This window comes from Centruroides sculpturatus, unplaced genomic scaffold (assembly GCF_000671375.1).
Source record: "Centruroides sculpturatus isolate CEXI.00-Female unplaced genomic scaffold, Cexi_2.0 scaffold1075, whole genome shotgun sequence".
Classification (NCBI taxonomy): Eukaryota; Metazoa; Arthropoda; class Arachnida; order Scorpiones; family Buthidae; genus Centruroides; species Centruroides sculpturatus.
In genome coordinates, this window is record NW_019385215.1 from 234,636 (window position 1) to 306,724 (window position 72,089).

The 72,089-nt window shown below is 28.8% G+C and overlaps 2 protein-coding genes and 1 pseudogene across 2 annotated transcripts; 2 read left to right on the forward strand and 1 right to left on the reverse strand.

Annotated features, from left to right (window-relative positions):
* The first annotated feature begins 8,628 nt into the window (after nt 1-8,628).
* Nucleotides 8,629-47,278, forward strand: LOC111636267 (zinc finger protein 271-like). Its single transcript, XM_023381473.1, has 3 exons — nt 8,629-8,913; nt 37,725-37,923; nt 42,521-47,278. The coding sequence occupies exons 1-3, from the start codon at nt 8,731-8,733 to the stop codon at nt 44,608-44,610; spliced, it is 2,472 nt and encodes an 823-aa protein (XP_023237241.1). The 5' UTR covers nt 8,629-8,730; the 3' UTR covers nt 44,611-47,278.
* Nucleotides 47,279-50,361: 3,083 nt separating this feature from the next.
* On the forward strand, nt 50,362-52,148 carry LOC111636268. Its single transcript, XM_023381474.1, has 4 exons — nt 50,362-51,303; nt 51,366-51,434; nt 51,507-51,596; nt 51,662-52,148. Exons 1-4 carry the CDS (start codon nt 50,380-50,382, stop codon nt 51,782-51,784), a joined length of 1,206 nt encoding a protein of 401 aa, XP_023237242.1. The 5' UTR covers nt 50,362-50,379; the 3' UTR covers nt 51,785-52,148.
* Nucleotides 52,149-70,919: 18,771 nt separating this feature from the next.
* The window catches only part of LOC111636264, a 2,421-nt pseudogene continuing 1,251 nt past the window's right edge, over nt 70,920-72,089 (reverse strand).

Below are 72,089 nucleotides of genomic sequence, written 5' to 3' on the forward strand. Positions count from 1 at the left end.
AATACATAGTTATATTTATTTTGTAATAATTTAAGTCGTATCATCGTTGAAACATTTCATTAAGTGAAATAACTTGAGCTATTGTGAAATTATAATAAATTTGCAAATTATTTTAAATATATTAATTATGTTTTAACTAAAATTACAATAAAATCAATTTAATCAATGCCTTATTTTTAATACAAAAAAATATATTAAAGAAAAACATTATTTTTTTTTACATGAAACGCGTATTAGCATAAATACGCCATTTTGTATTAAACACAAAACTTTATTTTCAAACTGCCTTATCCAATCACGTCATCCGTGTCTGGTGTGTTAAAGATGTCAATTTCTAGTGTTTTACTTTATTATTTTCAAATACACTATTCAGTTATTGTACGAAACGGCATCGTTTATTATATTCCATTGTTTTAAACACAATAAAAGCCCGTGTTTATGTATTATTCGTATTTAAACACGGCACTAAGTGTTTAGTATCGATCGGATTCAACTTCGAATTTAACTCACCAGATGGCGAGCGAAAAAAAAAAAAAGAAAGAAACAAGAGAGAGAGAAGTTAACAACACATGTTAGCGTTTCGCCGTTTAGTTAACAGCGCTGACATTTTATCTGTTTCTGGCCTTGACTTGTAACCGATCACGCTATCTTTTGCTGTATGTATTACAAGCGCTTTTCTTGTGTACTATTTTTAACAGCTTACAAGTTACAAAATAATTTCTGCTGTTTCGATTACCAGCCGTAAACAAACTCCACACTCACTAAACAAACTCTACACTCACCATATTCCCGATTTCCATCTTAATGAATGGGTGTGTCGAGGTCACGTGACGGCCGGTTTCGTGCACCATTTTCATTCTCGTTCAGTAATGATTGCATCGTTTTAAGTTGATGAATCCCAGATACGTCATATATAATAAAAACGCATTATTATAGGAACCATCTAAGTTCGCGTGCGGTGTAGCTTAGCAACAACAAATTCACCTTTCGATTGAGCAGATGCCCTTCAGCAGCCAATAGCTAACATCTTCATCACTCCCTTTTTTTTTTTCTTTCTTTTTTTTTCCTCCCTTTCTCTCTCTACATTTTCGCGTGTTGTGGAATTTTAACGTCATACCTCTCTTTGTATGGCTAAGTAGAGAGATTTGTTGTGAATGGTGAGCAAAAAAAAAAAAAAAGGAGTGCCCATTCTAGAATGAATGCGTGGCAAATTTTTCTATGAAAATGTTTCCTTTGTTTACACACCAGCAAGGGAAGTGCAATGAACAGCTGGTGATAATCTCAAATTACTGCAGGTGTCCTTAGATCCCTGTAGATGTACAGGCGCATACATATACAGTGTGCGTACGTGTATACAGTATATATAGGCTACTGTACTCTTTCGAAATACTTTGTGTGTGTGTTTTTTTTTAATGTTAAGGTGCAAGTACGTGTGTTATCAATGCTTAACGTATATAAATATATATTAGGGAATTATTTTTCTTTTACTGTTTTAATTAACTGTTAAGTACAGTTTCGAATTACGCTATATATCCGCATAACTTTGTAGATAAATCTAGAAGCGTACACGTATAAAGTTATACGGATATATTTACTCTTAACAACACTTTAAATACTTTTGAAATGCGATGCAATACTTACGCTAATTAATGCAATAAATAAAGTCTTAAAAAATCTTCCAGGATGGCGTTTAGTACATGCTTATATGTGAAGGGCGGTCCGTAAGTCGGTTAACCAATTAACAAGTGGAGTTTTCTTTGTAAGAATCACTAAATAATGCGGTAATCTAACTTTTGAGCCGTCGTGTTAATATTTATGTTAAAAATAATAATTAATTGGAAAATTTTAATAGATAAACCATTTGTATTTTTATATTATTTAACCTTATATGTTTTCAAGGATAGATAATATCAATTTGTATAATATAACACTAGTGTTTTATCACATGGAATACAATACTCTCCTCTTACTATATGCAATACTGTAAAATTTAAACATGAGGAAACACAAGGATGGTGTAATTTCCAACAAAATAATGAAATTAAACACTTTAAACGTGTTTAAAATATACAGTCAAAACTCCAACAAAGACCACCTCCAAACGGCAGCCATTTTTTAAAAAACTTCTTTGATAAAAATTGCTATTGTTCAGAGGTTTGATTGTTTTCTATTGTTATTAATCGCACAAAATCGTATTTAAAAAGTTATTTTACGCCATAAATAACGCTATAATTTTAATATATAACGCGTAAAGTAGTGTCTATTAATTAACAATACAACACCGAACCAAAACTTGTGTGTTTTATAAAACAATACGTCACAGAAACGTTAAAACACACGAAAATAATTGAAATAAGATTTACCACGTAAAGTGTTAACCAGTTTTATTATTAAACACACGAAAACACAGTGTTTTGCAATATAAATGGCGAAACGACGCAATTGTATTGTCGTTAACAATGCAAAGTGTATCGAGTGTTTGTTAATTTATCAAAAAAACACTAAAAATTGTGTCGAAAATACCAAAGCATTGTAGTGGTTTATTTATACGTTAAAAATAACAACAAGAAAAGAACAGATTCATTATATTTTTATCGATTTTTCGAGTTATATTACAAAACTTCTTTGATGACGTTTACATTAACAGCTGACACGGTTCGTGATGAGTCGACCGGTCGTAAAAAGAGGACAAGCTTTTCTTGTTGACCTTGATAGACGTTCTCATTTAAAAATTCAATAAACAAAAAAAAAAAATAAAAAAAACTGGTAGAGGAATCCCAATGGAGGAAAAATTTTTCGCCCAGTAGAATGCAGGAACATAACTTAATAGCAGATGACGTATTCGAGTTACCAGATGAAAGCAATTGTTAATCTATAACGTGATACTCCCCAGCCAAGGATAACTTGTCGTGACGTCATAGGATTTAGGAAATAGCGTGGGCGAATGTTGCCCAGGCATCTGATGGGGAAGGGCACGTGACCAGCTGACGAGTAAACTTGAATTTTCTGACACGATACGAGAATTTTAATGCATTTTACTGTTGCGTAAGGTGAATTTCTCGTATTTTTTTCCCGTTAGTACTCACTGCATTAGCTGGCATCTGGATCTCGACAAATGCAGCCGACACGAATAGTGAAAGAAGGGGAATTGATGCGGCTTAAAAATAAGAAAAAAAAAAAAAAAGTCGATGAACGAGCAGCTGGATGTTCCGGTGACCACTCCCCCCCCCTTATCACAAAGATGGCGGCTGTAAATGTGGTATATAGATCCGTAGTTAAATAAAACATTTTATAAATATAAATTTTAAAATACTTTCGCTTTAAATATATAAAAATTCTGTAATTCTAACACTACAAAACACTACTGAGTATATTTACACTTCAGTATAAAATAAAAATTATTTAAGTGCTTCATTATAAAAAACACTGCCTATATTTGCTTATAAACATATAAATTTGATAAAATTCTATTCAGAAATGATATTAGAATAGAGAGATGTGCGCGTGTGTGTATGTGTGTGTGTGTGGAAAGAAGTTGGATCGATCCTTGGACAATTTTCAACACCTTTTAATGCGCTTCGCTACTGCAAGTAATATTTGTCAAAGTATTGCTAGTTTAAGCTAAAAAATATCTTGATAATGAACTGCAAAATCATCTAAAAAATATCTTACAACACTAACTCGAATTATTTTTTTTATTATTATTTTTTTCCCAGTATATAAAGTACAGCACAAATATCGAGTGTATTTATGACCTTGCCTGAAGATAGTATTGAAAGTGCGTGTATATTTTTTTGATTTTACGTGATTTTAAATAAAATAAGTAATATAAAGTATATTTTTTCGAACAGGAAATATATATTACTGTACAATTTGTATATATATTATGCATATAAACTACGCTACTGGCTTATATGCTGAATTAAGCTGAATATGGAGAATTTCTTGCTATAAAACTTTATTAAAACACTTTAAAATTAACGTTACAAAATAAATAATATCATTAGCATAAAGTTTCGTAACAATGCCCATGATTTATTAGTAGAAAAGACAGTTAAATGTGGCATTTTATGTCCATTAGACTGGTATAATCAACCGTAGACGTCACTCGGTGACTGGATAATAGTAATTATTATAAAGAAAAAAAAATATATATATATAATGTCTATTACTATTTTATAAATAATTTTCTTCGTTTTAACTGTAATTATGTAACCGTTGACTTGTTTGTAATATTTCTATTTCACAATCTCGTGTTAATTTAATTTCTGATGTTGCAATATCTACTACAACTGCAAGTTGTTGATGACGAAGATTGTTTATTGTTCTTGATTGATAATAATTGTCGAATGGGTTTAAATTAGAAAATTCAAAAATAAAAAAATCAAATGCTCTAAAGGATTCCCTTGAAGCTATGACGTGATGCATATATTTTTGTATGAGAGAGAGAGAGAGGTGTACGGGGTGAGTGATGCAGTGGACTGGTTCATTCTGGAAAATATTAAATGTGACACAGTTCAAGGCTATCGAATCGCTCTCAATGTACGTTAATTTGTGATTAAATGTGATTCAACGATACTATAGGGTTGCAGTAAAGTATGTTTTATGTTAGATCCCATAGAGCATTTAACAAAATCTAATCAGCAGATGGATTAGGCTCCCCCTCTTCTCTATACATTTGTGGTGAGCTGCTTGTAGATATTGATTGCCCTAACCACAAAAGATATTTTACTAGCCTATACATGTTGGGCCTTAGAAATGACAGAAGAGTTTCGCCATTAATGTAATCAATTATAAATGTAAAATTTATAACGAATTATCGATTATTGTCGATCAAATTTTATAATGATATTCTAATATTCTTTATGGATAAAAAAAAAAAAAAAGTTTTACGGCTATTCGCATGATCAATGACATTCCAGTTACCCGCTGGTTAATGATTGGACTCACTTACTTTACTTCCATTTTCAGATTGATCGATGGAAGCTACCGGTACTGTAATATTATAGATTATGACTTATAACTTTTTACTAAGAATACATTTACGATGATAAACCTACGCGTTTTACTAAGAGCCATATCAAACTTCTATTTTAAACGAATACATATTATGCTTTCAGGCTAAAAAAAGACTGGTTTTTTTCCATAAAGGACTCTATAAATAATTATATAACGCGAAGAGAGAAGTTTATAATTTCAAATATTTATGTTAAACTTTGCGAAGAACTAAGGAAATTTGATTATCCCGCAATCCATATGGTCTCATTGGCGAATGCAAGATGATGTGTGAAACAATCAATACCACATTCCTGTAGCTAAACTCAATCAAACTGTCCAACACTCAACTGGGAGTATCCTTGCTGACTCGATACTGTCGATCCGCCCAGTCACGTTATTCGCTTAATTTATTATTGAAAACTTATTTTTTTAAGTGTACAGAATATCTTTTTAATGATCGCCAGGCAACTGTATTGAAATTAAGTAAGCTACCTTGCTGAACGGAACGGAAAAACGTCAAACAAGTAGACTGTACTTCAAACAATAGCAAAGTTTGCTAATAATATAGTGGCAGAAAATATCATTGTATTAACTTAATACTAAACTGAGTAACCGAATACGTGATAAATAGATTTAAATCGATTATTTGGAACGGTAGATACAAAACGCCAGCGGTTTCTCTAAGCTAAAGTCATGAGGGAAAGTAGGGGGTATGATCAATACTTGTCCACACCTTTCTGGCGACTTTCTAGTACACCTTTGTGTAGTTTCGTGGACAATATTTCCACGAAATTTAAGGATTTTTTTTCGAAAATTTTATACGTAAAATTTCGTAGTGTTAATTACTAATTATAATTTCAATTAAATATTAAAATTATGCTTTATACATTATCTTGAGAGAGATAAATCAAACTTGAATACTTTGTTGTTAAATACGTGTGGAAAGATCAATACAATTCTCATATGGCTTTCCTTTACTTGTTGTTAGTACTCGGTGTTCTGCTGCTTTGGTAATAAATTTATGAACATTGTATAAAATATAATACAATAAAACTCTAGATAAACCTTTTACTGATACTATACAATAAATTTATGCGCTATTAATCACACTCTATAAATCGAGTCGATAGCAGTTTAGATTTTAAAAGTCGGTATTATCGTTTATTTTTACTGTCTTTGATAAAAACGAACGTCTTAAAAAACACGTAAATGAATTTTTTTATTAAGAAATATAGTCCTGTTTTTATTCTCGTGAACATAATCTGAACTGTGTCAAAGGATACTGCAACATGTTGACTACAAAAGTAACGATTGGTTTGTAAGAGATTACTCAATAAATTATTTATGGGGACCATTCTATAAGACTTGGGTTATTGTTATTGCTGTTAACTTTCTTACACGAATATATTGATCACAAATCAAAAATGGAAGATACGATTTTGATTTTAGAGAAGCAATAACAAGAGTACTCCAATGTGTCTGCTCACAACCAAGGCCTGATTTACACGAGTTAAACAAACTGCATTTTAGGGTCTCGTGTTATGAGTCTGTAATTTTTGCATGTATCATTACTTGGTGCAGAGTAAAGGCCTGTTATTTGTTTTATCTTAGGACCAGAAGCTTAAGTCAGTTCTGCTCTTAGTAATGATGCTGTAGAGAATATTTTCATTGTATTATTTGGCTTCTTTATCTAAATTAATTTTGAAAATAAAATGAGTAATTGCTACACGATATCATATAGTGACCACGATATAAATTTTATCAAACGTGCTGAAACATATACCTTAAGAATTTAGAAACTCTTCATGCTTCATATATATTCAAAATATTAAATTTTAAATTACTGAATATACAGTCAAACCTCTAAACAACGGACACTGACGAAGCACACAAAAGATGGCCTTTGTTTGGAATGATTTCATATGAGATTTTGTTAAAAAGAAATAAAAATTCCTGAATAAAGATGGCCGCTGTATAAAAGCGGCCATTAATGGTTACTCGGTTGGAACCAATTTCATTATTAAAATGTTTGCTTATTCTTCTGGGCATGTTAATAGTTATGTAAAATTCTGCATATATTATTTCAAAAAATGATTTAAAATTCGAAGCATCAGAACAATTGCGAGTCTCGAAATTCAAAGATTCAGTACTTTGTTCTTAGATTTTCAAGTTCGTTATTACTTATAAAAAGTAATTATTCATAGTTTTATAGTTTAATAGTTTTCAAATCTAGGTGAATCATTAAAATTTACTGTATATAACTGTTTGATTTATAAAACAATTTTCATGAACAAGACGTTATCGCACGATAACCTGCACCTGGAAGCCATTATTGTTGACAATATTTCTCTTTTTTCTATCAAAGAAATTTTATTATAATTGCTAGAAAACGATTTCATTAACTTCAATCTATCTGGCATATAAGAAATTACTGAAATATTTACTAAAATTTCAATAGAATGATTGTTGCAACCATAGATCTATTCAAAATTAAACTAAAGAATGTTTTGGCGCTCTTGATTTTGATTTTATTCGAAAAATATCATAGAAAATTTCAAAATAATAATGTTTTTTAACGGTGGATTTGCTCCTCCATTGAACTAGGCATTCCCTCTTCCCTGGAATCGAGTTAAAAATTCAGAACAAATTAACGAATTATAATCATAAAAGCGATTGAGATATGTAACTTTACACCCTCGACTATGGAAGCTTTGTCTTTTGTATTATACAATACCTGTATTCTGTAATCTATTTGTAGAAAAATCTGAAAACTTAAATAATTAAATAAAAATTTATTGATGTAATTATTTGTCTCCGAGCTTTCCTCTTTTCTGTGGCCGCCTATACTTACACAATATATATTTAGTTTGTCTTCGTGTCCATCTTCACCATCTTCTCTTTAATTCCAAAATCATTGACTAAAACATCGATGGATCTTCACAAATTCATGACGAATATCTACTCTTTAAATTGCTGTATCGCAGAATATTTGCAACATTCTTTTCTGATAAGATACACAGTTGTGCGAATATTGATATTCACAATATACTATGATAACCTACTGTGTGATATTTTTGATAGCGGTCTTCATTAAAAACAGAATAATCTCTACGCAGTACTCTGTTATACTATAAATTTCGGTAATAAATGCTAGAAAATGGGGAGAAAAATTTGATTTTTTGCGAATTTCCAACTTCTTAGAAGAATTTATCGTATTTTATTCCCTCGATGGCGGCTTAGTATCGTATCGGATAACATTTGAAATTTAATAATTTGATGTATCATTTACCGAAAGCTTAGCCAATTCGATTTCAAACACAAATTAATTCTCATTAATAAACACAAGCTAGCTTAACCTTATACATATGACCCAAAAAAATGCATTCAAATATGTCGCATTCCCGTTTCAAATACCTAAACTCATTCATTTTCTATATTTAATTCTTTCATCTTATCTATACATATACTTTTATAAATAAAAATAAAATAATTCGATTGCGATACATAAACCAAAGAAAAAAAAAAAAAAACAAAAATATCGATTGAAAATTTTCCTTCCGAAGCTTCCCAACATAGCGCCATTGTTGCTATACGCCACCTTCTATTATTACGACACATCCAACAGGTGGCGCAGATAATTTTTCGGAAACAGAAATGGCAACACTGTCGTTCAATTAGTCAAGGAAACAGCGGATTTGTTTTGTTTATGATGCAAAACTACGAAATTTTAAAATGTTGAGAAGTTTACTTATGGGAAATGTTTCTACGCTTGATTTCGAAGATGAGAAGCTGTTTAACATTAAAAAAGAACCGGATTGGGAAGATATGAAGATTAAACAGGAGTTAGATTTCGAGATTGACAACATCAATGAACATGGAGAATTCAATATTGTTAAAGACGAACAAGATTTACAGGTGAGACCATTGTGACGTAATTTAAAATATTTTAAACCGTTTAAAAGCACGTTGCAGCCATTTTTACCGCGAAAAGTACTCGAAAATTTCCTTGTATCAACATCAATGGCGTATTTACTTAAAGAAATTAGAATATGGCACAGTTAACATTTCTCGTAATAATTCACTCATTTAAACTTAAATTCTTCTTCACATAACAATCTAATTTATCACATTTAAAAAATAAAAATAAAAATTCAAACTATATATAAAAAAAAAAAAAATCCTACATTCAAATCAATAATGTTAATTATCTGATTTATTGTTGATTCTAATGTTTCAGCGGTGCAGAAAATGTAGGGCTTATCACACAGGGATTTGACAGGGAAACGGTGCGCTTAAGAGCATTGGCTTACCTGCCCTAATTTAAGCATACCGAATCTTGTTATTCCGAGCGCCTCGTAGGTAAAAATATCATCGATGAGATCAGGAGTATAATTAACTAATTCTTTTGTCGTGAGATAAAAATTAAATATGAGATTCTTTTCGTTACCTGTACTTTGTTGTTGTGCGTAATTAGCTGTTTGATTAAAAATATATTTTTAATTAATTAATTAATTAATTTTTTTATATAGAAAATATTAGTGTATTTCCTATAATGTAACAGTGAAAACATCAGTGTTTTAATAGGGTTTTTTTTTTAAATTATTTTTTTCAAATTTGTAACAAAGAAAAGGTCTCAGAATGCTGCATTGAATCAAAATGCTTAGTTTTCAAGGTCATCCTTTATAGGCTTTAATTCAAAGTTATTTATTTGATACTTTTATTTTACTCAAATTCAAATCATAATTAAATTTTAATTATAAGAATTTATAACTAAATGATAAAGAAATTTTTCATTTTACGACATTTAAAATATATTTGCGTAGACCTTTGTGCTTATCGAATTTTCCCATTACTTTTATCGTGTGCTTCATTGTGCGATAATAGTACAAATATTTTTGTTAAATAAGATAATTTTATTAATTGTGCTTTATATTGCAATTTATTTTTGATTTGTAGTTCAGAGTGTAAAATTTATTAATGTAAATATATTAAAAATAGATATTAAATACTAAAATTTCATGAGAAAAATATTTAGCATTTATAAGTAGATCAATTAAAACAAATAACCAGTTTTTAAGTGATAAATTCCATTAACAGTATACAGTAAAGCGGAATACATTAGAATAATAATCGTGTAAATATTATGACACTCTATTCTATTTATTATAATATTATGATATAAATATTATTAGTAAGGATAATAGTGCTAAAACTCATTGGGACTAGGTAAGTTTTATGAGTTTTGCATAATTGATGACACAAAATTAAAAGTCAAATATTTAATGAGTGCTTTTGCTTGTTTGACTCAAACTTTGTCATATTGCTTATAAAAGAACAACAGAATTTGCTGAAGTAGAACATATTTGAATTTAAAATTTAAGAATATTGGATTTATACGTAGATGTATTTTTAACGGTTAATAATATAAAGATCTGTGTTAAACATGCAAAAAGTATAAATATATATAAGCTATATTATAAATATTATTAAAAGTAAAATTCATTACTCTTTAAAATATATAGGTTAGGAAATCTTGATGTAATCGGGAAGAATATTTCAGTATATGAATAATCTGGAATAACTTTAGAAAGAAAAATATTAATCGTTACCCATATAATATTTATGGCAAAAAATATTAGCTGATAAAAAATATTTTTAATGAAATTTTATAAAAATTTATATTACACGGCGATTAGCATTTATAGAAATTGCCGATGAGAATGAAATTTAGGCATATTTCAAATTAGTATTAGATTTTGTATTCAGAAATTAATTATTATTGTTAAACAAGTAGAAAATTTTTATATTATTTTTAATTAAATTATCTCATTCTTATACAATTTTATTATTATTATTCAATATATGCTATTGCACATGAATGAAAAATGCTATAATAAAGTTGAGAAAACATAAAATTTTATGAGATTTTTCAACTTGTATTTAATGTGGATTCATTACATTTTAATGATAAATAAATTATTGTAATTATCAATGAGAAAAAAAGCCATTATCATAAGTAAACATTTATTTCATGCGTTCTAATTTGCGAAAAGAAGCTATAAATTGATATATTATATAAACTACTGCATAAATTTCAAACTATTTAGAAATCTGTGATAAGAAATTGTCAAGAGAATTTATTTTTTAAAGATATTTAAAGTAACTGATTAGAATGAAAATTGCTTTTTTTTTTCTTGTTTTTTTCCTTTGTTATTTTTGTTTTAGTGTGTTGACTTCTTGGTTTTAAAAAATTCTATTCCCTTCAGGACAAACCCATAAGGAAAATTTCAGTAATGTGATGCCTATTAAAAGAATTTCAGAAGTTTATGTATGCCTAATATGGCTTGCGAATGCTTTTACTTATCTGTATAGCTACAAGGGAGTTTATTTTCTTAATGGGCGTGAAACTTCTAGCTTGTCATATTATTATGCTTAGTTATAATATATTTTGATGACTACACCTTCCATAATACCTTTCTCATTCTACCTTTTGTTTGTGCGAAAATATTTCTAATCGTATTTGAATAAGTAATTACTCAGTTGTTTCTTAATTTAATTTTTAGATGTAATTGTTATTTAATCACAGTTAATAATTAGTAATTATTTTTGATTATTAGCTGAAACTTAAATCTAGATTGTTGACTAGAAATCTATACATTGCAAATTTATTCATTACATTAACTAAGAAGTAAATTCTAAAGAAATGCTTTACCAAAGATTATTTATTAGCAGCTTTTTGAATTTTATTTTTATGACAAATTTATAATAATCAAACAGAGAAATACGATGCACAAAGGATTTTCGTAACGATTGGTTATTAATCATCATCACATTGCGTAAGAATGTAACAATTGATGGTAAAAATTTCTGCTAATCATCTGTTTCAAAATACATTTTCGTGTAACAACTCTGTAGATGAAAAGTATAATAAGGCTAATATACGTTCTGATCAGGATGCAGCTATTCAAATAGAAAAATGTTGCAAACCTTGCCGATGAATAAATATACTGATTGTATAGGGAGGATGTTAACTATGAAACTGTTCACTTTATTTTTACTAGCATGAGAATTAAAAGTACTTGAACATTTTAGTTTATGTATAAATTTAAAATTCTGTGATTAAATTATTATTATTTTGACAATAAACACTTGTCACAACTTAAAAAAAATATATATATGTATGTATGTATGTATGTATGTATATAGAACAAATTAATATGAAATTACAAAACAACAATGTTTTGACCTTTAAATTAACATTATTTATTTATTATATTAAATATTTTAATAATTTCTCAATGAAATTAAGTAATTTTTCTTAACAAACTTGTAATTTCTGTATATCCTAATGAATTTTTGAAACCTCAATTATGAAGTTAATAATAAATTTGTTTATCAATGGCTACTTCTTGTAAATAATTTCAGATTTATTAAAATATAGTTAATACTATAGTAATAATATTCATATGTTATAATAAATATATTTTAATTGGAAATGGTGTTTCTCTTCCCTCAGTATAACAAGTCCTAGTTCACAAGAACATTCAAAGTGGACACAAGTATAGGTTTATATGAAAAATTTTATAAATATTAATAAAAAAACTGTTAATTGGATTAAATAACTTTCTAGAATTATCAAAAATAGATTAAATATTGTAATAATCTGTTCACAATTAAGGAAGAATATGTGCATGAATGCTAACTGCATGTAAAATTGTTTAAATTTTAAACTTTAGTTTAAGAAATACTGTTAATTTGATGATGATGATGATAAGAAGCATAATTCATCATCCTCAGTTAAATAATTTACATTGATATAAATGTTTTTCTTTCAAGATATAAATCATTATTAAATATGAAAGTTGTCATATGTCTTATTAATTAGCTTCCATGAATAGTTTCTTAATGTTTTAATACATTATAAGCATGAAGAACTGTTTCATAAATTTCTAAACATTTGCATTTTCTAGTTTAAAAATATTTTCATATCTTCATTAATTATTATATAATATAAAGAAATTGATGAAGATTCAAGGAGGTTGTTATTTTTTCATCCTTATTTATGGCCTTGAGAATCTATTTATAATAAATTTGCATATTCTGTTTGTGACTTGGCTACTTGCTCATTTTAAGATGTATCGCTGTTTCTCATTATATTGGATTCAGTTCCAGATAAACAGTATAATCTGTTTGGTCAGACCTAATGTAAAGCCATAAAATGTTGATGATTAAGTATTGTAATAAAGTTCAACAGAGGAAAAAAAAATAAAGTGCTTTAAGTAATTTTTTTCCTACGGTTATAAAACAATTCTTACATATTTTATCGATACACATTTGCACATTAGAAAAATATACGGAATATCAAAACATTTGTATCAAATATTTTCAAGATTTATTCCAAAAATGGGTACGTAATAATGATTTCTCTATTTCAATTTTGTTTTTAACTATTAAGAATAATAATTAAATTAATTAAATCATTTAAAGGGTGATGATGTATGTAACACTATGCATCTATCAGATAGTTTTAGAATGGTTTTGAATGCTGAATATTTTAAGAAATTCATAATTGTTTTAAAATATAATGTTATAATGTATGATAAATAAATTAACTACTTTAATTGTAATCCTTTAATTAGATTAGTCATGATGTAAAGTTTTTTGTCTTGAAACAAATCTAAATGTTAGCAATTAAATAATAAAAATGATTCTAATCAAACAGATATTTTAATTTGTTCGTAAGATAAAAAAGTATCTTGAATCATTTAATTAATCTCGATTGCAGTAATTTTGTTGTTAAAAATTGGCATTAAATTTTTTTTATTTATGTATGTTTAATCTGTAACAAATTTTCTTATATACATTTATGTTTTGGTTCTATATCTTTTATCAAATGTACCAGTGATGAAGTGTTAAATTGGATTGTTATTGGTCTCGTATGTGGTTGACTCAGATGAGTAATATACTTCAGCTAGTGATGTACTGCGTGGTGGAATTATAGGCAATTACTTGATTGAATTGCTGCAATGCAACATTGAATCTTTTCGAGTTTTGTTTTTTGATAAGTTAAGATAATTTTAAGAAAAATAAAATCAACATTTTAAAATTTTTTAAATGATTTTTTACGAGTATTGGGATGCTGTAATAAAATCTCTATATAATTAATTAATATTTTTGTAAACCTAAACAAAATATCTCAGCCAAAAATATAACATTAATACTCGTTTTGTGATAAACTGTCATACGTCAAGTGCCACTATAATAGAAGATAAGTGCAAGGATAGTGTATTGATTTTTAATTAGCCTTGTAATGAAAATGAGTAAATCTGGGTTGCTAGGCAGGTTGTAACTATTTTTTTTCTTATCCAAAACATAAAAATATTGTCTAGATTTTTCACCTAGGTTATACAGCTTATAACAGAGGTACAATTGAATTTAAGAGGATATCCTACTTAAATTTTTACCTCTGTTGATTACTAAAAAATACAATATATATATATACAATTATTAGTTATTAAATACATTATATTGCTTGATTTGTTCTAAATGTGTTGAGTTTGATTTAAATGAAATAAACTTTTCTAAAATAAATTTTAGAAAATTTATAAATTATTAGTAGAACTAGAGAATCAATTGTATAAATTGGCAAAGTTCTATTTGTTTTTAGAAACAATTTATTGAAATTATTGGTATGTATATAAGTAATGAATAGTCTACAAGAAAGATAACTTATTGTTCTAGAATACAAAGTAAAAATGATTTCAGTTATTATATTTATCAAAATTTCTTTCGATAATTAGTTATGATTATAATGAAAAACAAATGACAAATTATCGCTAAGTAATTTACTTATAATTTGAGCCAAAACCCAGAACATTATCTAGCAATTAAAATCATTAGAAATGAAGTCATATTTGTTGTTTAAAAAATATCTGGAAATACTCATCTATAAGTCAATACTTAATTATATGCTCTGATACCAGTTTCTGTTGTTATAATATAAAACAAATTAATTTTAAGCATGACTTAAATCTAATGATTAAGTCATGCTTATATTAATATTACTAATCTCGACTACGTGAGTTAATTTATTTAGATATGTCGTTATCGAGATAAGTCTTTATGGGATTATTTTAAGAATTTTCGGAATATTTGTTTAAGAAATTTTACAGTTATTACAATTATATAAACATTATAATATCTACTTTTATTTATTTTTTTTTTACTCTTTGTTTTATTCATGAAAGTATTATAGTGTTTTAATGTTTTATACATAGTTAATATGATGCATTATATTAGATTGCTGAATTATATATTGGTACTAAAATAGTCCTTTACGTTTTAAATTTATCTTCTTCTTTAGAATACTTTGATCAGGAGTTATTGACTCACCTGATGAGATATATTTCATTCAAACATCTGTAACTTAAAGTGAATGTTGCTGGACTTTGGAGTTTGTTGTATGATAGACTGAAAAGAGTAAATGAGTAATTGGACTACAATTTGCAATGTATGAAATAAATTACAGTTTGATATACAATGTGACAAATAACTTCCAAAGTAATGCATGTAACTGACAAGTTAATTTATCTTGATTAAATCAACATTAATAAATTCAATCATACGCATACCATAAAAGATTTTTTGAGAGATTTAATTGACAATATATAAACTTTGTTTATACATTATCATGAAAATAAATTTGTTTTTTAAATTATGGTAAGAAAAATGGCTTCTTTTTTTTTCTTTTTTACATTTCTGTGTGCTGCATTTGTTATCTATATTTATGACAACTACATTTGCCTTTAATTGAAGAGATTGGATTATTTAGTTTCATAATTTTATAACTATTCATAAATAAATGTTCTTACGTAAATTGTAAGTAAAGATGAAGTTAATAAATAGAACTCCAACTTATTTTCCTTTGTGAAATTATATTTTTATATAAATGAGAACATTTCTATTTTAAAAATTACTATTTTTAACAAGAAAAGATGATTTTACAAGTGTCATTTTTATCCATTTGTAAGAATTTCAATTATTTTATTGTATTTTTTTTTTATCAAGAAAATGCAACTTGACTAAATGGAATTGAAAAAGAAATGAAAAGGGATGGAAATTAATGATTGATTATTTTTTACAAAATAATTAATCATTAATTTTTAATTGTAGATCATCTAATAAGTAAAATGAAAATTACAAGTAGTCGTTTAAATCATATTTCTAAAAAGCCATGAAATGAGCATTTTGCATTTCAATTAAATATATAAATTTGATTTAATGAATCAAAATTAATTATTATTAATGATATATATTTATTAAGTTAGACAAGTATGTAAATCAGCCTAACATTCTTGTAGAACAAATCTGTAAATATTTAATCAGCTAATTATCCAAATATATTGTGAAAACTTTCAGTTTTAGATATCTCATGTACTATAAAGATGCTTAAATAAAGTCTAAATTAAGAATTTAGTATTATTATTAAATCTTAACTTCCCAATCAATCGATATAAAGGAAGAAATCATCACTCATATTCAACAATATTACTTTAAATATTACCTTGGTGTTAAACATATATTCTACTATATTAATGTGAATTCTGTTTATCATATAATATGTACTGTACATTTACTGTGTTCATTGTTAACGTTAATAACTTTATTCAAATTATTTTCCAGAAAAAAAATGTGTCCTTCAAAATTATTTGACACCCAAGCGTTATTCAAGGACATAATGAACACAGCATCTTCATGTGATATATGTATTATTTCCCCCCCTTTAAGTAAGCATTCTAATTATTAAATTGACCAAAGATTTTTGAACTAAACCAGTATAATAAACATAAAAAGTTATTCTAATTTATTACAGTAATTTTTCTATAAAAAGCTGTTTGATAAAATTCTTCATATCTACATTAAAAACTCTGTAAAAAGTAATGCGTTGATTTTACATGCGCACAAATATATTTACCATAGACGTACACGTGATTCAATTTTATATTCATTTAGTAATTTATAAATAGATTTCTATAATCTATTTGTGCATTTTTCACAATCTGCACTTTAAATTATGTATTTTTATCTCATTTTGGCAATAATTCAAGTTAATTATGGCCACAGGTGAGGTAAGGATGACTATAAAGAAGCTAATGTATACAAGTTCATAATCTAGTTTTTTTCTTTGACATTTTGTTAAATTTCTTATATAAATTCCTCAATTAATACATAATTAGCAATTAGTAGGTAAGATTAAAAAACAAAATTGCTTACTCTAATGTAATTACTTAAGTGTAACAGTTACTGTAAGATGACTTTGTTTAAAAATATTGAACTTAAAAATTTTTATTAAATAAACAAATAATACTTTGATGATATAAAATGCTACTCATATTTGATAAATAAATCAATATAATTTTTTAATTTTGACAATACTCATTTGCAATAATTGATGTGTAGTAGTAGAAGTAAAAAGTTTAGCATTAGCAATACAATATAATTAGACGAAGGCTCGACATTGTAATTTCTATTTTTGGCAGTTATTTGATGTGTTTTCGCAAATTATTTTGTAATTAATGTTTACAAAATATATAATTTTATACTGTTTACACGTTTTCTAGTTCATGTTCTTAATAAATAAAAAGTTATCTGTTGCATATAAACAATGTTTATTTTAAAATATTTAGATTGATCGGAAACAAGTGTGCAGTTCATTCTGCAACTACATTTTCCCGTATAATTTTACAACCAAATTCTACATTGTTTTGAAAGGACATTCATGGAGTTTAGCCAATCAGCATATCATTGCCAAGGTTGAAAGCTTTGAAAGTGAGAAAGGAATTCAAACTAGTAGAAATGAATGATGATTTTTTCTTTTCTTTTTTTTTTTTTAATGTTGCTTTCAAGTTAAACAAGTGCTCTTTAAGTTTTTTAAATGTTTACTTGGTTATTGCTGCTATATTTAATAGAACTTATATTTTGTTATTTCAAATTGTATGTTCTTAAATACTTTCAAGAAGTATCAAATTTACATTTTAACAGCTGTTTTCATGAGCATATTTGTAAGGATATAATATTTAAGTACGAGTTTTACATATTTATATTCTAAAATGAAACTAGTTTGCTAATAGTTTCATGTTATTGCTTGCCCTGAACAGTCATTTCTTTATTCTTTTAATAAAATGCTGCATTAATAGCAATTAAATTATATTTTCCTACTAATTAAACTGTTTAAAACTTTAATTTTAATAATTTAAATTTACTATCTTACAAAAAATGAAAAAAGAAACTATAAATAAGAATACAGCATTGAATTAACTGCTGTTTTTAATGATGCAACTCTTCAAAGTTGATTATAGAAGTATTATCTGATGTGAAATTCTCTTAAGAGTGATGAGTTAAGGCAAAAAATGAAAACATTTTATTCAAAGAAAAATAGAGCATGAATTGTAGCCGGAGAATTTCTGACAATAACAAATCGACTTCATCTTTTTAGGTTAGCTTCATCTATTTGCCTTTAACATAAGAATGTCGTCACTGGATATTCCGTCCTTTTTTTTCACATGATAAGAGGCTATGTCATCTGTAAAAAATCGATATATAATTAAGCGTACTGTTTACATGTGAACTTAAAATATAACAAACAAGCAGCTGAAAAAGGGGGGAAAAAACTGATAATGATGTAAGATATGAGATAATGGTTAGTAGGACAGATAACAGGACAGAAGTGATTTATTGCTATAAAAGCAAATATATGCTGAATTATATACAAAATCCTTTTCAACAACTTGATTGCTTGCGAGTTGTGCTTAATAATAAGAAGTAATTATCATTAATATACAAAAAATAATTCTGCGGTTTTTGCAACTTTTTTGTAACCTGGTTAAAGCAAAATGAAAGTTCACAAACTTCATTTCGTTTAACTGGTATAATGCAATAAGCTATTATCGTTTTCATTTGAGATCATGAACTTTTTTTTTAAATATAATAAGCAACTACTAAGTGATATTTAAATATATTTAACCAGCTAATTAATAAATAAATTGCTGTATTGAATGATTAATTATGTTAAGAAAACTGTAAATAATTAACTTGTGATGCAATTAAATCAAATAAAATAAATGTCAGAATGTTCTACTTTAATCACAAACTTATGCTTTTATGATTAAATTTTTAATACTTGATAATTTAACCTACTTCTGGTACTTGAAGTATCCTAATTATCATTCTGTATTTGATTTTCCACGATACTTTGTAAAACTTTATTCGTAAAATGATTTGGATAGAAAATTTTTTTATTTAAAACAATGTATTTAATGTTTTTGAATTAATACTTATTAGTAAAACTGATAAAAATTTAGAATGATTTTTGCAAGTATAAAGTATGAAATGTAGAATGTTGCTACTCTTCAAATTTCAGCAAAGATAAAGTACTTAGGTAATCAAACTCTGTTGGCAGGCTTGTAGGATTGGGAAACTTGAAGTCAATGAAGGTCATTCCAGTATAAACAAACTTGTATATTCTTGTTTTTTTTGTTACAAAAAGCAAAGATATTAAATTGGAACAAGGGGTTTTTTTCCGTATTAAAACAATAGTAAAAATATTTATATATTTTCAATACGTTTATTTTTAAAATATCTTATTTTTGTATTAATATTTTATTTAAAAATTTTAAAAATCAGTATTTAAAAACAATTTAAATGTTGTGGTATCCATGTGTTCAAGTAAACTTAGCTAAACCTTTGTACAAGTGAAGAAATCAGAACTACCTAACAGCTAGCTCCAAGATAAATCACATAACCTGTATGGTTGATTCTAAAGCCCAATAGGATAGCAAATTGGATATTGGCAGGATCTTTTTAGTAACTGAACTGTAATGTTCTTTGATCCCTTTAGGTGAGGAACTTTCTGAGCCAATATAGTAAAGACTATATGAATGATTTGATCAGTTTAATCATGTATATTCCTGGCTTATCCTGGTTGTTGATTTGGCTTTTGTCCCTTCTTACATTTTGCATTATCCTAGGTAATTATCCTATATATGGGTGAATCCTGTACATAAGGTCTTAAGATTGAAGCAAGGAATTTGTCTTTGATAGTAGAATATTCTAAATGCTCTTTGTTTTGTATTCTATTAGATTTAGAAGAGTTGTCTTAATGAGATCTAAAATATTTCTTTTTAACTCTTCATTCATATGTGATAGTTCATGTGGAATTAATAGAATGTTACATGANTCATTCACATATTCTAATAATATCAATGATTCTATTCAAGAAATCATACAAAATGATATTTTTTTCTTTAAAAAAAAAATTTTAAGTTTACAAAAGATATATCTTATCAAGCACATTGACATAATGAAGTTTGTACACTGTAATCAGAAGAATGTAGGAGCTATATACAAATAGTGCTATAAACTGGCTAAAATGAAGTAAATAAATAAACCAAATTTGAAAAGAATTGTTTAAAAAGATAGTATTTTACTAAAAAAATAAAATATAGAATATGAAATGTAAAATGGCAACTGTAAGTGAACATTGTGGAGTTTCTAATTTTGAGAATTTATTGGGCATAAAACTAGAATCATTCCCTAAGATAGAGTAGTGTTATCTATTTAATGTAATATTTTTAGCTTTTTACAGTTTAGAGAATATTTTTCCAAGAATATTATGATCTATTGTTATAAGTTAAATTAGTTTTTATAAGACATTCACCATAGCACATTCTGTTTTCTTTACGGAATACATGATTATGATTGTTACAAACAGACAAATACTATTTGTATAAGTAAATATTTTTATTCTTTTTACTGTTTTATTTTGTATTGGTGTTTATAGTTTCATTGTTTTTAGTTTTAATATTCTGTATTCTTTATACAAAAGATATTAATACGTGTTAATACCAATGTACAAAATAAGTCATCTCCGTATATGATACTCGTTAAGTGATGATACAATTTTTTGTTTTTGTTTTGAAAAGTATTTCATTTTTAGATTGTGTAAATTAAAAGATGTTCCATTTTGGAATAAGCAAAAGGGCCTTTTGCATATTCCAAACAGGCCCTTAAAGGGCCACAAACATTTCTTCATTGTATTAAACTGTTGCTGGAAAATGAACAAAAGGTGTGGTGTCATTTAATATAAGCATTTCCAGTTTTTTTCCCATACAAATTAAAATAAAACCTGTATAAAAGTTATCAAAATACTGTACTTTACTCCTTATGGAAGTTTGATGAAAACTGATTGCATAAATGTCATTAGTCCATATTTAATTGGTATTTACTGACTAATAATTTTATTTGTTCAATTATTATGATAATTATAATTTATAGTCAATACAATAAAATGCTACAGCTTTACATTAAAAATTAATAATCATAAAAGAAAGATTAGATCAATAATTGAAGGTTGAAAAAGATGTTAAATGTCAGTGATTCAAATGCCACTCAGCTGCTTATTTCATCTCTAACAATTATATAAATTTGTTTATGAAAACTTACAGGCCTTAAATGAGTCTAGATGCATCCTTATTACTCCAGATGATGTAAAGTCAGTAAGATGTTAATTGGAAGTTTAACAAGACCTAATAAAGCATTTCAAATGATGACTCTTGCCTGTCACGGCAAAATTATTTTATATTACTGTATATATTGTTAAAACGACTTCATCTTTTGAATTACTTGGTACATTTTATTTATTGTTGGATTTTACACATCTTGAAAATATCTTATTGTAAGTAGATATTTAGATAACAGATTTTAAATTAATGTTTATTTAACAGACAATATTAATTGATATTTAAAGGTACCCAATTGTTGACTGCAGTAAAATTTTTGTTTTTGTCTTTTCTTCATGTGCATTACATATATTTTAAATTAGATTAGTAGTGTAGATTAATATATTTGAATATTGTGATGATGATAATGATCTGTATTTAACATTTAAATTATAAGTTTCATATTTCAAGTAATCTGCATATGATTTCTTTACATTTAAATTATATTTTAATACAAAAATTAGTTTAAATGTGATTAAAGTGACAAATAGAAAAATTTTCAATGCTTTATGCTTAATTTTTAAAGAAATTTTATACAAATATTTATTGTAAATGGTTAGCCTTAAAGAATTAATATGTTAGAATATGGACCCCTCCTAAACTTTGACTGTCAACTTCTAAGATTTTTTTTACCTTTTATTAACCTTCCTCTTTTTTTCTTTTTTTCCAATAATAAATAAATCAGGTGAGTCATTATTGATTTACACACCTTTTCCATAGAAAAGATCTTAGTGTCTAAATTTACAATATCATGAACTGTCATATATAATGTATTGGACTAGTATTTTAAACTTCTGTTTTTGCTGGAGTTTTCAAAAATGTCTTATTGGCCGTTTTGGGGATCACAATGTTAAAGGATTGAGATCTATTAACATCATGATAAAATTATAGTTATTTTTAAAAATTTATAACCGTATTTTATTCCTGCATTATAAGAGACTCTCTCTCTATTGCATTAAAATATTAAGTAAACAACACAAAGAAATGCTATCATTTTAAAGGAAAATAATAAATTTGCAGGTACAGTTGAAAGCAAGTAATGGGAGCAAATATTTAGAATATTAATTGTATTACTTATGAATATTGGAATGCTCCACACATTTGCTATTTGGTGAATACCAAGCAAACATTTGGCAAATACCCAGTAGTGTGGATAATTTACTTGTGAATATTCAGTATTAACTATTTCCCACTCCTCGTCGATAAATTTTCAAATCAAAGCAGACATATTTGTATTTGTGTTGTCCATCCACACATTCATGCTCGCATTCATATATTTTCTTGTTTTTGGTTATTGTTTTCAAAATAGAATGGTCTAATGAAACAGTAATCGAGGTGGAAGATATTCTGTCACCAAGTTAAAGGGTAAAAATGGGGGGACTCATTAATGGTATTATTTATAACATGTTATACATTTCATCTTCACTTTACTTTACTTTATAAGTCAAACTGGTTTGCTTATTTTTCATCAATAGATATGAACTACTCATAACTACAGAAGCAGCAGCATAAATTATTGCTTGAGAATTGTTCATTTTGTAGATCTTAGACAAACATTCATCATTCCCACCATGAACCAATGCTTGGAAAATAATCACGACTGTGTACATATGTCCTCACCATGTGACAAGCACTTCAGTAAATGCTTTGACAAAAGGCCAAATTTAGTGTTCAGCAAATACTGTGTGTGGAGACATCCTTATACATATAAAGTATAAATATATTTTTGACTTGTAAATTTATTTTATTGATTGTCATGAAGTTCTATAATAAATCAAGAAATATATACATTTCACTTTCTCTATATAAGGTTGTTTATCAATCTTCTGGTACAGTAAAATATTGCCAGATTAAAATTTTTGTTGGACTGCTAATCATATGCCTCCTGTGTGTCTAAAGCATTTATGGACCACTAGGATCTTGAGTGAAGTGCATGGACAGGTGTTTGATATCACCAACACTAACATCTTTTTTCAGAAGCCAGAGCTAAATGTAAAGTTAAATGTAAATAAAATTTGCTAAAATTGTGCAAAATAGACTGTTACCAGTTGCGATGTGGATTATCCATATTAATATATTACATTGTTGAATTGTAATTCAATAAATAAGTCTGTTGATTACAGGAATTTTAAAAGTCCTGTTGTAATTCCATAAAGATTAAAAGAGGTGTCAGAAAATTGGTGGGGAATCTATATACATATTATTCAATGTATAAAAAATAATATATTTGCTTTGAAATTTTGGCTTTTTCATTTGCTCTTAGTATTGAGACAATTTTATGACTTTTTACAATAAATTTAAGTTTAAAAACATACCTTGAAGTAAAGAAAATCATAGAAAACAAAGCAAAAATTTCATTTAGATCATTCATCAAAAAGAATGGTTCTAAAAGTTAAATAAAGCCACATTTTTAACTCTATTATTCTGTTTGTAAACAGTTGTCCCTTCATATCCTTGAGTTTCTCATCTGCAGATTCAACCAATACAGATCAAAAATAATTTTAAAAAAATCCAAATAGCAAAACTTGAATTATTATTATTATTTTTTAATCTGTTTTATTCTCTGTATTTCCCTTTCAGGTGATTAAACAAAAGCAGTATATAAGTATTGAAAGAAAGAAAATGTTACATTGTTGCTGTGTGTACTATATAGTTGGGACTACAATAGTTGTATCAGAACATATACAGGCTTTTTCTTGTCATTATTTCCTGAACAATACAGTATAACAAATATTTACATTATATTGGGTAATACCCAATATAATGTAATACATGGGAGGATCTGCATAGATTATATGGAAATACTAAATGCCATTTTATAAATGGTGTCTGAAAAGTTTCTGTACAGTGTAAAAGGTTTAAGTTTTAATAAAAGTGAAGTTTCCCATACAATATTGCAGTTTCTCCTATAGCAAATGTGGGAAATGTCTCCAAAGGCCCCAAAATTTGGGGAGAGATCTAGAGATCCAGACTAGATTCTATGAGAGATTATGCAATAAACAAAAAAGTTTTCCAAAAACCAGAACATCTGTGAGCAAGCAGTAATGCCATCTACTGCAAAGTGGAAATACAAGATATAAAACTTACAGTTTTCACGCAATACCATACACATAATTTTAATCTCTCACTGCACAGTATCTTTTCAAATGCTCACATAAGACGAGCATTTGCAGATATTGATATTTGTGAAAGTGCTGAATCCATGGATACTAAGGGACAGCAGTTTATAATTATAAAAAATAATATAAATTTGAAGTAATGACTAATACAATAAAAAGTATATAAATATTTATGTTGAATGTAGTAGTTACTAGGAACAATGAATATTGAATTGATTGCAATGAGTTACTTTGATTTAGCAACTTTGATAAAAATGATAATTAGTTTTGAATTTACTATGTTGTGTATGTTATTCTTGATCTTTTAAAATGAATAAAAATACCTCATCTATAATTCATAACTAAGCATTTTATATTGAACTTTATCATCAATTATCTAAATAATAGATGGATTTGACAAAACTTCATGAATAGTAATGAAGAGAAAAACATAATATTTAATTTTTTAAGTTCATTCACATAGGGATGTCACGAACAAACTTCATGCATATCTTTTTCGCATTTCAAAAACGTATTTTAAAATATTTAAATAAATTCATTTCCTTATTTATTAAAGAGTTAGATAGTCCATAATTAATGAAGTTTTATCTTTTAATTTACATTTAATGACATTCAAGAATTTAACTCGAAAATTCAATAACAACAAATTTTTTAATTATATATTTTCTATTAAATTTTATATATACTAGAATATTTCCTGTTTTTAAATTAAATAATTTATTTCATTTAAATATGCGATTCCTTAACAGTTCTTGTGATAAATTGTTTGTTTATATATGGTAGTTGGATAGAAATTAAAAGCAGTTGGATGAGGATGCTTATTATATACTAAAATTTTAATCATTAGTGGTTAAAGTAATTGTAGTCAATAAGAACCAGACAGAGTTAAAGTAGAAAATAATAAAAGTTTAATATACTGTGTAGACGATAATCTTGAGAAAAAATTCAAATTTTATTCACCTACTTTTATTATTTCATTTATAAATTTATTTAGCACAAATACAATTAGAGAAGAAAATAATCTCCCAAGAACTTGTAAGATGAAATTAGACATTAATAGAAAAACAGATGTCAATGCTATTCTTTAATTTTATTCTAGTATAATGTACTGTCTACAGAATATCTTAAAATTAGGATATCTGAACAGAAAACTAAAGAAGCAATAGAGAGAAGGCTTGCAATTAAGTTCATTTGAAATAATTTTAATCTGGCAGATAATAAAGGAAGAAGAAATGTGTTAGGTTTATTTATTGTTTAAGGAAAGTTATTTTGCAGTTTGTAATTGTAATCATTTATAATGTTATTATTGAAGTTGGAAATGACAATAGAAACAGTTACATTTCTTTACTTAAATAATCTAGCATAAAGTACATAAAATGAAGAAATATTTTTAATAATTTTTGGGCTGAAATTTTCAGATTACAGACCTGTACATTTTTACTGTGGTCCATCCTTCTGTCCTTTGTTAATCTCAAGAATGGAATTAAATAGATGAAAACCAAGATTAGATATGGGAAACTCTGGCCAAAGGCCTTGATTAACTATATATATATGAAATTCTGATCTTAATTATAAGTGTCAAATGGAGTTTGAACCGACAATCCCCTTATCTGTTTCAGGATAAGAGTATTATTGTTCAGATATATAGTTTAGACAATGGTTTTCAATATTAATTAAGCTATAAACATAAGAGAAACTTAAAATTATAAGCAACAGTTGTTCAAATTTTAAGTTTCTATTATGTTCTGTATGTAATTTTAAGTTTTATTTATGTTTTCACTTAAGTATTCTGGAAATCATAAATATTCCAGTCAGTCATAATTAATTAAAAAATTTCTTTCTATAGCAATAAAAATTCAGGCTGGAAATATTCATTCTTGAAACTCTATTGTTGTACAACTTTTACAAGATTCTGGCATCATGCAGTTTTTAAGAACAATTTTGTGCTTTTAGTAAAGGGAAAGTCTTTAAGAAAGGAATACAATTTACGTTCCCTTTAATATCAGTATCTGTAAATATCCAAATGTAAACATATAACCTGATCTAATCCAAGGATTGTTTAGTTTTAATATAAATATCTTCTGGACCAAATGTTTTAGCAAAATTATAACTTCAATATAGTTGTAGAAAAAGTCAGGCATCAAAAAATTATATTCTGAAACATTGAAAGTGAATAAATGGTACTTTTTTCCGACATACTGTGTCTTCAAATTTAAATTTTAAAATTATAACTTGTTATACAGATTATGGGAAAATGGGGATATCTTTTTACGTAATGTCATCTTGAGACTTTCATACATACACAGAATATTCTAAAATTTTTTTTGTTTTGAAATTAAGCCAATTGGAATCAATTCAAATTGCAGAAATATTTTTTATGACTTTTTTTTCCTTGGAATATCTCCAAAATCAGAGTGAAATTTTCATTTTGTTTTTCTGTTTTTTTAATCATAAAATTTGGAAACTAAAATAAAAATGTGTTCTAAATTTAAAAATTGCAATTAGTTCAATATATTAATAATGACAATAAAATAAAGAATTGTTTAAAATTTGGCAACATGTTCAAAATTCAGCATGTACACTACTAAGTCAAGGAAACCAATAGATTTATTTCAAAAGTAATGTTTTTGGATCTGTTTTGTCCATCATCATCTCTTCATGCAGAAAGATTAACAGAATAGAACAAAAGTTAAAAATAGAATTTCAAATTATCAATTGAGACAATTTAAGTTTATAGAATAAAATTTTAATTTAATAGTTGTGATTAGAATAATTTAAGTATGGAATTTATAAAATACAAAAGACTAATGAATAAGAATTGTAATTTAGATATGAAATTTTTATTTAAAAATTTTAAAAATCAGTATTTAAAAACAATTTAAATGTTGTGGTATCCATGTGTTCAAGTAAACTTAGCTAAACCTTTGTACAAGTGAAGAAATCAGAACTACCTAACAGCTAGCTCCAAGATAAATCACATAACCTGTATGGTTGATTCTAAAGCCCAATAGGATAGCAAATTGGATATTGGCAGGATCTTTTTAGTAACTGAACTGTAATGTTCTTTGATCCCTTTAGGTGAGGAACTTTCTGAGCCAATATAGTAAAGACTATATGAATGATTTGATCAGTTTAATCATGTATATTCCTGGCTTATCCTGGTTGTTGATTTGGCTTTTGTCCCTTCTTACATTTTGCATTATCCTAGGTAATTATCCTATATATGGGTGAATCCTGTATATAAGGTCTTAAGATTGAAGCAAGGAATTTGTCTTTGATAGTAGAATATTCTAAATGCTCTTTGTTTTGTATTCTATTAGATTTAGAAGAGTTGTCTTAATGAGATCTAAAATATTTCTTTTTAACTCTTCATTCATATGTGATAGTTCATGTGGAATTAATAGAATGTTACATGACTTCCAGTGTATATAGGAGTCAGTTCATGTAGGCTTGTGCCACATGTTGGTACAATACTTTTGGTCTAAATAATTCACTGTAAAAATACTTAGTTGTTCTAAACCAGAGTTTCTCACCAGGGGCGTTATTGCCCCCATGTGGGTGTTTTTCCGTGTTGAGGGGGCGATTTGTAACAATTTATATTTTGGGGGAGAAAAACAATTTTCTGGGCGATATAGTAAAACATTATATTAAGATTAATTAAATATTTTATTTGTTATATTGTACAATAATTAAACAAATAACATTATACTAGTCACTAGTCTATTCAATGCAGTACGAATTTGATATTAGCCCTGGCCCATGGCATCGGAATTTTGAAGTGAAGGGGGCCATACTACGTAACAGTTTTATTGAAGGGGGCGGCGATTTGTTAGAGGTTGAGAAAAACTGTTCTAAACCTAGTCTAATACCTCTTGAATTATTGTTGATTTCTTCCAAGAATGACCTAAATAATTAATCACATTATCCCAAGTAATTAGTACATCATCTGCATATATATATATTAATTTGATGTAATCTTTATATTTATTTATTACTGGTGCCTCAATCCATTTAACTATAATCTCAAATAACAAAAACAACAAATAGTTTTACTGTAAATTAAGATTTTTGTTCCTTTTGCTAGTTATCGGTGATGGCATTGTGATTTATTATTAACTCACATGATGCCCGAGATAGACATTTAGCTTAGAGTCAAGTGCAATGAAATGTTACAATTCTAAATATAGATATAAATTAGGATAATAATAAGGTAAGTATATATACATTAATTTTGCAATACTTTCTCTGGATCTAATCACACAAGGAGGACGATTTAACTGTATCAGAATTATTTTATTGTCCACATTTTGGGCAAAGTCCCTCATCAGTTTGACAACTTATGCAGACATAACAAGGATCTAGAAATCATTTACAATAATACCACAATGTTTTACAAATAGATAGATATAAATGAAAAATTTTCAAATCAGTATATTTTTAGGAGTTATTTTAGTGTAATGTATATAAATCAATTCCGAAAATATTAAGAAACATCTGAAATATCAAATATGTACTGTATGTTTATGACATTCTCATGCTTCAGTCATCGAAAGGTCTTAAAAATATAGTATTTTATAGAAACATATGATATGAAAGTGCTACAAAATTAAAGTTTCTTCTGATAAGTGGTGAAAAACTTTTATTGATTTCATATATTTCTGTGGTTTTCAAACTGAATGGAGTTTCACATTCGTGACTAGTCCAACACAATAATTTTTGTCCTCATCCTCGTATCTCATTTTTGTCTCTGTCAAATTTTACATTTGAATAATACAATCTTACTTTAAGTAATTTTCTATCATTAAAATATTACTCTGTTATTAGAGTTTATACTCTAATAACAGAGTAATATAAAATCTGAAGATGGTAACAGATTTAGCCAAAAATATTGGCTACTTTCAATAAATATTACTGGGTAAAGGTGTATATATATACTATTTAAATTCAGAATTTTAAATTTAAATGGTAAATCTGACATAAATGTATGGCTTCTTTAATTCATGATTTAGTTAATTTTTTAATGTTGTCGATTCTTTATCTAAGGCAATTTATTTCTTAACTTTTAAAAAATCTTTTCTATATTTTTATATTTTAATAATTTCTTGCCCATGTATACAAATTTATAATTTAATACAAAGTTATAAATAAATTTAGTTGAAAAATATATCATAGAGAAATTTTGAATATTTGTTTTTACATGATCAGTTTATAGTTTCCTATATTAAAAATAGCTTACCTTCACGAGTATTAAGTAATAGTTCTTTATTAACATCAATAAAAGAGAATTAAACCAGAAACCTTGGCATCATTAAACATAATTAATATTAAATTTCATTTTTTTCAGAATGTATTTTTAACATTTTAATTACCTACTAATATACGATACTTCATGTTTTTTTCTTTTTGTGTAATTTTGAAACATTTGTGTTACACTTTAAATGATCCAGCAAAATTGAAAAATTCTTTCAAATTTCTGATATTCATATGATTATTTAAGAAGAAGAATATCTCAAAATAAATTTCAGCACAGTTTAATGTTTTATATAAAGTTTTTAAAAGCTTCAAATAATTTATTTATTTATAATTATTTGAAGAGATGTGTGGAAAAGTAGTATAGGTGTCAAAACAGTTTTATTTATTAAAAATTTTTTAAAATTATTAATTTAAATAAAAATAACAGGATAATAAACAGTAATATGCAAGTAAATACATCTATTTAATTTATTAAGATATGATTTTTTAATGAATGCTAAATTATATCACTAATATATTCAAGTCGTACTATTTGTCACTAATGCCACTTTTCCACCAACCCCTCATTTTATTAATTAATCAATCAATATATTATAAATTTAGTAAACCTAAATATCGTGTTTGTCTATTCCCAACCAACATTTCTTCCGTATAAGAAAGCAGACAAGGATATCATCCAATATTGTTTATTAAAACTGTGAATGTATATGTATTCTGGGCCGCAATACATTTTTCATGTAATGTATTTTATAAAATCTATTTTACCATATCTAAATAAACATATTAAAACACACTTTGCTCATTCTTTATTATGAACCAGCCACAAACATTACTAACAGTTACAAAATGGTTCCTCTTTTATTTTATCCTCATTTAACATTATTATTATTCTTATTGATTTTCTAAATTACTCTAAAAGTTTCCATAAAAAACAAATTAGAATTTAACTTAAATTATAAAAATTTGTTTGCATTATTTATTTAAATATTTGTTTTTGGAAGGTGTTAATTTTATTTGAAAAGTTGAAGTCAATGATTGTAAATTTCATTATGTAATTTTGAAATTTGTTATGATGGATTATAAAATTCAAATTATTTTAAAAATTAGAATAACTTTACTGTTTAGCTTTGTTGCTTTCTATAATTTAAATTTTAAAAGTTTCTAAATGTTTGGAAAGAGAGAATGTTAATACTTTTACTGACATATTATATATACATTATACAGGATGTCTGTAAAGAACGTCTCACTTTTAGTAACTTACAGCTCATTACCTGGCTGATATATCAGAATGCATCAGGTGTAAGGCAAAATAGCATGTCAGATGATTTTCTTACACTTGACTGGCATACTGATGTAATTGCAATGATAAATCCTCATGACACGGATCCATGATTCTTGCAGTCTTTTCTTAGGGATAACATAAATAACAGCATCTTTGTGCTCTTCTTCCACATGATCTGTGCAAACTGGAAATGAGAGTTGATGAAGCTGTAATCATGGTGACACTTGATTTGTTATCTAGAGTTTGAATACCACATTAATATTATAGAGTCACTGTAATGCAAACATTGTGAATAAAAACCTGAACACCTTGTGCTATGTATATCGTATAAATCATAAAGCATTAGCTAATACCATGGTATTTGATCAATAAATTTCTGAAAGTGGGACTTCATAGACACCCTGTATTGTGATGATGATGATTAACATATATTACATGGAATAAACTAATTTTATATGCAGTAAACTTTAGTTTAATGTTCTCTGTTTGATTTATATAAGTTAATCATTTTCATATTTGAATTTTCAGTGTAGTCTAAATTTGAAATAATAAAATTTAAATGAATATGATCTGTTCATGACTACATTGGGTGTAACATGCTATAAATAACACTGTTAGCACTGTTTCAAATAATATGATAGCTTTATTCCTTGCTTTATTTTTTCAATAATACACATAGGAAAATATATTTTATATTTAATAGTTTTTTGTGTAAGGATTTTAATTAGTTTGTCCATGATGATAATGAAAGAAGAAAGTATTTTTTCCTTATCTGGACAAATGCTATGTTTTAAAATTATATTAAAAGAGAAAATATATTTAAAAATTCATTTTATTTCTCAATTTTAACATGGTATGAAGTTTTTTATTTTTATGATGATTTTCAATCCCTTAAACCAGGTTCTCCAACAGGCGCTCCCAAAGCATAGCTTGTTTTCGATGACATGATTTATCATTAACATTTAACTAGTTCAAAGCATACAAACTTTTGAAAAGTCAACTAGAATTAATAGATCTTGCCACAAATGATTTTTATAAAAACCTATTTAAAGAAGGGAACTTGTTAAATTTTTACAAATTTCTGCCAGAAAAGAATTTTAAGCTTCTTGAAGTTTGTATGAGGGATAATTTCTATTTTTGCTTGTGTGTACTTTTGCGAACAAACTTTCCAAAAATAACAAAATATAAAATCAGAATATCGAACATCATTATACAATATGAAAAGATTTTAATATTGGGTACCACAAAATTAATTTTCAATTTTGATATTGTTTTTTTGAAAAATAATTTAGAATTGATTTATGTCCATTATTATTCAGGAATATAGTAAAAAAAAATAAAAAAATATTAATCTTTTATCTTTCATATCTGTTTCTCAGACTTGTCGTTTACAGTTGATGTGGGCCTCTTCAGTTAAAGTTTGAGACTACTACCTGAATTCTTTAAGCTATGAAAATTTGTTCTTTCTATGTACCTAGAAATTGTTTTACCTTTCAGGTTACAAAAGGAATTTGCATAGCAAAACCGGTCAAACAAATTTCCTTTCAGTCAATTTCTCTCAAACAGATAAGGGCAAATTTTGCCGATCTCGTGTTTAGAGAGATAATTTTACTATCAGCGTCCTCTAAACTACAAACTGTATTGTGTATAAAGTTGAAGCAAACTAGCTTAGTTTTTATAAGAAAATGAATTGCTAAAAGCTTTTTCTTTAAAAATTTTTAAAGTTTTCTTAATTGCTTTTAACTTCATAAAATTTAATAATGATTACAAATAACAATTATTGGGAAAATAAATTAGGACAGTCAGACATTTTTTAATTATTAAAATATTTTTTATATTGTAATTGGTATAAGTTCGATATAAATTGCTTGGACGAATAGTATCTTGAAAAAGTAAAACTTGGATTAGTCGTTTAACTGAAATGAATATTGTAACATGTCAGAACTTCCTGACAATATACAATGAATTAGTAATGTATTAAGAAGTGTTATTTATTTTGGAGTATTGTTTTCAAAGCTAAGACTCTTCATCTTCTGATTCTCTTAGATCAGTTGATTTCAGACTTTCAATATTCATGAAACTTTCATCGAACTGTAAAGTTAAATTGACAATTAGATACAAAATTAAAGTCAGCTATTTCTTATATTAATTTTATTTCCAGTCATAAAATCTTATTTTAATATGAATTTGACTGAAAAAAATGAAACCAGTTTTGAAAATTATTGTCAATTTGATATATAATTATTATATTTTGATTTGTCATTTATATAATTAGTGATTTTAGAACATTTTAAAACCTAGTTCAAGTCCTTGAAGTAAGTTTGATGATCATCTAAAATTTGTTGTAGAATTATTATTTTAAGTTGTTGAAGATTTAATTAAATCAATCGAGTAACAAGCTAGATTTATTTTCGGGCTACAGTTTGCCTAATTAAATATACAAATGCTGTGTAATTTGGGCTAAAGATGAGCATTTGTATTAATTTTAATAATTAGAATTAAATTTAATTCATTTAGAATATTTGGGAAGAAAAGATCGATCCAGAGCAGGAGCTGAACTTGCAACACCTGTATATCCTACAGTTAGTTTCATTATTGTAAATAACGTAACTGTACATTAATAACAAAAAACATTGCAGAGTAATAAATTCAGCTTGTTATTTGATTAGTAATATAATTTAAATGATTAATTAAAATAAATTATATAAGCAAATAGTTTATTTTAATTTGCTACAAATAGTCTTTAGGCCAACTTTTGGATTTCAAATGGTTCATATGTGCATATTTACAATAGATATAAACAAATTGGATGTCTCAGTTTGAATACAATAACTTTTAATTCAGTAGTAAATTACACTGATGATGATAACCAATTGAGGCATCAAAAGATGTTAGTTTGTTGTAAGCTACTGTTGGATTAAAGGTGGTTTATGTATACAAACATACATACATAGTTAACAAAAAATTCACAGAAAAAGAACCATTCAAAATCCAATAATTATGTTCAGTTAAAGCTTGAGTATAATTTTATTAAAATTTTTATGATTAATACACAATAACTATTAATATAACATATTTTACTTGCAGGATTTGAATTACAGGACGAAGACGATGAAATAATACCACTCGATTGCAATATCAATGATATCATACAAAAGCCGGAAAAACATTTTAAATGTAACATTTGCCAAAAGGAATTTGGTTTTAAACTTAAATTAAAACTGCATATAGCACTTCATACAAAAAAGAAATATTATCAATATAAACTATGTAAGAAAAAAGTTACAAGGAAAGATTATTTGAAAAAATGTATAATGCTGTATTCCGGAAAGAAATTTCAATGTGAATTTTGTAAAAGGATTTATCAAAACCAATTTTTCTTCAGAACTCACCAACTGATTCACATTGGAAAAAGAACATACAGTTGTAATATCTGTAAAGAACGATTTTTCCTGAATGCCCACTTACAAAGACACAAAAAAGTTCACATTGGAGAGAATCCTTTCTACTGCAAGATCTGCAAGATAAATTTTCGGTTTGAATCCGATCTTACAAATCATCTAAAAAACCATTCGGGAGTGAGACTGTATCCATGCGAGCTTTGTGAAAGGAGTTTTATCTGCCAGTCTCACTTAACACAGCATCTTAGTTTTCATTTCGATGAGAAGCCATTCGAATGTGATCTTTGCAAAGCAGGTTTTAAGAATAGATCAGATCTAATACAGCATCAAACTTATCAATGTGAAGACAGACCTTTTCAATGCGAGCTTTGCAAAAAGAGCTTTAAATGCAGATCACATTTAACAAAGCATCAAAAAACTCATTCTGAAGAAAGACCTTTTCAATGTGAGCTTTGCAAAAAAAGTTTTAAGAGCAGATCAAACTTGACTCGACATCAAAGTTACCATTCTGGAGAGAGGCCATTTGAATGTGAGCTGTGTAAGAAAAGCTTTAAGAATAAGTCCGACTTGATACAGCATCAGAAATGGCATTCCGGAGAGAGACCTTTTGAATGTGATCTTTGCAAAATGAGTTTTAAAAATAGGTCAAATCTAATGAATCATCAAAAATGCCACTCGGCAGAANCTGACACGCAATCACCGCATATACAAGACCATAATGTACTGTACATCGTGTTAGAAATTTGTGAAAGAAGTAAATAACGTAACTAATAGTTTTTCTTTAATTTTTTACACTGTTCAAAATACGGAATATTTTAAAAAAAGAATCATCATCCAATAATCGTACTTGTAAAATTATTAATAATCTACAGAATTGAACTGATAATTCCAATTTTGTAAATAATTAATAATTCGAAGCATAGTTTAATATTCTATTCATTGCTGCTCAATCACGATATGAGTTCAGAAATATTTCTTTCTCTCTTCCTTTATATATCAATCTTTCGTTTCCACTCATATTTCGTATATATTGGAATCTCTATTTGTTCATATTATTGAGTTTTGAAGCTTTTTACCTAGTTCTATTTTAGACTGTTATATAATAAAATTTGTTCTTTATCCATCTATATATACATATGTTTTGTACGAATGTGTGTGTGTGTGTGTGTGTGTGTATATATATATATAGGATGAACCAAAAGTCAGTTAAACAACATATGTTTTAAGAACAGTTGTATCAACTGAATCACAAGTAATAATATAACGAAATGGTGGAATCATAAATAAGTATATGCGGCTGTTCCAAACTAGTTTTAAACTTTTTTAAAATTTATCTCTGTTAACTAACTTTTGGGCACTCGTCTTGGGTTTGGTTGACTGACTGCATTTGTTATCTTGAAATCAGACTTGTAGCATCGCCAAACTCCTTGTGTTTCTTCTTGTGACTTTTGCCTTTATTCAATCCACCTGGTAGTAATTAATCAACAGGTAGCAAAATACCTAAAATAGAAAATTATACTACAGTAATTTATAAATAAAATGCTGATTATAAAGATTGCTGCAGATTTTGATATTCATATTTTGTATATTTCTTATATTCTTACTCTATTGAATAAAGAAACCTTATTTTAAAATCTGCCTGGTTAATGTCGGAGAGAAAAACAGTTAGTTCATTATTTTAAATGATTACTTGTTCGAATTATGTTCACCCGAGTGACTCCTTTGTTTTTATGCTTGATTCAGATTAATTTAATCTTTCTATTCTTTATTGTTAATTTTTCAGAATAAATTTTAAATGAAAAGTCTGGAAATGTTTTTATATTGTTCTTATTTATTACTTTAATACTATATATTCTTGATAGAATCTGTTTGTTAATTACAGAAGTGAATTATCAAAGTAACATAGCTTAAATATTGGCATGGCAAGCTCAAAATCACGAATGGTTTACATTAGTGTTTTCCAAATGGTCTTTTGTGAAGCAAAAATTAGGATTTTGCTACTTAGCAAAGAAATTACTTTATATTTTATTTTTTATTCTAAATATAAATGTGTGTTACTTTTAACCTTCATTAAATTAAAAAATATTGTATTAGAACTTCTTGCTTAATGTACACATCATACCATTTATGCATGGTTTTATGAATAATTTTTTTCAATTATGCATGTTTCTGATGAGAAGTGTACTCACTTTGTAAGGTGCTGATATTATTTTTTTATGAGTTTTGAGTTTATGATTGATAATTACTTCAAATATCAAATGAACAATCAGATTTCTTTATTTGGTTATTATGACTACATAGTTAATAATTAGTTAGCAGGAGGTAGGCAGTTAGGCTGCATTCTCTTGTTAAATTTAATTACTAAGTAATTATTTAGCCATAATAGCCCAATAAAGAAATTCAGCTGTGTGTTTAATGTTATGTTGTCATTTCAACTTCAAGTGAGAGGGATTCCACAATTCGTTCAAAGAGTTTTGTGACTAAATGAAATTGGAAAATACTGCTTTAGATCTTCTGGTCTGACATGACATTCTTTAACAGGGTCATTTGTTATTAATTATGCACAGTCACTTTCCTGAAGGTAATGATTAGTTGGCACAAAAGGTTTCTAACTTATAATTTTATCTAGAAGTTTTCAGCATTAAGCTCGTGAATTTACAACGAGTTGATTACAGAAATGAGCCTTAGTTCTGTCTTTATCCATGGCTAAACCACTATTTTTCACATAGTTGTTCATTTTAAGGATGTCCAAAAAATTAGTGCAGTGAGAAATTAGTTATATGTATGGCATCACATATGAGATTTGTAAATTGTATGCAATACCATATGTATAACTTTAACGTCATTACAAATTTCTTGCTGCAAAGTAACTTTTTGGACACCCTGTACAGTTACCTATTTTCCAAAAACTAAGGATTAGATAATAGTTGATGACTAAACTATCATGTAAGCTACATTTAATTTCTTTAATTGGTCCAATAGATTTTATTCTATAATAATAATTGAAATTAATATGTTGTTATATATTAACTTTATATTATATTTCCAATTTATTTTTTGTAATGTATTAAAATTCATTACTTTACTAACATTGATGATTTACTTTCTTGTACAGTTTCAAGATGTTGATGACTTCAATTCTGTAAGTGATGCAGATTTTTATGATTGTATACCATACCTGAATGGTTTCTCTCAACCATATCAAAACAATATGATGTTCTTTCACCACGAAGAGAATCACCTTTATAACTTTAAAGCAAGTCTTCCAGAATTAGATTTCATTGACAATTTAATTAAAAATGAAAGCTGCAAAGGTATTTACTATTTTTTTTATTTTACATAAGAAATAAGTTTGTTTGTTTATTTATGCCATTTGTTTTCTTGCAGTCCATGATAATTTTGTACATGCAAATAAAAACATAATCTAGCACAGTAGAGTCCCAGAAACTTGACTTTTGATAACTCAACATTTCGTAAAACTCGTTCTCTTGTTCAGAGGAAAAAAATACATGTAATCTAATTTCTACCTTTATGACTTAACACTAGGATTAAATAAATTATCATTCTTCTCTGGTGACACTTAATAATAGCATCAATTTCACACATTAACAAAGAATATAACCCTTTTTCCAAAGAAGTCCACTGCAAAATGCTATAGGGCAAATGTCACTGAATTGGAAGTAGCCATTGAATAGCTATTATTCTTATAATTAAAATTTAACTACAAATAGAAATAGTCAATATTGGTATGTAGTTAATACATATATGAATTTGCACATGTAATACCTTTAGGAAAATTCTTTCATTTAGACTAGCATCGTCACTGTGCTGTAAAACTCGCCATTTTTGGTAATTTGTCACTTTCTCAGTTCACATTAAGTCAAATTTGTGAGACTCTACTGTAATATAAATCGTGTCTTTTGATTTTGTCATCTATGATGATTAAGCATGAAAATTAATTGTGTTGTTAATGCTTAATGTTGTTTATAATAATGATGCAATAATTCTTTAAAAGCATTGTTTATTTCTTTAAAATTTACTTCTATTGTATACATATTCAAAACTACTCTGATTTAAACATGGTTTTACTGATTTCACTATTACATTGTTTCATTAATTAAATAACTGACTTGCACAACAACATCATTATCAATCTTTTTGAAATTTTTTTAACAGCTTTCTAAATTTTTAGTTCTGCTCATCTCTCTGTTACCATGTACTGTACATTATATATGTTTTGTTCATCAATAAATAATATTGGTTAATGTTATATTTATTTTAATTTGGCAGATTGTCCTAGCAAATAATTACTTTCAGTTGAACAGAAAAGCACTTTCAGTAAGGACATTTTCAGCTAGTTCAAGATTGTCTTATACTTTTCATAAGAACAAGTGAAAAGTAACATGGTCTAACTTTTATTTGTTGTCCCTCATTGAAATTATTGTATTGAATTAATATATGTACTGAATATTTTACTCTTGCTTTGACATTTGAAATTACTGTAAAATAAATTCTAATACAAATGACATTACAGAAGAGAGAGTAAGAGGGATTGACTACTTCAAGTATATGTTGTTTTAACATAAAACTGTACAAAGTCAGTCTTATTTAATGGAAATATAAATTTCTATTAAATTAATAAAAATTAGAATAACTTTACTGTTTAGCTTTGTTGCTTTCTATAATTTAAATTTTAAAAGTTTCTAAATGTTTGGAAAGAGAGAATGTTAATACTTTTACTGACATATTATATATACATTATACAGGATGTCTGTAAAGAACGTCTCACTTTTAGTAACTTACAGCTCATTACCTGGCTGATATATCAGAATGCATCAGGTGTAAGGCAAAATAGCATGTCAGATGATTTTCTTACACTTGACTGGCATACTGATGTAATTGCAATGATAAATCCTCATGACACGGATCCATGATCCTTGCAGTCTTTTCTTAGGGATAACATAAATAACAGCATCTTTGTGCTCTTCTTCCACATGATCTGTGCAAACTGGAAATGAGAGTTGATGAAGCTGTAATCATGGTGACACTTGATTTGTTATCTAGAGTTTGAATACCACATTAATATTATAGAGTCACTGTAATGCAAACATTGTGAATAAAAACCTGAACACCTTGTGCTATGTATATCGTATAAATCATAAAGCATTAGCTAATACCATGGTATTTGATCAATAAATTTCTGAAAGTGGGACTTCATAGACACCCTGTATTGTGATGATGATGATTAACATATATTACATGGAATAAACTAATTTTATATGCAGTAAACTTTAGTTTAATGTTCTCTGTTTGATTTATATAAGTTAATCATTTTCATATTTGAATTTTCAGTGTAGTCTAAATTTGAAATAATAAAATTTAAATGAATATGATCTGTTCATGACTACATTGGGTGTAACATGCTATAAATAACACTGTTAGCACTGTTTCAAATAATATGATAGCTTTATTCCTTGCTTTATTTTTTCAATAATACACATAGGAAAATATATTTTATATTTAATAGTTTTTTGTGTAAGGATTTTAATTAGTTTGTCCATGATGATAATGAAAGAAGAAAGTATTTTTTCCTTATCTGGACAAATGCTATGTTTTAAAATTATATTAAAAGAGAAAATATATTTAAAAATTCATTTTATTTCTCAATTTTAACATGGTATGAAGTTTTTTATTTTTATGATGATTTTCAATCCCTTAAACCAGGTTCTCCAACAGGCGCTCCCAAAGCATAGCTTGTTTTCGATGACATGATTTATCATTAACATTTAACTAGTTCAAAGCATACAAACTTTTGAAAAGTCAACTAGAATTAATAGATCTTGCCACAAATGATTTTTATAAAAACCTATTTAAAGAAGGGAACTTGTTAAATTTTTACAAATTTCTGCCAGAAAAGAATTTTAAGCTTCTTGAAGTTTGTATGAGGGATAATTTCTATTTTTGCTTGTGTGTACTTTTGCGAACAAACTTTCCAAAAATAACAAAATATAAAATCAGAATATCGAACATCATTATACAATATGAAAAGATTTTAATATTGGGTACCACAAAATTAATTTTCAATTTTGATATTGTTTTTTTGAAAAATAATTTAGAATTGATTTATGTCCATTATTATTCAGGAATATAGTAAAAAAAAATAAAAAAATATTAATCTTTTATCTTTCATATCTGTTTCTCAGACTTGTCGTTTACAGTTGATGTGGGCCTCTTCAGTTAAAGTTTGAGACTACTACCTGAATTCTTTAAGCTATGAAAATTTGTTCTTTCTATGTACCTAGAAATTGTTTTACCTTTCAGGTTACAAAAGGAATTTGCATAGCAAAACCGGTCAAACAAATTTCCTTTCAGTCAATTTCTCTCAAACAGATAAGGGCAAATTTTGCCGATCTCGTGTTTAGAGAGATAATTTTACTATCAGCGTCCTCTAAACTACAAACTGTATTGTGTATAAAGTTGAAGCAAACTAGCTTAGTTTTTATAAGAAAATGAATTGCTAAAAGCTTTTTCTTTAAAAATTTTTAAAGTTTTCTTAATTGCTTTTAACTTCATAAAATTTAATAATGATTACAAATAACAATTATTGGGAAAATAAATTAGGACAGTCAGACATTTTTTAATTATTAAAATATTTTTTATATTGTAATTGGTATAAGTTCGATATAAATTGCTTGGACGAATAGTATCTTGAAAAAGTAAAACTTGGATTAGTCGTTTAACTGAAATGAATATTGTAACATGTCAGAACTTCCTGACAATATACAATGAATTAGTAATGTATTAAGAAGTGTTATTTATTTTGGAGTATTGTTTTCAAAGCTAAGACTCTTCATCTTCTGATTCTCTTAGATCAGTTGATTTCAGACTTTCAATATTCATGAAACTTTCATCGAACTGTAAAGTTAAATTGACAATTAGATACAAAATTAAAGTCAGCTATTTCTTATATTAATTTTATTTCCAGTCATAAAATCTTATTTTAATATGAATTTGACTGAAAAAAATGAAACCAGTTTTGAAAATTATTGTCAATTTGATATATAATTATTATATTTTGATTTGTCATTTATATAATTAGTGATTTTAGAACATTTTAAAACCTAGTTCAAGTCCTTGAAGTAAGTTTGATGATCATCTAAAATTTGTTGTAGAATTATTATTTTAAGTTGTTGAAGATTTAATTAAATCAATCGAGTAACAAGCTAGATTTATTTTCGGGCTACAGTTTGCCTAATTAAATATACAAATGCTGTGTAATTTGGGCTAAAGATGAGCATTTGTATTAATTTTAATAATTAGAATTAAATTTAATTCATTTAGAATATTTGGGAAGAAAAGATCGATCCAGAGCAGGAGCTGAACTTGCAACACCTGTATATCCTACAGTTAGTTTCATTATTGTAAATAACGTAACTGTACATTAATAACAAAAAACATTGCAGAGTAATAAATTCAGCTTGTTATTTGATTAGTAATATAATTTAAATGATTAATTAAAATAAATTATATAAGCAAATAGTTTATTTTAATTTGCTACAAATAGTCTTTAGGCCAACTTTTGGATTTCAAATGGTTCATATGTGCATATTTACAATAGATATAAACAAATTGGATGTCTCAGTTTGAATACAATAACTTTTAATTCAGTAGTAAATTACACTGATGATGATAACCAATTGAGGCATCAAAAGATGTTAGTTTGTTGTAAGCTACTGTTGGATTAAAGGTGGTTTATGTATACAAACATACATACATAGTTAACAAAAAATTCACAGAAAAAGAACCATTCAAAATCCAATAATTATGTTCAGTTAAAGCTTGAGTATAATTTTATTAAAATTTTTATGATTAATACACAATAACTATTAATATAACATATTTTACTTGCAGGATTTGAATTACAGGACGAAGACGATGAAATAATACCACTCGATTGCAATATCAATGATATCATACAAAAGCCGGAAAAACATTTTAAATGTAACATTTGCCAAAAGGAATTTGGTTTTAAACTTAAATTAAAACTGCATATAGCACTTCATACAAAAAAGAAATATTATCAATATAAACTATGTAAGAAAAAAGTTACAAGGAAAGATTATTTGAAAAAATGTATAATGCTGTATTCCGGAAAGAAATTTCAATGTGAATTTTGTAAAAGGATTTATCAAAACCAATTTTTCTTCAGAACTCACCAACTGATTCACATTGGAAAAAGAACATACAGTTGTAATATCTGTAAAGAACGATTTTTCCTGAATGCCCACTTACAAAGACACAAAAAAGTTCACATTGGAGAGAATCCTTTCTACTGCAAGATCTGCAAGATAAATTTTCGGTTTGAATCCGATCTTACAAATCATCTAAAAAACCATTCGGGAGTGAGACTGTATCCATGCGAGCTTTGTGAAAGGAGTTTTATCTGCCAGTCTCACTTAACACAGCATCTTAGTTTTCATTTCGATGAGAAGCCATTCGAATGTGATCTTTGCAAAGCAGGTTTTAAGAATAGATCAGATCTAATACAGCATCAAACTTATCAATGTGAAGACAGACCTTTTCAATGCGAGCTTTGCAAAAAGAGCTTTAAATGCAGATCACATTTAACAAAGCATCAAAAAACTCATTCTGAAGAAAGACCTTTTCAATGTGAGCTTTGCAAAAAAAGTTTTAAGAGCAGATCAAACTTGACTCGACATCAAAGTTACCATTCTGGAGAGAGGCCATTTGAATGTGAGCTGTGTAAGAAAAGCTTTAAGAATAAGTCCGACTTGATACAGCATCAGAAATGGCATTCCGGAGAGAGACCTTTTGAATGTGATCTTTGCAAAATGAGTTTTAAAAATAGGTCAAATCTAATGAATCATCAAAAATGCCACTCGGCAGAAAGACCTTTCGAATGTGAAATTTGCAAAAAGAGTTTCAAAAATAGGTCTGATTTGGGAAAACATCAAAAGTGTCATTCTGCAGAGAGACCCTTTGAATGTAATCTCTGCAAAATGAGTTTCAAGGATAGGTCCAATTTAAGGAAGCATCAGAAACGTCATTCTGAAGAAAGACCTTTTCAATGTGATCTTTGCAAAATGCGATTTAAGAATATGTCAGATTTAAAGAGACACCAAAGATGTCATTCTGGTGAGAGGCCTTTTAAATGTGAGCTTTGCAAAATGAGCTTTAAGAGTAAATCAGATTTGATACGACATCAAAGCTGTCATTCTGGAGAAAAGCCGTTTCAATGTGAGCTTTGCAGAAAAAGTTTTAAGCGAAAGTCACAGTTAACTGAACATCAAAAAACTCACTCTGACGAAAGACCATTTCAATGTGATGTTTGTGAAAAAAGCTTTAAATATCGTAAAGATTTAAAATTTCATCAAAGTTGTCATTCGGGGGATCGGCCTTTTCAGTGCGAATATTGCACCAAAAGTTTCAACTGTAGATCACATTTAGCAGAACACCAGCAAACCCATTCTGATGATCGACCTTTTCAGTGTGACATTTGCAAAAAGCGATTTAAATTCACTAAAGATTTGAAATTTCATCAGAGCTGTCATACTGGAGAGAAACCATTTCAATGTGAGCTTTGCACAAAAAGTTTCAAACGTAAATCACAATTTACAGAACATCAAAAAACTCATTCGGACGAGAGACCCTTTCAATGCGATCTCTGCAAGAAAAGCTTTAAGTACAACAAAGATTTGAAATTTCATCAAAGTTGTCATTCGGGAGACAGGCCCTTTCAATGCGAACTTTGCACCAAAAGTTTCAAGCGCAAATCACAGCTAACGGAACATCACAAAACCCATTCTGACGAGAGACCATTTCAATGTGATCTTTGCGAGAAGAGTTTCAAATATAACAAGGATTTAAAGTTTCATCAACGGTCTCATTCCGTAGAAAGACCTTTTGAATGTGATGTCTGTTCAAAAAGTTTTAAATGCAGATCATATCTACTACAACATCTGAAACGCCATTACGGTTAGAAAAATTACTCATTATAAAATTTGTGACGAAGAGTCCGACGTTAAGTCGACTTTTGATTTATCAAAATAGTTACGTAATAGAAGAAGAACATGTTAATATAATAATTACCGAATAAACAAAATGATAATATACAAAAAAATACTATAAAAAATTTATCTGAAAAATCATTCCCTATTCAGAAAGTATTTTTTTCTCTTATGTGCAATATTGGAAAAATTCGTTCAGGAACTGAATATAAATAGATAATTACTAGAACAGAAATTCTTTCATTGTTTAGAGATGTAATTAGGATTTGCAAAGAAGCAGTTTCAAGAACATTATTAGAGTAACAATAAATGAGAAACTAGAAGGCCAATGCACAGTGTAATTCAATAAAATATATATATATATTTAAAGATTTATATATATATAAATAAATAAATATATATAGTGAACATTTCACTAAGAATTATAAAGAAAACTATAGAAATATATGCAGCTGAAAGATCTGTATGAAAAAAAAATGATTAACTTTTTATCATATTTGCATCTTCATGCATACACATTGCTCAAAAAAAAAAAAAAGTAGTATATGATGGACTTTCTTATGATTGAATGATGAAAATAGTGAATTTAATCAAATAAAAAAACAAAATATATTATCTTGTCCAGTTTGGAGCTTGAACTCAGCACTCTGTAGCAGGTAGCACTTTACCAAATAAGCTAACCAGATCCTAATCTTGCTGAGATAAATGTATATAGATATAATTAATCCTGGATTACTTAATTCTCACTGAATCTTACTAAACTATTGTAAATTTTACTACTTTAACTTTTTATCAAAATTACACAATTAAAAAAAATGAGATTTATTGAAAGTATTTATTTTATGCTAAATATTTATACATTCTAACAATATATGTCAAAAAAATGTATCTGTCTGTTGCATTCCAATGGAAAATGTGGTGTGTTCCTTACAAAAAATGAATTTATTCACAATGTTCACTGTTGTAATCAATCGACGCAAACAGAACTTTACCTGAGTTCATGTTATGCTAGAAGAACAAACAATCGATTTGCATATTTTAGAAGTTCATAAGTTGTAATATATGGATCTGTAAAAGTAGGCAAGTATTGAACATGCAAAATTTTTGGTGATAATCTATTTCTTTTTGGAAGTAAATTCATTGTCATAATATCTTGTTCTGTGTTGTTGCACATTACCTGTTCAGCATTAGATTTAAAAATGATGATCAAATCTATGCTGTATTTCTTTGAAATGCCTGGAATTAACGAGAATACAGCACACTTGCCGTAGTTTTAATGCCAATTAAGACAGGTATCTGTATGAAAGCTTTCAAAATTAGATCCATTTTATCGAATATTATGGAAGGATACTTTGTATGCTCACTGTGAATTATGGCCAGTATCATTTTAATTTTATATGTATTAAAAACTGTAGATATATGTAGATTTTAACAATCAAATAGGCTGCTTTTTTATTTGTAGATATCAATAAGCTTTTACTTATTGAGTATGTAGCAAAAAGAGGGCGTTAACAAGTTTGTTCTGAGCATGAAATTTCATTCATGCATGTTTAAATATGGAAGCTTGAATGCAAAACTGCTATGTTTGTATTTAAACTCACAAACCAAACCACTAAATTCACAACATCTATCACTTTGTATCATAAGAACATAGGACTGGACGACGCAAGATACTTGCGGATACTTTTCCAAGAAAAGCACTCAGGAGAAATCTAGTTGGTTTGACAAAAGTTATTAGAAGCATTCATATGTAAGCTAAATTTCTTTGTTTTATCTCTACGATAAAAAAAATATTGTATATTGCAGATAAATCTGTACGTTTTCTGGACGTCCCAGACAAATTGAGCATAGAATCCTATATTGCATTTACCAATAATGCAGCATAGATCTGGTGATCATTTCTAAATGGAATGCTTAATAGTATTATGCAAAAACAATGTTGCTTTGCATTTTTCTCAAAGTTGAGTGTTTGCATAATCACGCTACTAAGTGCAATATTGAAAAAAAAAATTTATATGTCAGAACCACAGTTATGATGTAGTAAAAAGAAGTGTGTCTGGCTATTACATGCTCTTTGAAGACTTTAACAAAATTTCATGTATACTGTTTGCTAATTATTGTAAGAACTTACAAGAAGATTATTATCATTATAATTATTATTATTATTATTATTGAAATTGAAAATTGATCCTCATTCTTTTCATTTATTAATCTTTAAAGTCAATTTTGCTCTGTGGTATTTTGTCTAATTCCTGCAATTCCCGTTTGCTTCATTTTAGACTAACCACAGTTTATTTTCTCTTACTTTTTTTTTTAGTATTCAGGTGTTTGTTGTGAAAGTGGAGCAGGTTTTTGCATTTATCTTTTAACAGATTTAAAATAAGGTGTAAACGGGATATGTGTTTGGTTTTGAATTTTATCATTTTTTTATGAATTTAATTCTTTAAGGGGATTGTTTTAGTTTATTATGTGTTGTTGTTGCATTTGGGATTTGCCTTTGTGTATCTGTATGGAGTCAGCTATACATTGTATAATAATGAATATAATTTGTTTGCTTCATAGTTACTGTATTAATTAGAAGTTCACAGAGACGAATATCGTTGCCGTCGGCAAGATCATTTTTCGAATTTCCAAGATACAAGAAGAAACCGATGATTAATTTTTTATTTTTTCTTTGTGCCACCCAGCCTGTATATGCTGCAGGAAACAAATGGTACAAACATTATTACATAACACACGCATCAGTTGCCTTGCTTCTAGAAGGATTTCGCAGAGAGAATGTGACAACTACGTCATTTACGCAGTCTGTGTTTTCTCATTTACACTGGAGAGAAGAAATAAAAATTTCATTGTGATATTTGAAAATGCATATTTTCAAGACATTGCATTATGAGATTCGTACGTTACCAACAAACTACAGAAGGACATTTTTCATCTGCAATATCCTCAACAAATAGAATGGAATGCTTTTTGTTTTTTTTTGTTTGTTTTTATTTTGGTTCTTTTTTTATAAATATATGCAAGAATTCTTCATACAGTTTTACTTGGTTACCTCTTAAAGAAATTTGCATTGCAGAGAGATCTTTTCACTGGTGACTATTTTTTTTTTCTCTCTCTCTCTCTTTTTCTTAAAGGAATAAAATTTCAATTATTGGTTGCTAATTGTTAAATTATATTAAAATAAATTTTTTTTATAATTTACTTGTAATGATATTTAATAAATAATTTCTTGATATAAGTGATTCATTTGCTTGTTGGATGTCTTCTTATTGGAATTTATCATCATCAGACGGGATTATTACCAATCAAATATACACAATGTCTTTTGCAATTCATGCAATTGGCATAGATTAATGAAATTTTGCAGTTGATAATACTAAACATACAATATTCTAATTTATGAAAAATATACTTTGGCCTCGATAATTTCCCAGTTAATCTAATTATTTTTCTGTTTTTTGTTTAGTATAAATCAAAAAAATAACTAAGAAAATAATCATCTATGATTTAATTAGATGATAATGAATCTCAGGCACTGTTAGAAGAAGAAAATGTATATATTTAGTAAAGTACAGTGTAAAATTTCAATTACTTCCTAATAGAATTTATAGTAATTAAATAAGCTATGTTTCAAAATTTCTCAAATTTAACTTAGGCCAAGAATGTAAAAATTTCATAGCTTATTAAAAAGAGTGTTCCATAAGTCTGGAGCCATAGCAGTTATGTTCATCTTTGTTATTTTATAGGTAAAGCATGGAACTTCATAAGGAGAAACAATGGTACAAACCCATAGTCGGTGAGATGTTGCTGAAGAGTTTAACAATCTGCATCCAGATTTCTGTGTGTGAATGGTGGGAAGTCTAGATGTAGTACGTTAAACTGTTTTCTGGCTTCATGCTGATTGCAGATCCCCACTATTAAAATAGTATGAATTCATTCTTCCTTACTAGTGCCACACTTCTGTAAGACAATAATCAAAGCCCTATATAACTCCTGTGGTTCCAGACTTACGGACACCCCTTTTCTCAGAATTTAGTTTATTTTATGGAGTTTTTAGATGATTGTTTTAAATTCTTGTCAATCAATATTATCAGCATTTGTCCATTGAATTATATACATACTATCATTATAGGCAATTTCAAAATACCTGAAAAATTTTACCATAATATTGTTTTGTAGCAATACACTATAAATGATTATAAAATTTAGTCTTTGCAATGCTAATGTTCAAATATATTTTTTTAAATATCTTTATTTCTTTACTTTGTTTAGTTCATATGTTTAAACTAATAAAACATATTAATTATGTAAAATGTGGTGTTCATTGAACTATTTTTTTATTACATTTCTGGCAGAATTTTAAATACAAAATGGCCTAACTTTTTATTAAGTCACCTCAGTTACAATGTTTAGAATAAAAAAAAAACTAGTTTTTAAATGAATAAAACGAATTATCTGATTGGTATCAATATTGTAACCTTGTGTTACGTAAACAATAGAATATTGTTGACCTAATTTGAATATGCCATTGTGGATAGAAATTCCGATGGAAAAAGAATTAATAGTTGCAGATAATCACGAATATAATTTGTTGGGATCGGTGGCTGATGTTAGTTAATCTTGATTATTTCAAATATTGCACAGCCCAATCATGTTGCTGTGCAATATTTGAATCTACTCAATAATTAGATTGGATTAGAATAAGGCAACACAATATGTGTACGCTATGCCAACGAGGGAAAACAGACTCATTCAGATGTTAGGCAAATGAGGAAATCCGGAAAACTTCACGTGGTCAGCTGGTTGAGGTGCGAACCCGCGACTAGTAGTATTACTCACTCGACCACTGGTGGACCATTATTCAAATTATTACATTTTTCGGGATTACTAAATAATGATTAGAAACATGAAATTAAAAATCTGTCGCCCTGTAACGCCTTATAAAAATATTTTTAATAACATAGCGAATAATGGAATATTCTTAAGATTACAGATTATAACGAAGCATTGTCTAAACAGAATTAATCTTTATACGCATAACATATACTTTTTTGACACACGTTTTTGTAAGATGCGTGACATTCTTTACGTTGCATTCCTTTTGGAGATCGACGAAGTAATGTAACGTACAGGATTTGTACTTCTTCCGAGGTGTAGTTTGCACAGGTACAGAATTAAATCTAATCCTCTCAAGGTAATTCTTGCCGAATAATATAAAATTTAAATTAGAAGAAAGGTCTGACATGAAATTCCACTTCTCTTGCTTTATCGACGGATCACCAAATGCAAACATTCTTTAAACAAGCATTGTGTGAGTATTCTTTTAATATTTTCATTTATCTTGCCATACCGATGCAATACACGGACTCATTTAACAAATAATTCATTGCAGATTTCAAGTTCACGTGTCAAGTAACACCGATGAAACTCGCGGTGGCCTATCATTAATTCACGCAAAATGATAATGAAGGATTATTTCATTTTTGATGTCTTGTTTAAAATTTCGGGATTTCAGCTCTAAAACCCATCAAACGACATACTTGTACAGACAAAAATATGTTTTGGTAGTAGTTTATTATTTTTATAAACATTTCTAGTAAATGCCACTTTCATTTTTACGATTTCTATTTCTAATTTATATAAATAAAGTATCAAATTACTATGGACAAATTATGAAATTCTCAAATCCATGCCACAGAACNCTTTCTTTCTGAGTTTCTGGAATCGCTGACAATACTGTTCATGAAAATGTCTGATGCTGCTTACTCTGAGCGTCACACTTGTCCTTCACGTATCATGAATCCATTGCTTTCCGCTGTTAAAGTATTTGGAGTGGACTTGTTCCATCCGTGCTGTCATCTAACTGCCTCTTCAACAACTTTCCTCTGGTATACTCGATGTATAGAAGTATTTTTATGGTACATTGTCATTCATTTAACATTAATCACCACAATGGATTCGGTTTATTGTGGCAAAATCATTTATTTATTTCACACTTACGGGAAACAGGCAATTTTTGTTATATTAATCATATCGATGTACGTCGCTTATCAATTCAGCGTGACGAAGAGAAGAAAATTATCGCTCCATTTTCCTAAAAGCAGTTACGACGGAGAAGACCAATTGGCAATGGAAATGGAAGCACACCTAATTAAAATACTGGTACTATTTTATTTCAACATGATAGCAACTTCTTTACTGTTGTTCACTGTTTGTTATTCCCATTTACTTACAAATTCCAGTGAAATGGAAGCATTCTATTGTACCTTTTCATTGTCAATATGGGCCTTTTACGGTGTCGGTCAGATATCTTCGGTTCTCGCCGTAGCCGTCACGACTTCAGTAATTTTGGAGAAAAGATATGTCGTGATGACCTATCAATTGGCTGAAAGAAAAACCGACGACGTTTCGTTGAATTCGTTTTTGGAACGTTTTATATACAAGCATCTTGAAATACAAAGATTTTTCATCATTCTCAATAATCAATGGGATGTTCTCCTTCCGGCGATCTATGCTCATTTCATTTACGTGACAGGATTTCTATTGTATGGCGCCATATTTGTTGATATGATGCCGGTGTTGAAAAATGCCACAATAATTATAGCCATGATTCTCTTAATCGGATGTATTGCAGTCTCTAGGGCATTATCGATTCTAACTTCAATTGTAAGTATTTTGTATTATCGTAATAATTACCATTTATAAACGTGTTTTCGTCTTTATTTCAGATGTACGATAATTACATTTCTGTGGGAAGATTCTCTTCTAGTAATCTGCCTTTGGAATATAAATTTAAAGTAAGAAAATTTTAAAAAATAACATAGCTGTAATATTGTTATTAAGACAAATTTGTTCTGTTTTTAACACAGATTGTCGACTTTATGAAAAAATTTGGCGGAAGACCTTTCGGAATATGTATAAATGGATTCTTCTTCGTCAAGAAAAATTTTGTGATTAGGGTAAGTTATATCATAATGTAATAGAAATTAATAAATATCATAATAATATCGTAATTAATTTACAGGTGGGGAGTGGTCTTTATTCGGTGTTATCATCCGTAATTCAGATAACCGGTGTTCTTGAACAAAAAAAATGTTCATCAAAAAGCAAACAATTCGATGTATCGACGAATATGACATCCCATTAACTGTACTTTTTTATATTAACAGAGTTTGATTGTCGACACGTATTGCATCTTTAGAGATTCATAGAACATTCTTGACTCACGATCTACCACTTTAGCAAAAACATTTGCTTATTACATTTAAAAATATAAACGGAATTGTGTTTAATGCATTGCTAAAGTTATGATTAGATATCATTAATTAAATGTAGTGGAAATTGAAGGAGTTTGATATGTTAGAAATTTTCAGAAAAGAGCACTCGTTAGATCAATTTAGTTTGTGTTTGTCACACAAAGTTAATTACTGCATGTTGACTTCTGTGCTACTGCACCTTGAGCAGAGAAATGCAATATTATATTCCACAATATTTGTTGTGTTTTATATTAACTAAAGGTTATAAATAAATTTATTTTATGATTGTAACATCGTATCTGATTTTTTGTTATCTTCAATACGTCGAACTTTCTTGATATAAAATAGCCACTGTATTGGTCGTTTCAAATTCGTTAATTAATAAACTACCTGTAAATTCAAGTTCAAATCTATCGTCTAATTATTGGTACTTCGGCCAGACGGTTTGGTCACCTTACAGTGGAAGATACGAAATCGAATCCGTATTGTTGATAGAAGAAACATTACTAGAAGATAATTTTAGGCATATTGTTAAACCCAAAAGTTTAAATTAACGTGTTAAAAGTAACTTTTACTCAAAAGAAAATATACATTTTTTCTTATGTTATTTAATTATAAAGATAAATTGCACAAATGTTGATATTGTAGTTATACTTACAAATATCGATAATTTACAATACCTAAGTAACTTTATACTAAAAGTTGAAAAATTGGTAAATTAATGTTGAAGTTTTTGTGAAGGACGAATGGCCCCTCAATAAAGTGTTATTTTAAACTTTAATTATTTTAAAATTCAATCGTCTAACTTCAATCATTTTATCAAAAGTTAGGTTAAAATCCATTAAAATTATTTCCCACGAACTTGTTTCCTTATTGAGGATGATCCATCTAGTAATTAGTGTGTCTCCTGGAACTTTCGATAAATTTTAAGTATTGGACGCCAGACCATTAACAACAAGCTCCTGACCTTATGGAAAAAACCCAAGAGGAGCCAAAATAACAAGGGAGAGCGAAGACAAATACAGTCAGTCGTCGTTTAGTCGTTTCCCGGACCCGACTCCCGAAAAGGATTTACTGCGTAACATCCTGCAACCTTTGGACCGACACACGAGCGTTACCCAATCTGGAAATTCGTTGGATATTCTGTTGTGGTCTGTTTCACTCGTCTGTGGACTATTCCATCCAAGACACCGTTGTTGGATATCAATTAATCACCCTCCAAGCAGGGGCGGCCCTAGGGCGGTGCTAACGGTGCGACCGCACCGGGTGCCGTCATAGTGGGGCCGCCGAAAACGCAACGATAGATCGTCTGCGAAAAAAATAAAACACGATCACCTCATTACTACTTAACCCTATCTGCCAAAATAAATACCAAGATTAAAGAAACCAATATTTAAACATTTATTTCCTTATTCCCTTTTGTTCTCCATCTTTCTAGAACTTTCTTTTCATTTCCTTCCATTCCCTTTCGGTGGGACCACCAATCCGAAGAACTGAAGACAATAGACCACCAGTTCCAAGAACATAAGACAATGGGATAGTTAAGGCTCGAGGTCCGATAAGACAAAAAAAACGGGTTAGTCTTGACCGGACCTTCGTGGGAGTAAGACGTAAAGAGAAGAGCGCTCCAGATCGCGAGTAGGCGATTAGCGGCTACTTGAGACTGAATAATTCCGAAGGAAGGACATTTTGGTTACGTTAGAAAAATAGAAAACTCCAGAGTCAACGTTGGACGGAAGTCCAGATTTTAAAGAAAGAGAAGAAAAATCACGTCTGGTGTATCTGCAGAATCCGAGCTGGTGCCCATCCAGTGTTCACGAAATAAAGAGAATCCAGGCTAGTTTGATCTTGCTCTTTTTCTATCTACCTTCTCATATAATTTTCTACCCTCTTTGATTATAAGTTAGTGAGTAAGAATTAGTTCTAAGTTTCTGTACGCGTACTATTATCGCAAAATTATTGTACTTTTATATTAAATGTCCGAAAAAGTGATATCCAAGCACATAGAAGGACTATCGCTGAAAAAATTTATGAAATTGGTTGGGAGAGTAGAGTTTCTAGCCTCACTGCAGTTCGTTATCACTACTTTTCAGTTTGTGTCGCCCTTCTGGATCTTCACGAATGACCCAGTTGTAGCATCAGAGGCCTTGTCCAGATCATGGAGCAATTTGAGTTTATAGTAACAATAGTGGCTTGGTATGATATATTGTTTCAAGTAAACATTGTAAGCAAGGCTATGCAGTCTGAAACTATGGATTTACCAAACGCTATACAATTGCTGAAGAACTGCTATGAATTTATAAAAGAGTACCGGCGTTATTCGTTTGCTGTAATAATAGCTAGGAAAATTGCTTTTCAGGCTGGGATAGATCTTATTTTCAAGTCCGATTCCGAAGAAAGAAGTGATTATTTAAATACGAGGTCGTAGGTGAGACACCAACAAATCCTGAAGAATTGTTTAAAAATAAACGTCTTTTTCCCTATGATCGATACAATTGAGAATGCGTTGGTCACTCGATTTACACAACTCTCCAAATTTAATGATACATTGTAAACTCTCTTTCTCGAAATGAAAAAGCCTACGAACGGTCACATTTTATTTCAAAGACGTACTTGTCCTTTGCTATATACACTAATAATATAAAAGATTAGTGATATATTACAAAATTTATAATTTGTGCTGTATCAGATCAAAAATTTTGTCTAGTGTACCTAAATAATTTAAGAATTATCTACTAGGGTGGAAGTTTAACAGATGAATTATTAAGAAAAATAAACATACAAATATTCAGCTACTAAACCACGTGTATAAACTGTAATTCAAAATAAATACATTAAGTGAACAACTGTTTGTTAGCCATTTACAATAATGAAATATTTATCCATTTATCTACAAAAGAGCAAATAACAATATCAATTTAATGATTAATGTTTTCTCATATTGAAATGACGATAAAATTATTATTAAGCAATTTACTTGAAAGCATTCAATTCTTAAAGGAATGCTTTCACGTAAGTTACAGGACGTATTCTGGTTTATTATCAAGAAAAATGTAGACTTTACAAGTCGTTTCTCAGAAATCCAAACATTAATAAGATTATGTTCGTTTCATAACATAACATAATCGGAAATAATTAGTTCTACTCCATTCAATTTTGGTTTGAAGGTGTAAGGCAATGCAACGCATGGCGATCTGACAAGGAGAGACCATTCCCGGGAGGATTACGTATTTAGGTATCATATACATGAAGAAAACCTAGTTTTCTTCATGTATATGATATGCTCCACGTGGCCAGCTTGTTCATGATGCACGAACAAGCATAACACGTTTCTGTGGTTTTATTCATTTGGCCACTGTGTGAGAACAGTGCGAACAGAACTGTGAGCAGCCTATGTATTATAATAGCTAAATAATTTCAAGTCACAATATAAACATTTTGGCAATTATTATTTGCTTTCTTTCTGAGTTTCTGGAATCGCTGACAATACAATTCATGAAAATGTCTGATGCTGCTTACTCTGAGCATCACACTTGTCCTTCACGTATCATGAATCCATTGCTTTCCGCTGTTAAAGTATTTGGAGTGGACTTGTTCCATCCGTGCTGTCATCTAAATCTGGTATACTCGATTTATAGAAGTATTTTTATGGTACACTGTCATTCATTTAACATTAATTATCACAATGGATTCGGTTTACTGTGGCGAAATCATTTATTTATTCCATTCCTACGGGAAACAAGCAATTTTTGTAATATTAATCATAACGATGTACGTCGCTTATCTATTCAGCGTCACGAAAAGAAGAAAATTATCGCTCCACTTTCCTGAAAGCAGTTACGACGGAGAAGACCAATTGGCAATGAAAATGGAAGTACACCTAATGATAATACTTGTAATATTTTATTTCACCATGATAACAATTTCTTTACTGTTATTCACTGTTTGGTATTCCCATTTACTTACAAATTCCAGTGAAATGGAAGCATTGTATTGTACCTTTTCATTGTCAATATGGGCCTTTTACGGTGTCGGTCAGATATTTTCGGTTTTCGCCATGTACGTAACAATTTTAGTAATTTTGGGGAAAAGATATGTCGTGATGACCTATCAATTGGCGGAAAGAAAAACCGACGACGTTTCGTTGAATTCGTTTTTGGAACGTTTTATATACAAGCATCTTGAAATACAAAGTTATTTCATCATTCTTAATAATCAATGGGATGTTCTACTACCGGCGATCTATGCTCATTTCATTTACGTGACAGGATTTGTATTGTACGGCGCCATTTTTGTGAATATGGTACCAGTGTTGAAAAACGCCACAATAATTATAGCCGTGATTCTCTTAATCGGAACTATTGCAGTCTCTTGGGCATTATCGATACTAACTTCAATTGTAAGTATTTTGTATTATCGTAGTAATTACCTTTCACAATTACATCTTATCTCACTGAGAATTATTTATTAATTGCAATTAATGAATAATTAATAAATAATTTTCAGTGAAATAAAATGTAGTTGTGAAAGTTAAAAAGCATTCTAGCTGGGAAATAATTACATAATGATTACCATTTATTAACATATTTTCGTCTTTATTTCAGATGTACGATAATTACATTTCTGTAGGAAGATTCTCTTCTAGTAATCTGCCTTTGGAATATAAGTTTAAAGTAAGAAAATTTTAAAAAATAACATAACTGTAATATTGTTATTAACAGAAATTTGTTCTGTTTTTAACACAGATTGTCGACTTTATGAAAAAATTTGGCGGAAGACCTTTCGGAATATGTATAAATGGATTCTTTTTTGTCAAGAAAAATTTTGTGATTAGAGTAAGTTATATGATAATGTGATAGAAATTAATAAATATCATAATAATATCGTAATTACTTTACAGATGGTGAGTGGTCTTTATTCGGTGTTATCATCCGTAATTCAGTTAACCGGTGTTCTTGAACAAAAAAAATGTTCATCAAAAAGCAAACAATTCGATGTATCGACGAATATGACATCCCATTAACTGTACTTTTTTATATTAACAGAGTTTGATTGTCGACACGTATTGCATCTTTAGAGATTCATAGAACATTCTTGACTCACGATCTACCACTTTAGCAAAAACATTTGCTTATTACATTTAAAAATATAAACGGAATTGTGTTTAATGCATTGCTAAAGTTATGATTAGATATCATTAATTAAATGTAGTGGAAATTGAAGGAGTTTGATATGTTAGAAATTTTCAGAAAAGAGCACTCGTTAGATCAATTTAGTTTGTGTTTGTCACACAAAGTTAATTACTGCATGTTGACTTCTGTGCTACTGCACCTTGAGCAGAGAAATGCAATATTATATTCCACAATATTTGTTGTGTTTTATATTAACTAAAGGTTATAAATAAATTTATTTTATGATTGTAACATCGTATCTGATTTTTTGTTATGTTCAATACGTCGAACTTTCTTGATATAAAATAGCCACTGTATTGGTCGTTTCAAATTCGTTAATTAATAAACTACCTGTAAATTCAAGTTCAAATCTATCGTCTAATTATTGGTACTTCGGTCAGAAGGTTGAGCGGTCACCTTACGACACTGGAANAATTCACGCAAAATGATAATGAAGGATTATTTCATTTTTGATGTCTTGTTTAAAATTTCGGGATTTCAGCTCTAAAACCCATCAAACGACATACTTGTACAGACAAAAATATGTTTTGGTAGTAGTTTATTATTTTTATAAACATTTCTAGTAAATGCCACTTTCATTTTTACGATTTCTATTTCTAATTTATATAAATAAAGTATCAAATTACTATGGACAAATTATGAAATTCTCAAATCCATGCCACAGAACAAACATTAGTAGAAAATAATTTTAGGCATATTGTTAAACCCAAATATTTGTTCAAATTCGTTAATTAATAAACTACCTGTAAATTCAAGTTCAAATCTATCGTCTAATTATTGGTACTTCGGTCAGAAGGTTGAGCGGTCACCTTACGACACTGGAAGATACGGGATCGAATCCTTATTGGTCTTAAAATCCCAGGAAGTTTTAGAAGGATAGTCTGAATATGAGGGAATGTTAGGCAAATGAGGAAATCCGGAAAACTTCACGCGGTCAGCTGGTTGAGGTGCGAACCCGCGACTAGTAGTATTACTCACTCGACCACTGGTGGACCATTATTCAAATTATTACATTTTTCAGGATTACTAAATAATGATTAGAAACATGAAATTAAAAATCTGTCGCCCTGTAACGCCTTATAAAAATATTTTTAATAACATAGCGAATAATGGAATATTCTTAAGATTACAGATTATAACGAAGCATTGTCTAAACAGAATTAATCTTTATACGCATAACATATACTTTTTTGACACACGTTTTTGTAAGATGCGTGACATTCTTTACGTTGCATTCCTTTTGGAGATCGACGAAGTAATGTAACGTACAGGATTTGTACTTCTTCCGAGGTGTAGTTTGCACAGGTACAGAATTAAATCTAATCCTCTCAAGGTAATTCTTGCCGAATAATATAAAATTTAAATTAGAAGAAAGGTCTGACATGAAATTCCACTTCTCTTGCTTTATCGACGGATCACCAAATGCAAACATTCTTTAAACAAGCGTTGTGTGAGTATTCTTTTAATATTTTCATTTATCTTGCCATACCGATGCAATACACGGACTCATTTAACAAATAATTCATTGCAGATTTCAAGTTCACGTGTCAAGTAACACCGATGAAACTCGCGGTGGCCTATCATTAATTCACGCAAAATGATAATGAAGGATTATTTCATTTTTGATGTCTTGTTTAAAATTTTGGGATTTCAACTTCAAATGGCAGACTCGTAGACACAAAAATGTGTTTTGATAGTTTATTATTTTTATAAACATTTCGAGTAAACGTCACTCTCACTTTTGTGATTTCTATTCCTACTGAATATGAATATAATATCAAATACTAAGAACAAATTCTTTATGAAATTCTCAAATTCATGCGATAGAACAAACATTAGTAGAAAATAATTTTAGGCATATTGTTAAACCCAAATAACAGTGATAAAAGTGACTTTAACTGAAATGGGAAATATATATATTTTCTTATATATAATCATAAAGATAAACTGCACAAATGTTGATACTGTAGTTGTACTTACAAATATCGATAGTTTACAACACCTATGTAACTTTCTATTAAAAATTCATAAATTACATGTTGAAGTTTTATTTTGCAGACTTAGTTGACCTCGTGACAAATGCTATGTTGTACATTAAGAATGTAAAAGATTAGTTATATATTACAAAATTTATAATTTGTGTTGTATCAGATCAAAGATTTTGTCTAGTACACCTAAATAATTTAAGAATTATCTACTAGGGTGGAAGTTTAACAGATGAATTATTAACAAAAATAAACATACAAATATTCAGCTACTAAACCACGTGTATAAACTGTNGGTCTTGAAATCCCAGGAAGTTTTAGAAGGATAGTCTGAATATGAGGGAACCGATTCTCACCACCGTCTTATCTAAATATATATAGTCATAATGACCGAAGTAAATCACAACTTAGTGACCACGAATCGAAAATAGCTAAAAGCAAGATAGTAACCCCTACATTTAAAATGTAAATAACGATTATACGTAAACTTGGAAATTAAATGTAAAATAGAAACCTCATTCCTTTATTTTTAATGTTTTACACATAAAAGTCACAAACACTGCCAGTTCCAAACATCGCTTCGCCTCCTGCGTGTTTTAATTTAAGAAGTATCAAAGAATTGATATGTAGAAATAGGCTACTCCGTGTTCTTTTCTTGTAGCGATTCCTTCCCCCCGCTATTCTTAAGGCAGTAGCTAATTTTGTATGATGCATATTGATAAAGCTTGCATAGTTTACGGATAAAATTTTATAATATACAGGTAACCCTCGTATAACACGGGAGTTACGTTCCAGAAAATTGCCGTGTTATATGAAACAAAGAACTAGTGCGAAAAGGGGTTTAGGTTTCAAAAATTAAAAAAACATGCTGCTAAATTCTTATTTAAGTCGGATTTATTATTCATTTTTTCATAGGTAAAATACTTATTTATTATTTAAGTAAATATTTTACCAGAGGATTATTCATTTTATATGATGATCTCGGCATGAGCATCATCAACCGGTAACAGTACGTGGGTGCGTTCGTTAATAGCGGTCGCTCTGCAACGGGAGTGCACTGCTGTTTGTAAGCATTTAGGAACAACGGTGAAAGAAAGATGGCGGCGCCCGCACTATAGATAGTATAGTGTGGAGGAATCTATAATTATAAAATGAGTTTTTAGAGGCAAAAGAAGGGTCCCAATTGTAAAATTTAACCATTAAATGGATTATTTGTTGAAAGAGCATTCAAAGTAGCCATGAAAACAATTAGAATGCTNCAGAGGATTATTCATTTTATATGATGATCTCGGCATGAGCATCATCAACCGGTAACAGTACGTGGGTGCGTTCGTTAATAGCGGTCGCTCTGCAACGGGAGTGCACTGCTGTTTGTAAGCATTTAGGAACAACGATGAAAGAAAGATGGCGGCGCCCGCACTATAGATAGTATAGTGTGGAGGAATCTATAATTATAAAATGAGTTTTTACAGGCAAAAGAAGGGTCCAAATTGTAAAATTTAACTATTAAATGGATTATTTGTTGAAAGAGCATTCAAAGTAGCCACGAAAACAATTAGAATGCTCGCGCGGGCAGAGCCGTAACTAGGGTACGGCCAGTATGGCCACCGCCATAGGCGCCGATTTAATAAAGAGGTTTCGGAATCTATGTATTTGTAATTAATAACAAAAAAAATTTTATATTCATATTTATATAGTATTTAAATGTCATTAGATAATTTTTTAGAATAAAATTATTACTTTATAATGATAAAAATTAAGAAGGCGCCATTTTTATTCTTGGGCATAGGCGTCCAAAATCCTAGTTACGGCTCTGGCGCGGAGTTACGCGGAGGTATAAAAGAACGCACCCTTTATTACATTTTATGTTGTGTGAGGGTTTTACCCAATTCCCGAACCCTGTTAGAGTGAACCCGTGTATAAAAGCACCGTGTTATACGGGGGTTACCTGTATTAGAAACAAATCTCTATATTTCGAATACTGCATTATTCCGAAAACAATATTTTGCATTGTCTTAATCCATAGCTTACTAATGGCCGAGTAAATAATAGAATTTAACACTGGAACCACTGAACGTCAGGAGTTTTCCGGATCATTTCTCGTGACTAATAGTTGAATAGGAACCATTCTAACCATGAAAAATACTTTCGGAAAGCATTCCTGTTGACAGGTCGTCATGTATTGCCTTATTACGTTAATCCGACCTAATCCTGTAATTGCATCGCTAAATACTAAATAAACAGATATTTTAATTTTAATTGTATTTTTAATTATAGTTTTAATTTAGGAAACCTAAATTTCGGTTTCCAAAGGTTTCTGTTTCCACGTAAACACCAGAGTTTTAATTCTTATTTTATTATAATCTTTAGTTTTATTAACTGGCTACCTAGATAAATCAGTAACAACCCTTTTTGTAGCATTAGAATACACATGTTAGGAGAGGAACTGTCTCTTTTTTACTCTTTTATAAACAAATTACATAAGAAATAACACAAAATTAATTTCTTTTGCATGATGTATTAATATTTCTTGTAACAAATAAACACAATTAAATATTCCAAAACTTAAAAATTAACACACAAAATAATAATAAAGGATTATTTCATTTTTGATGTCTTGTTTAAAATTTTGGGATTTCAACTTCAAATGGCAGACTCGTAGACACAAAAATGTGTTTTGATAGTTTATTATTTTTATAAACATTTCGAGTAAACGTCACTCTCACTTTTGTGATTTCTATTCCTACTGAATATGAATATAATATCAAATACTAAGAACAAATTCTTTATGAAATTCTCAAATTCATGCGATAGAACAAACATTAGTAGAAAATAATTTTAGGCGTATTGTTAAACCCAAATATTTGAATAACATTGTTAAGAGTGACTTTAACTGAAATAAGAAATATATATTTTTTCTTATATATAATCATAAAGATAAACTGCACAAATGTTGGTACTGTAGTTATACTTACAAATATTGATAATTTACAATACCTATGTAACTTTCTATTAAAAATTGAAAAATTGATAAATTACATGTTGAAGTTTTATTCTACAGATGTAGTTGTTTTCTGCTATATACATTAATAATATAAAACATTAGTGATATACAGCAGAGCGTCGTTTATCCGAATCAATTGGGAACTGGGGTTGTTCGGATAACTTGTTTTTCGGATAACCAATTATGCACGAAATAATATATTAACCTATCGCATATTGAAAATTTTCTCCGTTGCGTGTCGCTTCGGGTTAAATTTTCGTTGATGTTAAGCCTAACGAAGACTATTATATCGTTAAAAATTATTTCTTTATTTTGTACAAAAAAAATAAATATATTGAAAAATATAAAAACAATAAAAAATTATACTTCAGAAGTTAATTTAGTATCAAAAACATAAAATATTAGAGTAGCCCAAGACATAGCCAAAGATTGCAGCGCCACAACACTAGTGAAAATTTAAATTTTCAGACGGGAATTCTTTCGGATAACCGACATTTCGGATAACCGACATTCGGATAAACGACGCTCTACTGTATTACAAAATTTATAATTTGTGTTGTATTAGATCAAAAATTTTCTCTAGTACAGCTAAATAATTTCAGAATTATTTACTAGAGTGGAAGTTTAACAGACGAATTAATAAGAAGAATAAGTATACAAACATTCAGCTCTATAAACCAAGTGTATAAACTGTAATTCAAAGTAAATACTTTAAGTGAATCAATGTTTGTTAGTCATTTACAGTAATGAAATATTTATCCAGAAAAGTGCAAATAACGATATCAATTTAATGATTAATGTTTTCTCATATTGAAATGACGATAAAATTATTATTAAGCAATTTACTTGAAAGCATTCAATTCTTAAAGGAATGCTTTCACGTAAGTTACAGGACGTATTCTGGTTTATTATCAAGAAAAATGTAGACTTTACAAGTCGTTTCTCAGAAATCCAAACATTAATAAGATTATGTTCGTTTCATAACATAACATAATCGGAAATAATTAGTTCTACTCCATTCAATTTTGGTTTGAAGGTGTAAGGCAATGCAACGCATGGCGATCTGACAAGGAGAGACCATTCCCGGGAGGATTACGTATTTAGATATCATATACATGAAGAAAACCTAGTTTTCTTCATGTATATGATATGCTCCACGTGGCCAACTTGTTCATGATGCACGAACAAGCATAACACGTTTCTGTGGTTTTATTCATTTGGCCACTGTGTGAGAACAGTGCGAACAGAACTGTGAGCAGCCTATGTATTATAATAGCTAAATAATTTTAATTCACAATATAAACATTTTGGCAATTATTATTTGCTTTCTTTCTGAGTTTCTGGAATCGCTGACAATACAATTCATGAAAATGTCTGATGCTGCTTACTCTGAGCATCACACTTGTCCTTCACGTATCATGAATCCATTGCTTTCCGCTGTTAAAGTATTTGGAGTGGACTTGTTCCATCCGTGCTGTCATCTAAATGCCTCTTCAACAACTTTCCTCTGGTATACTCGATTTATAGAAGTATTTTTATGGTACACTGTCATTCATTTAACATTAATTATCACAATGGATTCGGTTTACTGTGGCGAAATCATTTATTTATTCCATTCCTACGGGAAACAAGCAATTTTTGTAATATTAATCATAACGATGTACGTCGCTTATCTATTCAGCGTCACGAAAAGAAGAAAATTATCGCTCCACTTTCCTGAAAGCAGTTACGACGGAGAAGACCAATTGGCAATGAAAATGGAAGTACACCTAATGATAATACTTGTAATATTTTATTTCACCATGATAACAATTTCTTTACTGTTATTCACTGTTTGGTATTCCCATTTACTTACAAATTCCAGTGAAATGGAAGCATTGTATTGTACCTTTTCATTGTCAATATGGGCCTTTTACGGTGTCGGTCAGATATTTTCGGTTTTCGCCATGTACGTAACAATTTTAGTAATTTTCGGGAAAATATATGTCGTGATGACGTATCAATTGGCGGAAAGAAAAACTGACGATGTTTCGTTGAATTCTTTTTTGGAACGTTTTATATATAAGCATCTTGAAATACAAGGATTTTTCATTGTTCTCAATAATCAATGGGATGTTCTACTTCCGGCGATCTATGTTCATTTCATTTACGTGACATGATTTGTATTGTACGGCGCCATATTTGTGGATATAGTACCATTGATGAAAAATGCCACAATAATTATAGCCGTGATTCTCTTAATCGGATGTGCCGTAGTCTCTAGGGCATTATCGATTCTAACTTCAATTGTAAGTATTTTGTATTATCGTAATAATTACCATTTATAAACGTGTTTTCGTCTTTATTTCAGATGTACGATAATTACATTTCTGTGGGAAGATTCTCTTCTAGTAATCTGCCTTTGGAATATAAATTTAAAGTAAGAAAATATTAACAAATAACATAACTGTAATATTGTTATTAACAAAATATGTTCTGTTTTTAATACATATTATCGACTTTATGAAAAAACTTGGCGAATACCTTTCGGAATATGTATGAATGGATTCTTTTTCGTCAAGAAAAATTTTGTCATCAGAGTAAGTTATATCATGATGCAATAGAAATTAATAAATGTCGTAATAATATCGTAATTAATTTACAGGTGGTGAGTGGTCTTTATTCGGTGTTATCATCCGTAATTCAGTTAACCGGTGTTCTTGAACGAAAACGATGTTTCTCGAGTAACAAAAAATTCGATGTATCGACAAATATGACATCTCATTAATTGTACTCGTTCATATTATCAGAACTTGATTGTCGAAACGTTTTATTGTTTGGTTTAAGTTGTTAATTTTCTGTTAACTTATAAATTTACAAGAATTCGTGTTTAACAGATAAGTAATGCATCAATCATTTGTCTTCATTGGCTGAAAATCATTCAACAGATTTAATGTCCAATGAACTGTGTATATTGAAAAATGCTTTCACCATAATAAGATACTTCAAATATATTAACATTTGCATAAACAATATACAACAGCAATACAGTAGAACCCCTGTAATCCGTCATTTTTGGGACTGGGGGTATGGTCGGAACGCAAAAATGGTCGGATTATCAGAAAAAAGTAAAATAAACGATCTTCCCCTTTGTCCAGTCTTTGTAGCACTGCTAATTTTTCATTTAATGAAAGAGTAACGTGTTTACGTTTCACTCCTAACATGTTAAAAACACGCACAAAACTACACGTACACACAATGTGAAACATATACTGTAACGAACACAGAAGAACGCGATGGGCAATGAGTCACCGACGAGTCGGGACAAGACCACGGTCGGATTAACCGGAGCGACGGACTAGAGGGGTTCTACTGTAGTAAGGTTTCAGTTTTTTGTGAACTTTATGATTGGGTTCTCTCATTTGGAATTTGTTAGTGAAATACGCGCAGCGCAACTTTCCGGATCAAGTTCAATATAACAAGCTATTCCATATTAATATCGATATTCTTTAGCACAATGGTTCTCAACTGGGGGTACATGTACCCCTAGGGGTACGAGCGTAAATCGAAGGGGTACATCTAACTTTCATTATAAAATGGCTTATGTTAATATATTTACATTTCATTATTTGCTGTAAGTTATTAACACAAGAAACAAGAAACAACAAAAACTTGCTTTAAAATATCCCAGTGTGAACATCGATTTCCCTTTTAACAGTCTAAACAACTTGTTTATCCACTTGATTTGCTTGTCTATTTGTGTTGTTAGTGCTGAGTCAACATGTAGTCTAGTAAAATTACGGTTTAACCGAGCATTAAATTTAGAATAGAATTTTTTTTTTCTATTCTGTAATTATTGATTGATAAGATTGGGGTTTTTCGTGTTTTTACTGGACTACTGGTATTAGGAATAACGAGGCTTGGATCGTACCCCTACTATGCAATGTGTGTCACTGCATGCACACATTACTTGATATTTAGCAAATTTAGACGTTACATTTGTTACAAAAATTGAAAGATTCGTGTATTGTTCTGCACATTATAGATTCGCAGCCATTACTTTCAAGTTCAGTACACAATTATAATGTCTATTTAACAATGTTGGAACCAAATTTTGAAAAAATTGCTGAAGATTTATCGCGACAAATATCCCATTAAATTTTGTTAGAAATTATTGTAAAATAATTTAAATTTTCTTTATCGTTAATTATAATTATTTATTTTTAGGAAATGTAATTTATGCACGTATTGAAATGACTTCTGTAATAATAAATACATGTATGTACCTGATTAAATTTATTATTATTTAGGTAAAATAAGTAATTCACTTTTAGTTATAGTTAGAGTTTTCTTATGGCGTTCAGTTATAAGGGCTGTATACATCTAACGCAGTAATTATAAAATTTACATACAAAAATATAAGGGGTACTTGTGAAACAACTAATGGGCTAATGGGGTACATCAACAAAAATCGTTGAGAACCACTGCTTTAGCATATCTTTAATGTTGAAAACAGTCTTGTCTTGTTAGTCTGGATATGAAAATAGACGACCTTTCTAAAGAATTACACAAACGTGAACGAAACATATTAGAAACTCTACTATAGTAACTGATGTTCTCAGGGTAGAAAATATCTGAAGAATATATTAATGAAGTAATTGTTATTGAAATCTGGCTTGCTTTAACTTTATATCAATGCATTGTAAGTCATCAACACGTTTCCTCTTTCATTTTATTCACTATGACTATTTAATATTCTAACAAAAGCATTCCTGATGAAATGTAATATTCGAAATAAATAAATAAGTATTAAATAATGTTTTTCAAACTTTGATTCGTTTTTATATTCAATAATTATTATACAAGCAGATTTTAAATTTCATTTTACAACTCATCTGCACTTCTAGCAATTTGTAAATCCGAATTAATAACCATGATGAACGTTGTGATATGTTTTCATTATTAAAATGATTAAAATTCATTTTAAAGTGAAACCACCAACTAACACATGCTAAAACGAACAAATTTATTATAAGAACAAACGTTTTTCGGTATCTTCAATGCAGTTTAAACTTCTGTTGTCCTTCATCGAATGTAAAGCACATAAAAAAAAGCCGCGACTTTATCTACCTTAATTTAATTGTCAACTGCTGTTGATACTTTTGTTTATCGGTTCCACGTCTGTTTTTTTATCATATCAGTTATATGCACTGTTATAAGCACACATCCTCTGAATGAAACAAAAATCAAATACTGACTCATTTCGTTTAATGACAATCTCGATATGTTTGTAATATGAAATGACGTTTCTAGTCCACAGCTTTAATTTAGATTTAATTAGTTAGCCTAATAAATAGGGTTGTATATAAATATAAAAGCTATAGTTATGAAGGAACACTATAGAATAGCTTCACTCCATATTAACAATATGCATCCCTCAATAAATTTAGAATTAATTTTAAATTTACTGTCCTCCGTAATGTGCCTACATTGGGTTAAACTGATCGAGTTGGTGTTAAATAACTAGTTTTTTAATTCCAAGATAAATATTACCTACAATCAAAAGGTACACCAATAGGATCCTGAATAGGATCTAAATTGGCAGAATTGTACATGATTATAATTAATTAATTAAGAGATTAACACAGTAGACACCCTATAACACTGTAGATAATTTCGTGTTATATGAATTCCGTGTTGTACGAGTCACTTAGATTTTACAAATACGTGTGCCGGGCTGTGAACGGCTCACGTGTTTGTAAAATCTAAGTGACTCGTACAACACGGAATTCATATAACACGAAATTATCTACCGTGGTCTACTGTAAAACCCGTGGTATAATCAGTTATCAAAGAAATGCAGATCGTTTGCACAGAAATAATACTGGATATTGATGTTTTAGTGAAGGAAATTAGTTTAATAAATAAAAATATTCAATTTAAATGCGGAAAAGTAGTAGATAAAAGAAAAACTAATTATTAATAATGTAAGTTCGTAGATTCAATTCGTCGTTTTCAGTTTATAATATAATTGACAATAATTTCTTATTAATAGTAGAGTTATCTCTCGGAATTTGGATAAAAGGAGGGAGATATTTACTTGTCCTGGATAAAATATAACTCATCATTAAAATTTATATGCTCGGTAATTTTCGGTTTTTGGTATATTGTAATGAATTAGTTATATTATGTAAACAGTGCACTGTATATATACAGAAAATGTTTCAGTCTTGGTTTATTACTAATGTTATGATGGTCTTCATGAATACTGATGTTTATACTGTATGTATGTAGGTGTCTTGGTATCCGAAATGCAACCCTAAAATTCGATCGAGGGGGCTATTTGTAGTAAAATCTAGTCTACTTATTCCAGTCAGTCCCTGATGTGATAAGCCCACCAATTTATTAAAATCCTACTTATTAGGCCAATTAATTCAAACTAAATTAGAACAAAGGTTTGTTATGCTTTTACGATAATGAAATATTTGTCTATTTATCCAGAAAAGAGCAAATAGCAATATCAATTTAATGATTAATTAATGTTTTCTCATATTACGTAAATTGATGATAAAATTATGATTAAGCAATTTACTTGAAAGCATTTAATTCTTGGACGAGTGATTTTACATAAGTTACACGATATATTCTGGGTTTAATATCATGAAAAGTGTAGACTTTACAAGTCGCTTCTCAGAAATGCAAAAATTAATTAAAATGGTTACAATTTTATAAGGAATTTCATAACAAATTGTAGGAAATAATTAGTTCAGCTCCATTAAATTTCGGTTTTAAGGTGTAAGGCAATGCAACGCATGGCGATCTAACAAGGAGAAATCATTCCCGGAAGGATGACCTATTTAGGTATCATATACTTGAAGAAAGCATAGCAAAGTCCACGTGGCCAGCTTATTGATGATGCATGAAAAGTTATAAAATTTTTCAATGGTAATATTCACTTCACCTCTGGTACTTTGAGCAACCTTTATATTATGAAAGTTAAATAATTTGAAATCACAATAAAAACATTTTAGCAATTATTATTTACTTTCTTTCAGAGTTTCTGAAATCGCTGACAATACAAATTCATGAAAATGTCTGATGCTGCTTACTCTGAGCGCCACAATTGTCCTTCACGTATTATGAACCCATTACTTTCCGCTGTTAAAGTATTTGGAGTGGACACGTTCCATCCGTGCTGTCATCTGAATGCTTCTTCAACAACTTTCCTCTGGTACACTCGAATTATAGAAGTATTTTTATGGTACATTGTCATTCATTTAACATTAATTACCACTGTGGAATCGGTTTATTGTGGCGAAATCATTCATTTATTCTACACTTATGAGAAACAGGCAATTTTTGTTATATTAATTACATCGATGTACGTTGCTTATCAATTCAGCGTCACGAAAAGAAGAAAATTATCGCTCCACTTTTCTAAAAGCAGTTACGAGGGAAAAGACCAATTTGCAATGGAAATGGAAGCATACCTAATTATAATACTCGTACTATTTTATTTCACCATGATAACAATATCTTTACTGTTATTCACTGTTTGTTATTCCCATTTACTTACAAATTCCAGTGAAATGGAAGCATTGTATTGTACCTTTACATTGTCAATATGGGCCTTTTACGGCGTAGGTCAGATATTTTCGGTTTTCGCCGTAGCCGTCACGACTTTAGTAATTTTTGGGAAAATATATGTCGTGATGACGTATCAATTGGCGGAAAAAAAAACTGACGACGCTTCATTGAATTCGTTTTTGGATCGTTTTATATACAAGCATCTTGAAATACAAAGATTTTTCATTATTCTTAATAATCGATGGGATGTTCTCCTTCCGGCGATCTATGCTCATTTTATTTACGTAACAGGATTTGTATTGTACGGCGCCATATTTGTGGATATGGTACCAGTGTTGAAAAATGCCACAATAATTATAGCCGTGATTCTCTTAATCGGATGTATTGCAGTCTCTAGGGCATTATCGATTCTAACTTCAATTGTAAGTATTTTGTATTATCGTAATAATTACCATTTATAAACGTGTTTTCGTCTTTATTTCAGATGTACGATAATTACATTTCTGTAGGAAGATTCTCTTCTAGTAATCTGCCTTTGGAATATAAATTTAAAGTAAGAAAACATTAACAAATAACATAACTATAATATTGTTATTAACGAAATATGTTCTGTTTTTAACACAGATTATCGACTTTATGAAAAAATTTGGCGGAAGACCTTTCGGAATATGTGTGAATGGATTCTTCTTCGTCAAGAAAAACTTTTTAATCAGAGTAAGTTTTAATGTAATCTGATCGAATCAATTCGTGTCCTGAAATAATGTAATTAATTTGCAGGTGGTGAGTGGTCTTTATTCGGTGTTATCATCCGTAATTCAGTTAACCGGTGTTCTGGAAAAGAAAGGATGTTTTTCAAGAAGCACAAAGTTCGATGTTTCGCCCAATATGACTTATCATTAACTCTACTCTTTTATATATTAATAGGATTTCACTATCGAAACGTATCAATGATGGTATTATTAATTTTCTGTGAATTTATAAATTTACAAGACATGATGCATCAATTCTTGATTTGTGACCAATCAAGATGCATGATTCGATTTAATGATCAATGAAAAAACCTGTATATTTTGGAACTTTTAATAATAAATATACAATATTCTTCAAAAGACGGTAATACTTATTTTAAATCCTGTAATATATGCCTAGGATCTATTGAACAGAATATACTTAACTTCGGCGAGTGAAGACCCGTCTATTATTTCATTCTCGTAGAATTTCTCATCGAAATTAGGGATATCTTCTTTGCACCACGAGAAAATCATGGAAGTAGCTGATATTAAATCCACTGCAGAACATTTTCTTCTAATTCTTCTCGGATCTTTCTGTAATTTCCTGCTACCAACCCCCTTACTTCATTCTGATTATTGATAGCCTTAACGTCGTCACGTTTGCTCATCCACTTGCGAATTTTCTTTGGACGCATGGTGAATTTCTGCACCGATGCTTCTCCGAAGCTGCTACTTTTGCATATACTGTACAACTGCGTTCAGTTTTAATGCAATGCTGTATAAGACGTCTTGGTTGCCAATCCGAACGACGTTTACTTCACTGATCTATGAAGAATGAAGAGTTCGAGACCGAAAATATAGGAATATGCACTTACTTACTTACAATTATCACAGCACGTACAGAGCACTTAAGGTTCTCTAGCTGGGCGTAGGAATTTAACAACACCTGGCATCTATTTATCAGTTTATACTAAATAGCCGGCGTCTATTGGAGGATTTACACTATATAGAGAAACTGAGCAATAATTACCACAGTAGTTTTTAAAATCTTACAATTCATGATTTCTCGAACTTCATGTTGAGCTATCCTGATCACAACTTCCCACTATTCCCCTATAACAATTATTAACATTGCTTGTACTGTACTATTCTGTATTCTAATACGATTCAATATATATTCAATATCGAAGACAGCTTCGTCCTGTTAAGAAGCTGTACAAAATTTTCTATATCTTTTGAAACATGACAGAAAAGAAGCAAAAGCGTAGAGATTTGTTTTTTCAAGAAAAGAAAAGAATTTAAGAATGCTAAGATAAGTTGCCCAAAATCAGTTAACGTAGTGGGGCTGTGCATTTTAAATGTGTTACAACCACTCATGTGTAATGTCTTAAATACATATCAAACATAAAAATGTCTTCACTTTCAAACGATAGCATACATCTGACGATAGAACGATGTGGAAAGTATAGTCAAGTCAACAATAAACATTTAGTTTAGTAATGTTCATGAAAAAATACTTCGGTCATTATGCGTCAAAAAGCAAAAAAACTACAGAAACTATGAGCAAAGACGTCATTGTCACTGAGATGGTTCAAGAGATAAAAAAAGAAAGAGAACATCGTGTGTAAACATCTTAACGGTAAAGAAAAAATTACAGATTTGTTAGCAGCTAATGAGTGAATAAAGAGAGTTGTTTTTGATTTTTTTGTTAAGTCCTG

Bases quoted from the DNA above. Each gene is read 5' to 3' on its own strand.
- LOC111636267 (XM_023381473.1), top strand. From the start codon at position 8,731: ATGTTGAGAAGTTTACTTATGGGAAATGTTTCTACGCTTGATTTCGAA. The intron at 8,914-37,724 runs GTGAGACCATTG...TTTCTTGTACAG, and splicing joins AAGACGAACAAGATTTACAG to TTTCAAGATGTTGATGACTT. The intron at 37,924-42,520 runs GTATTTACTATT...TTTTACTTGCAG, and splicing joins TAAAAATGAAAGCTGCAAAG to GATTTGAATTACAGGACGAA.
- LOC111636268 (XM_023381474.1), top strand. From the start codon at position 50,380: ATGAAAATGTCTGATGCTGCTTACTCTGAGCGTCACACTTGTCCTTCA. The intron at 51,435-51,506 runs GTAAGAAAATTT...TTTTTAACACAG, and splicing joins CTTTGGAATATAAATTTAAA to ATTGTCGACTTTATGAAAAA. The intron at 51,597-51,661 runs GTAAGTTATATC...ATTAATTTACAG, and splicing joins AGAAAAATTTTGTGATTAGG to GTGGGGAGTGGTCTTTATTC.